Source organism: Solanum verrucosum, unplaced genomic scaffold, assembly GCF_900185275.1.
Source record: "Solanum verrucosum unplaced genomic scaffold, falcon-dt-bn FXZP01000078.1, whole genome shotgun sequence".
NCBI classification, from domain to species: domain Eukaryota; kingdom Viridiplantae; phylum Streptophyta; class Magnoliopsida; order Solanales; family Solanaceae; genus Solanum; species Solanum verrucosum.
This window is the reverse complement of record NW_026020150.1, coordinates 310,921-383,009: the sequence shown is the minus strand read 5'-3', so window position 1 is coordinate 383,009 and position 72,089 is coordinate 310,921. Positions and strand designations below refer to the sequence as shown.

At 35.9% G+C, this 72,089-nt stretch overlaps 1 protein-coding gene across 1 annotated transcript; it reads right to left on the bottom strand.

The window, feature by feature from the left end:
* Positions 1–31,329: 31,329 nt before the first annotated feature.
* On the bottom strand, positions 31,330–54,448 carry LOC125828056 (CBS domain-containing protein CBSCBSPB3). The gene is made up of 14 exons (XM_049507361.1): positions 54,142–54,448; positions 53,362–53,530; positions 52,597–52,729; positions 51,974–52,144; positions 48,156–48,234; positions 47,951–48,064; positions 47,758–47,824; positions 40,626–40,731; positions 40,469–40,527; positions 33,876–33,982; positions 33,657–33,793; positions 32,438–32,520; positions 32,239–32,328; positions 31,330–31,908 (listed from the first exon to the last, which is right to left on the bottom strand). Exons 1-14 carry the CDS (start codon positions 54,276–54,278, stop codon positions 31,738–31,740), a joined length of 1,623 nt encoding a protein of 540 aa, XP_049363318.1. The 5' UTR covers positions 54,279–54,448; the 3' UTR covers positions 31,330–31,737.
* Between the last annotated feature and the right edge of the window lie 17,641 nt (positions 54,449–72,089).

Here is a 72,089-nt window from a genome sequence, read left to right as displayed (position 1 = left end):
GAGTCTTGACTCGGTGAACAAAGGAGTTGTTGATCAACTTGTCCCCAGAGGTATAATGCAACAACCCTATGAAGTAGTGTCTCAACTCCTTGATGGCATGACCAAGATAAATAGAGTATGGTACACTCTTGAAGACCAATTTCTCCTCTCACTTTTAGGATGACAAAAGAGCAGATCGAGAATGTAACAACCCTCTCGGAAGGATGCTACTACTTAACAAGAAAACTAAGATAATACTTGCACATTTAAAAGGGATTAATCTAAGATATATAAATTATAATTAAATAGAGAAATTTATCCCAAAATAACAAGTGAAATGTATAAAGGCTTGTCATTTAGAAATTTAGTTGATCTCAAATTTAAACAAGACAAGAGTCCCAATTTATGGCGGAAGAATCTTTCAAAATAATTTTAAAAATGCGCTAAGAGATTTTCATGTATTATCTATACTACTACAAGACACATTATCAATCATTACCAACTTCGGGGTACTGAAGCTTGATTGGTTCAGGCTTTATACAAACCTTCAAAATAAACTATAAATTTAATACATTACAAGGCTTGGGTTTACACACCCCAAAATAGTAAAACATGTAGTCATACTTATTTTATAACCCATGGTGACATGATCAAATTAGCCTTCAAAATTCCATGAAAATATACAACATATAGCTCATGTACAAGTCCGAAGATTTATGCAAACTATAGATGCCTACATGCAAATGTGATCTTCCCATAAAGCTCTCAAAAACTCCATCTCCAATGGCCAACTTCAAGTATCCCCTCGAACGTTCCCTACGATAGAAACAACTATCGCTAAGCATAAAGCTTAGTGGTGTAAAAACTATATGCGTGGAGCTGCTAGATTCACCAAGTTACCTTTCAAAAGTCATGGGCAGCACAATTGAAACATAACAAATCAATCAAGTGAACAATATATTAAGGGTATCAAGTTATATATTTAAAGATCCAAGTGTCAAGAACGCTCATAGCACCATTTCCCAAGATATCCAATACCAAGGCTCGCCCAATATATACATCATACCATCACACCCTGCATAATCAAGTATCATGAAGGACCCAAGCCCTGTATCTAGAAGGGTCAAAGCCCAATAATCAAGAGAATCAAGAACCATATTAAAAATGGCTTTCTAGTTCATACTTAAAATGGACAACTTCCATACTTAAGACGAACCAAAAATCCAGAATCAAGATGGCAAATAATCCGAATCAATAGGCATGTCAATAGTGACAAAATCAAATCCACAAGAAGGACAAAGTCCCAACAAGAATGCCAGGTGATCAAGCAATCCATACAAGTGGGCGAGTTATACTAATGTCTTGAAAGTCTCAGAGAATACCAATACGACAATACAATGTGACAAGAAGTAACCAAGGTATCGAGATAACCCTTCAAATATACAAGCAGATAACAAGAGTACAAGTACAAGTTCATACACAAACTTCGGGCTCTAGCATAGAAACAGTCCAACAAAACTTCAAGAGTTCAAACCGTAGGCCGACCAACGTATCAAGGTCCTCAACTTGTACACGAGTATATATAACCTTAAAAATACAATTAAATAACTTCTTCAACTTCTATTAACTCATTAATGTTAAATTAAATCAGGATCATAATCACAAGTAAGCCTAGCTGTACAAATACAACTATGCTCCCAAAACAGTGAATTTGTCCAGCCTGGTACCTCAAGACGCAACATTGTTTTGAAAAGGAAAACGGAAAAACTGGATTGTATATCCTTCATGAAAGATGTAGGTACATCTCCTAAGGTAGAAAATAATCAAGAATCACCACAAAATATATTTTGTACAAAAATATATAATCAAAACACTAACAGTTGATCATACATGATTTCTAATTCCAAAATCTGGATAGAACTTGTCCTATGTTGCGTCCCATATTTCGAATCCATAACAGCTAAATTAGAGTTTTACATAAACATAAGAGTTATAGGTATATAAATTATATTTCCAAATCATATTTATTCACTGTAAACGAAGTTTTATAGAATGAGATATTCTTAAAATACTAAACACTACCCAGTTCAGAAACAAATTTCATCACTTACCCAAGAGATGGGTGTGTCTCGAATTCCAGCCAAAAGGACCAAGTTATTCTCTTGTGATTTTGAAGAACAACTGTTTATATAATGTTCTAAGGTTCTTAGACTTCAGGGTAAACAAATTTCATTAGAGGAGGTGTGAAAATATAGTCAGACAAGTGATGTTTATCACATACATAGCTGTCACAAAAAGGTGGCTGCCTAAATAAAGGTGTGCTGCCCAAAATGCAAATACCCTCACCTCCCTTTCAAGTTATAAGTAATGCTAATTAAAATATCACATAAATATCCCAATACAATCTCTTAAATTACGATCACAATTTATGTTAAGCAAGTCTGCAAATATAACAAAATTTCAAGTTCCCAAAATGAGAATAAAACATATTGTAGTAATTAATCAACATGCGACTCTTGGATAGTATTTAGGGGTGTTAAAGAGAAGGATCATGAGAGAGACCAAAACATGGCCAAAATGATGACCCATCTGAATCTATTGTCAAAAAATGTGATAGGTAATGGTTTGAAGGGTGTAAATGTTGTGGGTGTTGGTGAAGCAAACCCCGAAGAAGCACAATTTGAGGCGCTTTACAATGAGGAAGTGAACTTCCTTGCAAATCAAGGAGGAAGATTTCGTTCAAACTATCTAAGGCCGGGTAGAAATCCAGGTTGTAATAGAGATGATGAATGGAGAGATCGTGATAGGGAATGGTGTGGCCGTAATGCTACTTGGAAGGAAAGGGATGGTGAAAAAGAAAGAAGTGTCCCACCTCATGAACGCCAAAAGCCTAAAGAGCAAAGAGCTCACCCGGAGAACTTCCTTACGGAAGACATGCTTGCACGCATTCTCAATAAGGTTGAAGGGTCGGACAAAGTGTTGAAAGAGAAGAAGGAGGACGTTTCAACTCTCAATCAGACGGTGACTTCTCACTTAGTCTTTATTAAACAACTGGAGACACAAATGGGTCAAATCTCAACTCATTTAAATCCAAGGCCAAAATGAGGGTTGTCTAGTGACACAATGGCAAACCCCAAAAATAAAGCTTGAATTGGTATTTCCATCGTGCCGCGACATTAAATAAGGTTCTTCTTAGGAGGCAACCCAAGTTTTTGATGTTTTAAATTTTGTTTTTGAATAACAGGTATTGATCTTGCAGGTTGAAAAGTTAAAAGTGTTAGGAAATGGGCAATTAGGCAAGACAAAAGTCCAGTCGGTGACTCGCCAAAGAGGTCGAAAAGCCTAACTTGGACCGCCATTGGAACCTCCCAGCTTGATGGGGAATTTTGTAAAACTCGGTGAGTCAAAAGCTCAATCGGTGACTCATTGAACAGGTCGGCGAGCTCGACTTTGTCCGTTGTTTGAACCCCCAAATAACTGGGAGTTCTGTAAAATTCAGCGAGCCAAAATACCACTCGGTGCATCACCGAGTGGTTCGGCGGGCATGACTTACTCCACCGACTGGCGTGCGAACAGAAAGGTTTTAAAGGGCCAGGTGGTTTTAAATTCAAAATTCCTTCATTTCTCACCTTTCAACTCCCGTACTCTCATCCCAATACTATATTGTCGTATTATTGAATTTTTATTTTCATTTCATTTGGGATCTTTGCTCGGAGATGGAATTTGGATTTCTTTGCCGCCTAGCTTTTCAAATCCATTTCAGCGTAAAAGGTTGGTTTTCCAAACCCCGAACTTAATTGTAATTGAAATCAAATGCTTGTATTATTTTGTTGTTGAATATCGTTGGGTAATCATCGTGTGATTGTTTGTTTGCCCAATTTTAAGAAAAATTGTAATTAATCAACTTTTAAATCGTGTTTCTTATGTCTTATCTTATTAAAATCTAGTTGAAATTGTTGGGTTCTGGTAAATATTTGTTGGGTCTCGTGGGGTGAAGTCTAAGTAACCCTGAATTGTGCCAAATGTCGTACTTTTCCCTATGATGGAGCGGTTGACGTCATTCTTAAGGGCAAAAGATATCAATTGGCCAATTTTGGCCAATCGATGGAAGTTTGGGTACTCCGAGGGCATGGGTAGGATGGGTCTTGTTTTAATTTCATAGTGTAAGTGTTTAATTTTGAATACGTGGGCTGCGGGTTTGATTTCGAAGAGTGGGGTGAAAAACTGGGACAAAGGGTCATTTGGTGAGCTAGGTCGAGCTCGCCTATTGATTCAGTGGTTCGCCTAAGTCCCCCTAGATCGCCCTTAAGTTCCCTCAATTGGTGAGTTTGATTCTGTAACATTCGGTGATCCGCCTGAGCTTGCCAAGTTCACTCAGCGACTCGCCAAAAGTGCTTCATGATCGCCCTTATGCGCCCCTAATTCCTTAAAATGCACTGTAACTTTAGGCGAGCTACTTCTAGTGTAACACCCCGTATCTGAAATAGACCAAAAATGCAAATTTGAGAGGTTGCAGGTGCAACCCACAGTTGCCACCCACGGACTATAGGTCAGACCACGGCCTGTATTGGTGGTCCATGGTTCACCACTGCAACCCTTTCCCAAACCCAATTCAGAAAATTGGCTAAGTCTCGACCCACGAACAGACCCACGGTCCATAGGCCAGACCACAGTCCGTGGATCTAAGCCCCCTTTACCCAGCCTCTGACACGAATGACGGCCAACTAGCATAGATAGTTGTTCGATCCACGATCCGTAGGTCTGATCGTTGGTGAAGGTCAGCAGCCAGTTAGAGAGAAATTGTTGATTGGGTCAACTTCAAATGGTCATCAATCCCAGCAGAAAAGCAATTATGTGTCACTTGACCTATGATATGATAGATAATTGAATCTTCTTTCCAACACCACCGAGTTTGCTAAAATCTGACCTCTATGCTTGTTTTAGTGAAGCCATGTCGGGCAGACTTGACCTACGACCCCAATCTACGGACCATAGGTTGACCTACGGCCCGTAGGTCCCGTCCGTCGGTCACTCCGACAACAGTTAAGTCAGGGGTCTTTTGGTCTTTTCCTATTCAGTGGACCCCTAAGCTACGTCGTTTAGACCCTAAATTATGATGTTTTAGTCAGTTTAAGCCTAGAAACATAACTAGAACTTACCTAAGTTAAATCATTAATCAAAACTTAGAAAAAATAGAGCGTAAGAGGAGAAGAGAAGTCAAGAACCCTAGTTCAAGAACGCAACAAGATTCCATTAGTTCCAACCCCGAAATTGAAAGATTTCTCCGTGGAATTCATCACCAGGTATGTGAGATTTCACGAGTGGGTTCCTTTCACTCATTAGGTCCCTAGTTTTCAGTCAATTTCTTGATTCCCTTATTATTACTAGACCTAGGGTTTCTTGAATGTTAGAATTATTGGGTTCTTAGAATGATCCAAATCAGATTAGTACGTTAATATTTAGTTTATTGCATGAATTTCAGAACCCTAGGTATGTATTTCTTTAGTTCTTGAATTACACATGCTAGGTCAGATATTTCAGTTATTCAGTTATACATGCCTCAGTTATTAATGCATCAATATCAGTTTAATTGTTGCATCCTCAGTTTGCATGTTAAGTTTGAGCTATCCAGTAGCTTATAAAAATTCAGTCATAATGTGCTAATTACTCAATCCATTGGGATTAGCATAATACCGAGTTGGACTAGGGTTCAGCGTACCCAAATAGTCCTAGAACTACTTGCCACGTAGGTTGTAAGACCCCTCAGTGGGCATCATTTCAGTGATCACGTCATCATGCATCTATACCTTTGGCAGGGTATATTAGGTCCTCTCGATGGGGTGTATACATCGAACTCCACATTTAGCTCATGTGGTTTTATTATCGGTTATTAGTAGCTCCCACAGTTCAGTCAGATTCAATTGCATTGACCATGTATTAGTATATTCAGTATTCAGTCTCAGCAAGTTATAAATTGGTCATTGCATTCAGTTAGCTCAGTATTCAGTATCTATATCATGCTCAGATTATATCATTGCTTATTTGCTTTGTTCAGTTATATGTTATGTCAACTTTATTCTATCCTGCATGCTCAATACCTTTCAAGTATTGACGCATACTCTGCGCTACATCTTCTCGTGATGTAGGTTCAGGTTCTCAGCATCCAGATCACGCTTAGATCGGTTCCCGATCTCCAGTTCAGCATAATCAGTGGTGAGTCCTTATTCTCCGAGGACAATAGTCATGAGTTTCTTTTCAGTATTTTTAGTCCTTTAGTTTCAGTTTCGCTAGACTTAGTTGGGGCCTGTCCCAGCATTTCTAGTCAGTTTTAGAGTCTTATTTCATACATAGTTAGATTCAGCTTAGTGTTGGGTTAATATTTTCTTTGTATTAAATTGACCAGTTTTCATTTATCTCAGTTATAGTATATGGGTATTTCCCATCTTTTCAGATTTACTTATTATTAGCTTTCGCATCAACTTTATTTCTCATTTTATCTTTAGTATGCTCATGATTATGCCAGCAGGGTTAGTTAGGGTCACTTGTGATCCTAGGTCCCGTGTCCGCGTCTCGGGGGTAGCTCGGGGAGTGACATCTAGTTCACCGATTGGTGTCGGCGATCCACTGAATAGCCCTGGACATCGCCGACCAGCTTTGAATTTTTGAAATTATTGTTCTGTAACTTTCGGCGAGCCCGACCTAGCTCCCCAAAGTGGTTCGGCGACTCACTGACCAGTTCTGTGAGTTTTCCTGCAGTTATTTTCTAAAGTGTTTCTGGATTTTTCTAAGTGTTTCTACATTGTTTTGCATGAATGGTCAGACCCAAATTCCCCGGTAGAGACACGCCGCCACGCAAGCGGGTACGTGGAGTAGTTATTAATGAGGAAGCAACAACTTCCCAGGCTAAGGCTAAAAATCTACCTCCAAAGGGAGGTAAAGGCTAGGGCAAGGCGCACGTGGTTGTTACACCTGCGGAGGAGAGCTCCGATAGTGGGAGTTCTACGAGACACACCTCATAACATTAGCCAATGAGGGAGACTCACAGGATTCTCAGGCATCTATCTCCGAGCCTGAGGATGATCTGTTATTTCAGGACCTGAGAAAGAAGCTACTCTCCAAGTCATTGAATGATCCATCTAGGATCCCGGTGCCTCTGACTCCTACGCCTCCAGGTTCAGCTCTAGTGCCTATTCCAGAGCAGACAGTGGTCCCATCACCACCAGTACAGGATCCTCCTCCTCGGTCACTCAACCGGCTAAAGGCTGAGAGTTTGAGGACCATTCTGGAAGAAAAGGGATTGCCTACCGACGATGTGGTAGACAGATATCCAGAGGTGGAACACTATCAAGTTCCATAAGTTTAAAATTTTCACCAAACCCTAGGGCACCTACATTCCCAATTGGGTCTGGGAGTTTTATTCGACCTATGGTGAGCTTGTCCCTAAGGGGAAGAAGAAGGCCAGCATGTTCAGGCTGGTTGATTTTGTGATAGTCTGAGGCAAAAAGGTGAAGTATGACAACTTTGATATCAATGTTATTCTAGGTGCACTTATAATTTCATGCATCAGTTCATCAACTTGGTCTAGAGGAAGACCTTGGAGGATCTGAAGGGTTGGTTGGCACCCCTGATATCTGATGCCACCCCGAGGTGGAAAGAAGTTGGTGCACCGATAGAGAAGAAGAACATGAATGTTATTGCCAGATACTGGTTCGGGTTAATCAGTAGCACTATCATGCCATCCCAGAACGAGTCCATCCTCAGACACACGAAGGCAGCTTGCCTAGGGTCCATCATTTCTCACCAGTCGTTGAACTTAGGGCTATTGATTGAGCAGGTGGCCATGAGGGGCCAAGTAGAGACAGACTTCACTCCTATTACCAGTGTTGATCACTAATCTACGCAGATAGGCCCGTGTTCCTTGAGATGAGAAGATGGATGTGGAGGTGACACTCATCTCCTCTATTAACATCCGACGTATTGAGGCTGAGTACCAGCGGGATGAGGCTGACAGGAAGAGGACAACACCGGTGGATACATCCCCGGAGGTGGATATTGATATGTTACCTACAGAGGCAGTCATTTCTAATCAGGCCAGTGGGCCATCAGGTACATCTGCACATTCTACTTCTGAGACCCCGAGTACATCTGTTGCTCCCCCTTCCCATAGATCTTCTGATGCTGCTGCTTTTGCGTCCCAACCCCCTATCACCCAGGCAATGCTTTACAAGATGGGCCATTTAGCCCAATATACTGATGTGCGTGCCTCCCGGGTTGAGGCTGCTATGTCTGGGATAATAGAGAGGGAGATAACTGCTACCTTGGCCCCACTTAGGGCTGAGATGAGGGATCATAAGTTAGCTTTGGATGCCTTATCTGTAAGAGTAGAGAAGTGTGAGAAGGGCTAGGAAGCCACTGATGTTGTGAAGGCCTTGAAGGCCGACACTACTGAGTTGAGAAAGGATGTAGACCATCTGAAGTCCACTGATTTTACTTCACCATTTGGGACTGTGGAGATCCCAGATGTCTCGAGCACTGATGTTCCAGCTTATTCTTATGTGCCTCCGGCTACCACCAGAGATGAGGTTAGAGCTGATGAAGTTGCCGCTGAGTTAGAGGCTGAGACGGATGAGCAGCAGCTTGGTGTTTGTGAGAAGACAGTCTACGATGACCTAGTTGACTTGGAGGGTGCTATGTTTGAGATTTCTAAGCAGGCATCACTTCAGGATACTTCTATGTTAGGCTCCAGTGGAGCCAAGGATGTTGCGACACCGAGCACTGATGCCCAGACAGTGAGAGTCCTGATAGCTGAGACACCGAGCACTGATGCCCATATAGAGGGAGTTGTGGAGATGCAGACTTCACCCCAGGCTTAGCCTGGCAGGATGATTATCTTTACCTCATTTCTGTTCTCTTTTAGATTGTTTCCATTTCAGTTGCATTTGAGAACAACTGCTTGGTAGGGTGAGGTATTTCCATACCTACCTCTTGTGGGTTGTTTTATGAATATTGACTTAATTATGATTTTGTTTTGTGAATATTGGAGCTATATATATCTTGGTTGTTGAATTCTGGTTGTTGATAAATTATGGTCCATTATTTTGATATGAAAATGGTTTTGCACCAAGTTTTAAATTTTTGCCACCTCTTTTGTGTGTGATTGTGGTTGTTCTTGTGCAAATTTGAGTGTCGGTTGTGGTCAATACCAATGACTTGACTAGTTCTCTTAATTGAACAAAATGAATATGCGGCTACGATGAGACAAACTAAGTTACATAGGCAATATGTGAACTTTTAGCATCTTATTGTGACTAGTCGGTTGTCGAATGAGTCTCTTGTGATGAACATAGTAGCTAGAAATTGTGGAGTCTTGTTTGATAATTGTATCAATCGCTTGTGTGGTGAGGTTACCTTGAACATTGTGGTTGATGACACCTAAAATTTACCCCGTTGGTCTGATTGATTGAGTGAAGCAAGCAATTCAAATGATCTTAGGCAAGAATTTTGAAGAGTGAGCCAACTTGAAAATATACCTCTTTGTGGCCAACCTTGTGAGACGTGTGAACCTTGCTTGGCACTTTTTGAGCCTATCATTATATTGGAAGAAACTTGAACAACTTTGCCTTCTTTATCCCATCACCCATAACCTTCATGAAGTATTGGTTTGTTTAAATAGCCAACTTAGGCCAAAAGCCTAAGTTGGGGGTGTGGTGAAAATAAAGGAAAGTCAAGATGTGTGAAGATTCCCCCTTTGATGGATTGTTTTGAAAAAAAATGGAACCCCTCCATATAAAAAAAAGAGAAAGAGAAGAAAGAAAAGAAAAGGACTGAAAAAGAGAAAACGTTGTGAAATAAAGTGTGTGAAAACAGTGAAAGAAATGGGGTATCCGGTGATTCATGTTTAGTTGATTAATGGGGTGGACTATGAACATGTTTGAATGTGAAAGAGAGCCATACTTCATGAAGGTAGAAGCCACTAAGCCTAAATGATCATACCTTTACACTCAGCCTCGTTACAAGCCTTAAAATGACCTTTGTGATCTTGAGTGAGCTGAAACGAATGTTGATTGGAAAATAAGGGCAACCTATAGGTGGAGTCATGCATGTGTTTATCTTTGTGAGTGTTAGAGTTGTATATGATTCTGAGACTTTAAATTTTTGAGAAATTTTGTGTGAATATGGAATCATCTTTGTTGTGAGGGCATTTGAATACCTTTGTTGAGCTTGAACTTGCATTTGAAGCAAGCATTGTGAGCTTGAGTACACTAGATAATGGTGAGTCACAATATGAAACTTTGAGTGCACAATTGAGCATTGTATGTGTAATTTGAACTTTGTGTGTGCATTTATGTTGAGTCTTAAGCAGCACTATTTCTAGGCATCCTTGTTGAGCTAGTTGATCTTGAGTTTTTACTTGAGGACAAGTAAAGTTTAAGTTGGGGGTGTTGATGAGTCCAAGATTTGGACTCATTTAGGGCTTTATTTTGATAGTTTGGGTGTCCTCAAATGCCTAATTTATGCTCTAAACTGATGTTAAAGTGTTGATTTGCAGCATTTAAGGCTAAGGAGCAAGGAAATGACACTATCGGGCAAAAAAGAACAAACAAGCTTAAGAAATAAAGAAAAGTGATCCTGGTGATCGCCAAGACCACTCGGCGAACCGCCGAGTGGCTCTTTTAGCTCGCCTAAAGTTACAGCGTGTTAGCCCTGGTGAAGAACAACTTGGCGACAGGAATGGACAGTCGGTGCATCACCGAATGACTCCACGAGGGCAACTTTGATCGCCCAAAGTTACAGGACCTGGAGGACTAATGATCATTACAAATTGGCGATGGAAGAGAGCAAAGGGCGAATCGCCGACCTGTTCGGCGAGTCCCGACTTATTCCGCCCAATGGCCTTTCAGGCTAAAAATTGGGCAATTATAAATTGGAATTTAAATGAAACTTAAGGACTTCTTCTAGTTCCCATCCCATTGAGAGTTAGAGTTTTCTCTTAGTTTTTGGGTTCCATTGTAGACTTTGAAGCTTGGGAGGCTCAAACTTGAAGATTGGCAAGTTGATTTTTGAATTTATTCAATTTGGACCATTGTAAAGACTTGAGAACCTTTACCCAGATCATGGCTAATGTATTTGGTAATCATTTCTCTATTTTTATGATGTGTAGCTAAAACCCCAATTATTGGGGTGTGATCATGTGATTATTTGCGTATGGGTATTGTTGTTTAATAATTTATTTGTTGTTTTAATGTGGGTTTTATTGATAGCTAAGTAGTAATTCATGAATTGTAGTTGCAAATACAATTCTAGTTGAGTGTTTTGGGCTTGCTCAAGAGAGAGGTTCTAAAGCCAAGGTGATCAATTGATGATGGTAGTGAGTGGGTCGTTGTGGGTTCAGCTCGAGATAGTGAATCTTGGCTCATTCCTACCTATCTAGCTCGAGAGAGTAGATAAATTAAGGTTTTGGGTTGTTTTGTAGTGTTTAGCTTGTCGATGTTCGAGAGAAATTGCCTGGATCGTAATAGTTGTTTGAGAGAAAAGTATTGCACTTATAGTCCAGCCTACCCACATTGTTTCAACAAGTTATTGTTAAATCTCCCTTACCCATACCGCGTAATTAGCTTATAATCGATCACATCCCGAGAATTCCTCTTCATATTGTTGCATCCCCTGTTTTCGTACTTGTTTTAGCTGTTAATTGCAAACCAATCCCCCCATATGACATTTGTTGTCACCCTCTTAGACTTGTTTGTATGTTTTCGATAGTTTCTATTAATAGGCCTCCTTCTTCTGAACCAAAGACCTTGTATCAATAACGCTATAGTGATGTAAATTGTCTGCCGACTCAAAACTGACTATTTTCTTCTTTCTAACCAAGTCCTTGATGAACTTAGCATAACCTGACATCTGTTATAAAATTCCTCCAAAGGAATATTTACTAAAAGTTGAAGAGGAAAAGATATGAATTTTCAAGAACTTACCATCATCAACTTTTTTCTTCAGCCTCTATGGAAATGGAGGTGGTGGTCTAGGAATTTGTTGCAAAGGTTGTGATACCTTTGTTGCTGGATCATAAATGCTCTTAGGCCCTTCAACTTCTTTAGGTATAACTTACATCTCTTCTGGCTCACCAAAATCAATAAGAACCTCTTTATCAAACTCATTACTAGACCGAGTATCAATTTAAGCTTCAATTATCCTTTCTACTTAGTACTTGTAGGTACTGGTCTTAGAAGTGACTTACCGCTCCTACTGGTAAGTTCTATGCATTTCCCATCCTCTCTTGGTTTCTAAACAGTATCCTGACAGTGTACCATTCTTTCTCTAATTTAATATGGTAGATAGTTTCCCCATCTGATGCTCCAACTGCTTGATTGATGTCAAGTGTGAGTTCACCAATTGACTCATGTAGGAGAGATCACCTTTCAATTTATTAACTCCAAAATCCGTAGATTAAATCCTTTGTAGTACCTTATCCAACATTTCTGCCATCCTAGATTTACCTGTTCCATTACCTGCTTTGTCTCTATTACTAGGAGGCACATATACTTCACTAAGATCATTCTTGAAGTTCTCTTTGTTGTGCCAATCTCATTGATCACGGCTTCCTGCTTTGTTATAGTAGCCATCCTATTGATAGTGATTTCTTGAATTATAAGTTCAGAAAACCACCTGTTTATTTAGATACGATGCCCCCTTATCATAATAAAAATTTAAATTATCATGTTGATCAGCTACTCCAACTACATTTACCTTTTTAGCACCACCAGCTAACAAGTGTTTGGTCAGCAAGTCCATTTGTGCCTTTATATGAGCCATGTCCTGATCACACTTCTCTTATCATCGATGCTGCTCAGCTGACATACCAATTGCATAATTGTGCTGGTAATTTCAAAATATCTAGTGTAACAAGCTCTATTGTTCTTTGATACTCTATATATAGCATAACTGCAATATATGTAAAAGTTTGAGCCATGAATGACCCTCTAAAAATTGCATCAACAATTTTGGTCATAGAATTGAAAGATATGTACAAAGTCGCCATCAGGTGATCATCAATCAACTTATAGTTTTGGCACTACTTTAGCTTTTGGCTGAACCTTACCAAAGTTTTATGAAATACCTCAGTGGTAGTTGCCTGTAGTTGTTAATCTCATCCTTAAATTGCAACTTCTTCGAGAGAGGGAAGAACCTCTATAGGAAAGCTTCTCTCAACTCTCTACAAGTGGTGATTGAATCATGTGGCAACTCATTTAGCTACATTATTGCCTCCCTAGACAGAGACAATGGAAAACTCTCAATCGAGTTGTGGTCTGGCTAACTCCAAGATCTCACAATTACCAACAAAACTCATCATGTTAATCCCCAACATTGTTATTGTTACCATTTCTGGCATTTGCCCTGGCTTGAGCCTCAACAATTTCTCTAAACCTTAGTGTTTCACAGTCTTGTGCATTCATTTTTCTGCTAATAGACTTTCCAAGCTCAGGGTCGCAAGGAATTAATGGCTCGCTATTACTTTGGGTACTTGGAATTCACTAACATGTAGCCTTCAAAAATAAAAATAAGAAACAAAAAGCAAAATTAGGATATAAGACTAAGACTGAATTAACACACACTTAACTTAAGTGAGAATCATATTCTCTGGCAACGGTGCCAAAATTTGATATGCCCAAATTACACCTCCTTAAATAAGTATAACACAATTATTGTCAAATATACAACCCAACTAGGCTGGGTCAAATACCATAGGGAATAAGGAGAGAACATAGTCGTATGTGGTTATTTACTATTAGTTACTTATTTCTAGAATAAATGGGGAAGTATGGGGAAATTGGTATTTCTTTTTGGTGTCACTCTATAATATGTAACAATCAATAATTTGTGTAACTGAGAATTTATGGAGAGAATTAACCAGGATTGTGTTCCCTAAGCATGTTTGGTTGTTTTCGAGTTAATACAAAATTTCACCTTGCATTGCTATTATACCAATTTATCGAACTCATGCTACATTTAAATATTTCTAAAATTAATTAAATGCATATCACTTTTATTCTCTCGAACTAAAAGTGTTTAAATCATTTCAAATATATTTACTCGAAGTTGGTAAATTTTGTTATATTATTAACCATTAAACGAGTTCAGATTCTCGAATCTTGTTATTAACTACTTTCCTAAGTTTTATACTTTTTTACACAAACAAGTCAAACTTAGAACAGGTTCTAATATTCTAGATTTATACTAGATTTGCCTCAAATTTTTGACTCCGTCCTTCAGCCTTTTTCACATTAGCTTCCACTATTTCAAGAGTTTGTTGAGCTTCTTGTGGATTATGTCACCACCCTCTGATTATCTGATGGATGACGTGGCCTGAAGGAAGCCACCACCACCTGACACCATACTGGTAGTGGATCCAACTACTTCAGATTCAAAGGTTTTTCATCCCACTCCCTCAGTGGAGCCCTCAAGTATAACTCCACCCTCTTTCTTGCCTTCTGGACTTTTTGTATCCTCCACCTCAGCTGCACCTCCTTCCACATCCCGACCTCCATTGACACACGCTCTGATCTATCAAATGGGCGGCCTTGCCCATTCTTTAGATGTTCAGGCATCTCGCCTTGAGAAAGAGGTGTCTAAGATGATTTACAGGGCCATTGAGGTTGCCATATGTCATGTGAGAGCTGAGGTTGTAAGCCACCAAACTAATATTCCCATATAGGGAGATATTGAACAACCACACATCCTAAGTTGAGGAAAGAGAGAAGTGTGAGGGCAGTTCTGTCGGGCTATTTGAGTTGAGGACCGACATAGATGCTCTTAGGGTGGATGTAGACCAGCTGAAGTCCACTGATATTTCGATGTTATGGGGTGAGCTTCCCTTGCTCGAGATGTTTGCGGTTGTACCTTCGTCTGATCCAAGAGCTGATAAACCTTCTGGTTATATGATCAGTTGGTGGATGATGATTATGAGATTGTTGATGAGGCTGAGGATGATTCACCTGAGGAGACTAATGATGAAGAGTTTAGGAGAGATCATGAGCAGGTGATTGTTGAGGCTTGACTTAACTACAGGACATTGAGGAGTCGATGGTGCATGAGACTTTGGAGAGATCTCATCAAGAGACCTCTTAGATTAGCACTAGTGGGTTTTGTTCTTCAGACTCTACTATTCCTTTTCTAGATGTGCAGGACATTGATGCCTTGTTGATGCTACATTGTTGCTTTTACCTTTAGCTATGCCGGACACTGATGCCCGAAATGACGCCACACCCTCTGAGCCCCATGATCAGAGTTCTTCGCAGGCATAGACTATTAGGGGGACCTTTTTACTCATTCTCCTTCAGCATTTTTTATTTTTTATAGCATTGAGGACACTACTAGTACATTTTGGTGGGGTGGGAGCACTTGTGCCTATATTCCCCTTTTTGGATTGTATTTTGTTATTTCATTTGTATTGTGAGATATTTTAGTATTTTTGTTTTCTTTATAATATTTGGTTGGATTTGATTTCATTCTGTCTCTCTATCCATTTCCCCATGAATTTTGGAGTTGTGAAATGATTGAGATTGCTTGTTTTCATTGTTGTGTTCTAGGATTGATTTTGTCCAATATCGATGTCTTGGATAATACTCATGATGAGAAATATGTTTTATGTTGATGTTGCAAGAAGAAATTGGTGGGGTTTACTTTTGAATGATTTTTTCATTATTGTGTTGATTAGCTGTGTATTGATGTGAGCCTTGCAATGAACAACACATGCAAGCTTCTTGATTTTGTAGAGTTAACGTTGTGTTAAATGATTGTGTTTGAAGTGCCATGTGTGGTAAGATCCTACTTGAAGGCATGCTTATTGATTCCTATAATTTTCCTTATTAGTCTAATTATTTAGCCTTGGTTAATGCAAAAGATGATCTTGGGCACAAATTTTGAGAGGGAACCCAAATACTCATACCTTTTGTGTCTACCTTGTGAGGGTGTGCAACCATCTTGGCACCATTTGAACCTAAATCGTTTGTTGGCAACATCATTAAAACCTCTTGAACCAAATATGTCTGTAACTTATCACTCATAAATCCTTTTCTAAGCATTGGTTTATTTGAATAGCAAACTTAGGTGAAAAGCCTAAGTTGGGGGTGTGAAAAGGAAGGAGGAAAGACAGTAAAGTGAAAGTGAGAAAAGAAAAGTGAGACTGAACCTTGAAGTTTGAAACAAAAGGAAGGAACCGCTCCTTATAAAATTTTGAGCAAATACATGAAAATGAAATGAAAAGGAAGGTTGTGATGAAATAAAGGGGGTTTATAATAAATTGAGTGAAAAATTGAGGATTGAGTCTCTAAGTGAAAAGAATGGAAAGAACTTGAGAAGTGGTGAACATGAGTACAACAATGCTTTGAAAAGGTGACCATACATTTACCCTCAGCCCATTACAAGCCTGAAAGGACCCTTGAGATCTGGCTTAAACTGGGTTGTGTGATGATTGGAAAATATGGACAAACTTATGGGATGAAGCTTGCATGTATTTCTTTTTCGGAGAGTGAGAGTTGTATTGATTCCTAACTTCTTTGATTGATATGCTTTGTGAGAGCTTATAATCATTTTTTGTTGTGAGATCACTTGAATGCTTTTGTTGAAGCATGGTTTTGCATTATAAAAGATCATTAGTGAGCTTGAAGCTTGTATTGATACTGGTTATTCATCATTTGAAGCTTCTTGAGCATGATTGAGCTATTGCATATACTTGGTAGTAGTCTTGTGATGACACTTGGATGTTAACTCACATTGAGAACTGTTATTGAACTAATTGTGTTCTTGATTTTCTTGAGGACAAGCAAAAAATTACATTGGGGGAGTTGATGGGTGGTAGATTTCCACTCATTTGAGGCCTTTTTAGTTCCACAATTAGTGTCCTCAATGCCTATTTATATCATATTCTAATAATTTTTTAATGTTTTGCATATATGAAAGCTAAAGTAAGAGACAAGGATGAATCTACGGAAAATAGGCCAAAAACATTAAAAGGAGTGTAAACTCCCAGCTAGTAATCGCCTAACCTAAAGGGCGGATCGCCCAATATGTTGGACCTCAACCAAAGTGACAGTGTGCACATTTTAGAATATTCAAGACAGGTCGGTGAAGCGAAGTGGAAACAGCGATTCGCCACAATCATTGGGTGAGCTAAAAGTTCCATCGTCGAAGGTGAAAAACTTCTGAGTTAAAATAAAGGTTCAATAGGCGAAAAAGGTGGTAATCGATGATTCATCAAATGTGAAAGACCGACTCGATCGAGTTCACTAACTGAGGTTCAAACACCTAAAACTTGAAGCTAAGGAAGGGCAAGCTAAAGAGCAAACATCGATCTACCGAATCAGGCAGACGAGCAAGACTAACATCGCCAATCAGGTCACACATGCAATTTCAGACTAATTTTTAGGGAAACTATAAACAGCCCAAAGTAGAGAGAAAATGTATCTTTTTATCATTTTTATTCATCTTTCATACTTTATCAATTTATCAAATCTTTTGTCTTTGAACTCAGCTTTTGAACTTTTTACCTTTTTCTTAGTTTTGGGGTTTTGAACAACCTTGTAATTGAAAATTTTAGGTTCAATTCAAAGTGGGTGTTGAAGATTATTGTTGATTTCCAACTCTTTAATAGTTGAGAACATCATTGGTATACTTTATTTTCCTTTTATGATGCTTGGCTAAAACCCCAATTCTAGGGGTGTGATTATGAAGTTGGGTGTTGATTTAATTTAGTGGGTCTTTTGTCTTGATCTGTTTTACTACTATTCATCCATGGATTTGAGTCATTTAGTATGAGGTTAATTTAAGGGTTAAAGTTGTAAACTTAATCCTAGTCTAGATCTTTGATTGATGATCGAAAGAGATCAATTGAACTTGGTAAATAGCTTAATGCTTGCAATTTAGGTTTGATTTTTATAGTTTGCTCAAAAGAAAAATTGTGGTTCAATTCTAATTGCATGATCTGCTCGAAAGAGAGGATTTAGTAAGGTATTGGGTTGATTTGTTATTTGCATAGATGAGATGGAAAAATAATTCTATGATATGATTCTTTGAGATCGAAAGAAGATTATTGTCATTGAAGATTATCCAGCTTATCCATGTTTGTCTAGCATTGTTAAGCAAATAGTTGTACCCCTATTTGATATTTATACCAATCCCCACACCCCTAGATCGTCTCTTACTTGTTTGAATCCCTGTTTTTACTTGCACTGCATGGGATTCCCACTTTCCACAGTTTTAGAGTGGAGGGGTATTGCAACTTGATTGATCTTGATAGTTCTCATAACTTCATGGAGGAAGGTTTAGAAGGGAGCTCCAAGGAGATGTTCAAACTGTGAGAACTCATTACATCAATATAGTAGATGGTCATGACAGACATACACATAAGTTGTGCAAATCCTTTTCGTGGATGATGCGGGGCATTGTGTACACAATTGAATTTCTTTTTCATACCCCTTAGATCTTGTGACTTAATCTTGGGAGTATAATGGTTACTTCCTTCAGGTGATATAAGGATTAATTTTCAGGAATGGAAACTAGGCTACAATTATCAAGGACATGATTACATGTTGAAGGGAATTACAAACAAGGTATGGACTGTGGAAGCCAAGAGGCTGGATAAAAAGCTAAGAGAGATGGTATGCTATTCATGATCTAGGTGATGTAGTAGAATAAGAAGTGGAGAAGGAATCAGTTGTATGGTGTAACGTAGATTTACAGTACTTTTGATGCTTTATACTTGAATTTTTGTCATGCGTCTTAAGCATTTGTTAGTAGATGTGATGGCATTTTTCTTGAATTCTACAGGAAAATAGGTTTTGGAGCAGTTGGGATTGGAAAGTTGCATCATCAGTTGTTTTTATGATTGATGACTCGACCTACGAGCCATAGACTTTTCTAAGAGTCGTAGGTAGGAGTTTTGGTTTGAAGCGTTGATTTTTGGAGCTAAGTATATAACGATGGAAGCTAATGTCGAGCCATAGTAACTTCTACGACCTGTACAATTGACTCGTGAAAAAGTTCAGAGAAGTTGAGCTCTAGTACCTAAATGATAGATAGCTAGGATAGGTCGTAAAAAGATCAATGGGCCGTAGATCCTACTCGTAGAAATTTCTCTTAAGTATGGGAATAGCTGCTAATATATAGAAGGTACCTATGAACTATAGGAATTCCTACGAGTCATAGGTACGAACCATAGAAACAACTAACAGGCCAAATTTCCTTTTCCTACTTTATTTAGAATTTGATGTCTATAAATATTAGTTGTAATTTTCGTTTTTTGGTTGTTAGACAATTTGATACTTTTACTTTTTGGTTTTGAGAATTAACTTGCAAACATTTTTGAGCATTGAATTCTTGAAGTGTTGGTTATAATATTGTGTTTTGTTCGTCAATTCAAGATTCCGGATTTCATCTACTCTAATTGTAAGTTTATGATTTATTCTATTACACATATTATGAATTGTGATCATCAAAGCATGAGTAGTTAAATCCACACTGTGGGAACCATGAGTAATTTAAAAAGTAGACCTAATAATCAAGTAATTATTAAATAGTGTTTATGCATGTATTGTTGATCTCTCCATTTTGAATGTGTTTTTTAACGGTGCGCAATGTTAGGACTCGCCTTATTCCTACTTGCCCGCCCAAGAAGGTAATGAATGGGAAAAGAGATTAAACAACAAAGATTTAGAGTTGATAATCCGCTATCTAATAGCCTACCCTAAAGATGTGAGGGCTAATTTGGGTCAAGGGTAAGGGTTAGTAAAGCATACACCCGTAGAGCGACCAAGTTGCATGGTGAAATTTCCTACTTGGACGACCAATCACTTTGGAGATACATAGCTTACCGACTCTGCATGACAAACACTAGTTAAGGTTCGTGAAGAGATGGCGCAATTGAGAATAGAGGTTGTCTTAGTACTGAGACATGTGAGTGGGAATTCGGAGAAAGTTAATGCAGTTCATTATCAGAATAGGGCTCCAGTGGCTTATGAGTATATGTATGAAGAAGATGAAAATTTTGTGAATGATCAGACGGGAGGTTTATGGACCTACACCCCCAAGCATCCAATCAGGATAATTGGTGCTAGGGTCCAGGTAATCAGGGTCGGAACTACAGTAATTATTATTGTAAAGGGAACTACAATCGTGATGGGAACTATAATCGTGATAACAACTACAACATGAATGGGTCTAATAACAGAAACGATAAGAGTTCCACCAAGGAATTGAGATGGAGGATCAAATTTGAATCGCATTGAGTATATGATGGCTAAGATGATGAAAAAGTTTGACTCAACTGATGACAATATGAAAGAGATACGTACTGACTGATCGAGCATTAGGCAAAAGGTATATTCACATGCGGTATCGATTAGACAGATTGAGCAACAACTCAGCTAATTATCTTCAAGTGCAATTCCGCACTAACAAGGAACACTTTCCAGCAATACTATCCAGAATCTGAAGAATGATGAAATGATGGACATTGCATGGCAATTACTACTTGGAACTGGATAATTCACTGAGCTACAATGATCAGTTGAAGTTCTACTGCTATTAGAGTGATGTGAAGGAGTACTTGTTATATAAGCCCTTCCTACATTATTTTGTAGATCAAATGTAGTTCTGCTTCTTACATTCTTCTGAGAACCCTCACCTCCAATAGACAGACTATTACCTCTGTAACTAGGATGTAAACCCCAAGTTGTGTAATGAGGGTATGGATTTTGTTTCTCCTGCCAAGAGTCAGAAGGGAGATCAGATGAACAACCAGCATCAAAGCATCTGCTCGTACTACCACTTTTGCCACCTGCAGGTACACCTGGACTCTTTCGTTTAAATGGCCCTCTCCCACTACCCATTGTGAGGTCAACAAGGCCACCATCCACCCCATGATATGTCTGGCCTCCATGGGGTGATGAAGATGCTTGATGTGGATAATTCTCATGGATCACATGAAAGCCTCCAGTACCTGAATGCAGAAAAGGATCAGGAAGATCAGGACCTTGAACATGCGGCTGACAGTCTGGAATTTAATTTTCATATTTGGATTTGAGGAAGAATATCCACTTGGCATAGAGGCATGCCCCTAAGAAGAATGGTGTGCCCCGTCAATTGACATATTGTCCACTGGATAAACAATATTACTGCTTTCCGGAACACCAGCCCTTGCAAAAGGCAAAGGTGCCTACTCTGAATCATTCCATCTCTGCTCATCTTCTGTCCCAAATATCAGAGACGTGTTGTATGAATTTTTGTTCCCCATTGTACGTGAATGTCAGCATCCGCAAATAGAAATGTGAACAAGAGTCACACTCAAATCTGGTCAGCCACAAAGAAAAAGTATTATGTCCTTGCAAGGTCTTTAACTCTGCAGTTGTACTTTTTCTTACAGAAATGTTGGATTTCAAGGGCATGATATTTGTCTTTGATTTGTTGTTCTTTTAAGTGATTAAGAGAAGCATTAATTTGTTCAAAAATCAATAGTGATACTTGCTGAAACAGTCTTTTTCTTTAAGTTAAATTGTATCGGTTATGGTTGTTTGCTCTTTCTTTCCTACAAAACAACGGCAGTTTGTTTCGTTTAATGGTTTGAAAGATTCATCGATTAAGTTGTGTCTTTCTCATTTATGTTAGTGAGACTATTTAGGTTCCATAATTTGTTGTATGTAATAGTCTTTCAAGATTATGTTTTGTCATTTTAGTGTGATGAATATAAATGTTGGTTTTACTTAAATTACCATCTTTGCAATTATAAAAACTTACCAATATTCCAGTCTCTATATTCTTAACAAATCACCTTAGACTTTTGAGTTTGATATGTTGTTTAGATTTATTTATGAAAGAGAAACTGAAAGATATAATATTTTCAATTAATCCAGTGTGCTTTCAATATTCTACTTTGATCGATAATCTCTTTAAAAAAATTACTTGTAGGATTGATAACATTTCTTTCAATTTATTATTAGTCCATGTTGTGTAAAATTGGGTGTTTAAGTTCTTTATGGCCAGATTAGTATGACTATTAACCTGAATTAGTTGAGAGTTAATTAACAAGGAGTACAATATCATTAGGATGTTAAATAGTTGATTTTTAATACTCACATTTCAATATTTTGTTTTACTTGGATGGATACCCGAAATTTATTGTTCATATGATCGTTTAAATTAGGCAACTTAACCTTCGAGACAAACTTGAGAATTATTCATATTCTTTCATAGTTAATAGCTAAAATTCATGTTCACGTGTTTGTGTGAAGTATTTGACTCAAAAACTTCAACTTGGATAAATTGTTAAGTTAGAATTATATTTTGATACTTTAACATTTGAATTGTTTCATTACTTGAAATAATATGAATGTATAAGTATCAAAAGATTCTATTTGAACAACTCAAAATCTTTCTATTGAGTTACCCAATGTATTTAATCTGTCAGTCAATCACGTGTCAACAAATTGTGTAAAACATTTCTTAGAGGATCACTTGAACTCTTATCCAACTCTAGTTTATTTAAAATGTTCTTTTAGAAATACCTTTTGTAAAATGATTATCTTAGTTTTTTTTAAAAATTATGGTGTGACTATTATTATTACTTTTTCAAAAACAATTCACAAGTTATAAAAAATATTAAACTAGTTTCTAAAACATATCATCATTTTTTCTAATAATGTTGATAAAAATTTATTAATTCTTTAGCTAAATTTTATCCCCCTCGTACTAAAAATGGGAGGAAGAAGAATGTCACAGTTCAATTATAAGCTATGGGGGGGGGGGGGGGGGGGGGGGAAGGGATTACAATGTAGGGGGAGGGCGGGGCAGGGTTACCATGTGAGGTTTCTACAATTAGAATCGGGAGAGGGAAGAATTTGAGTGGATGGGAGGGTTCTTTTAAATAATTTTTTTTCTTTTCTTTTATAACTGCAATATTTTCTTGAATTCATTAAATAGGTTTTAATAAATTTTTTAAATCATTTTTTGATCAGTTTGAATTAAGAATTCATGTTTTCTATATTCGTATTGAATCAAGATTGAATGAACGGTAGCATCTCTAATACTGGAAAAAAAATTTGTTACTTTTCAGGATTTAAAAAAAAATAAAAAATCATGGATAAAAGCATCAAATTATATAGGGAAGAGGAAAAAAAAATCGTGTTTGAAAAAATCTAAGAAAAAAATTGTACTGAATATATTTAAAGGAGAAAAATTGTGTGAGAATATTAAGGGGAGATATTTTAGGAAGAAGAGAGATTTATATTTTTTTGGAAAAAGATTAGAAACAATTATTTTTCTCTTGAATTATGGAAGAAGATTAGGTTGATAAAATATTGGAGAGAGATATTTTAGGAAGGAAAGATCTTTTTTAACCGATTAAGGAGAAAATTAGGGAATCAATATATTCTGCAAGTTACAAAATATTATATTTATGGAAAGAATATTAGTTGATTAAAGGGAAATACGTTAGGAATTAAAAAAAATGTTTTTCATTTCTATTTTAAAGTTTATTTATTAATTTGTTAAATATCAATAAAAATTTAATGTTATATATCGAAAACTACAAAGTCCTGTTAGTACTAGTAATAGTAGACATTCTTTTGCTTCTGATAGAAGACTGGATATTCAACATATTTCTCCGATAGAACCCTATTATGGTCCAGCTAGAAATCGCACTGCTTCATTACATACTTTATCAACAGTTATATCTCCAGAAAAACAAAAAATTAAAATTGATCCTCGGTTAAACATTGTTCAAATGAATGATAAATCATATGATGTTTCTGATAAGGATATTCCTTCTGTATCCGAGATAGATTTTAATCTTAATGATACCTAATGATGAGTGAACATCAAATTGATTTTAGTCCAGGTTCACTAGCAAGAAAATATATTCAAAACGAATTTTTAAATGAAAAATGGAACCGGTTTAAAACTTGGTTTTTTGACACTTATAGTAAAGAAGATTTAAATAATATTTCTCAAGAGTTTTATGAAACTTGTGCATTACATAATCATATTATGTTCTTTGTGCCTTGGTTTATAACCACTCATTTGCCTTTATTCATCAACGTTCTTGAACGATCTTACAAAGATGAATCAGGTAATATTATTCAATCCATTTATCCTCATCAAGCTCCGTTTATTTTATCAAATAATACTGGTATTACTTTTACTACTTTTCATAAATTTATTGATAATGAAGTCGCCGCAGTAAGTATAAATGAAATTAATCGTCTTATTTCTCAAAATAATTATTTGGGCCTATATGTTAAAGTTATTGGTGAACATATTTGTTCTCTAGACAAAAATTAGATAGCCTGTCTAATCTAATTGTTCAAATTGATAATAAGCTAAAATATGTGAAACAAGTTTCGGAACAGGCTTCTTCGTAAAAACAACCTGATGTTAATATTCAAAGGCCTCCTGAGATTCAGGATTTTATTCTTAGACCTTTGCACGACCTTGAAAATCTTCTTGATAAAAAGTTTTCTCAATTTGGTGCAAGTGCGAAATCAATAAGTCTCGCTGAAGATTTTGCAGATGAGATGGAAGCCACTTTTGATTTCAAAACTCAAATGGAAATGGAAGTTAATAAACTTCATGGGTATCCAAAGGAGAATAGTGGTAATACTGCTTATGCTAGAAAACCTAGCATGCAAACATATTACTATTTCAGGCCTACTCCTCAAGATGTTTTAATAGAGGAAAGAGATTGGAATCAAACTAATACTTCTTATAGTGGAAGTGAGATTTATGAATGGAATCTCGATGGGCTAACTGATAGGCAGTTGACGATTATGGTTCATAGGATGCTTATGTATGTTACTATCTGCAAAAGTGTTAGTAACACTGACAAGACCATTTGCAAGATGATTATTGCAGGATTTATCGATCAACTAAGAGGATGGTGGGATAATTATATGCCCTCTGATGCGAGAACAACAGTAATTAATGCTAAGGCAGTAAATGAAGGAGTTGATAATTTAGGCTTTGCCCTTGTTCAAAATAGAGAAGACGTTGTGTATACACTTATTTTGACTATTCTTGAACATTTTAGTGGTAGATTTACCAATCAATATGAAACCATTAGATCTCTACTAAATGGTCTTAGATGTAGACATTTAGGTGAGTTTAGATGGTATAAAGACACTTATTTAAGTCGGGTAATGGAACTTTCCAAAAATGGTTTAGAATTCTGGAAAGCCAAATTTATTGATGGCTTACCTTCTTTATTTGCAGAAAGAGTAAAGAAGACTTTTAGAAATCCACAAGGAATTATTCCCTATAATGATTTTACTTATGGAAAGCTTATTGGACTTGTACGCAAGAAGGCATAAATTTGTGCAATGAGTTAAAACTCTCAAGACAGCTTAAAATGGATAAGCTTAGAGAAAAGTCTCAATTAGGAGATTTTTGTACTCAATTCGATTTACCGGATGCTTCAAAAAGCACCAACCGAGAAATTTCTAAATCAGAATCTCATAGATCTCATCATAAGAAAAGAAGATCTAGAAGAAGGACTAGAGAAGAAAGAGATGAGCGTAGGGCTCATCATAAATCTCATAGATATACTAGGAATAGGTCAAGGTGAAATCTTGATAAGATTAAGTGTTATAAATGTGGAAAATTTGGGCATATAGCTCCAAATTATAAGCTAGAAAAGCTTAAGACTCTAGAACTTGATGATGATATTCAAGAGAAGATTTATAGTTTTCTATATACTTCTGGTTCCGAATCAGATTATGATGATTCTGAAGCAAGTTATGCAACAGAGGATGAGCAACCTGAGTCATCTAGTAAGGTTCAACAATATTCGAATGATGCTTGCAAATGTCATGGTGATAGTTATCACTGCGAACATGATGAATTCTACAAGCTACAATCTCAGTTCGAAGATATGAATATGTTCACTATCACTGCAGACAATGTGATAGAACTTCTAAAAGAAGTTACCGATAATACTCTTCGTGAAAAGATCATTCAATTGGCTGCTGGTAAAACTAGTTCTTCATCTAATATTCCTAATGATAAAAAGGTTAAAGATGAGTTTAATTATTCTGCTCCTTACTCCTTCTCTGAAGTTCATAGTAGACTCTCTTCTAAACAAAACGTTACAGGATCACCGACCTAGCGGTGGTCCTCCCAGTCATAGATCAAGCAAGTCAATATCCTTAGAGGTAGTTCAACTACATAAGAATCGAAATACACAAGAATTTTAACATAGTTTCTCAGACTGCATGGTTTAATTATTTTACCCAAGCAAAGGGCTTGTCAAGAAGATAATACATACTTTTATTGAGCCCATGTGTCTGATAGTTCTAACCGGGTATGAGGCGCCCTACTTATCAAACTCAATTTCGGGCTAAAAATCACGGTTCATCAGACGGAGTCACAAAGACAAAGCCAATAAAAGTAGTACTAGATCCGACTGTACCTCAATCTCAGAACCAAGTCGAGAAGTCATACTAAAATTCTTCTATATTTAAATAAAGCTTAGATCCGTTCATGGTCTATATAAAAGAGAAGTTAGCTATCCGGCATAGATATAAATTTTTAGTCGGATATAGTCACAGCTTCCAGATCGGAGATATATAAAGATTTACAAATAAAAGTAGAGAATTAAATTACCTTGTATCAACAACTTTCTTTACTTCCGGCAAACCGAGAGCTTTACAAACTAAGAGAAACAAACAACTTAAAAAAAAACTTTTGAAGAAAAAGTATTTTTCGACGCCCCTCCTTCAAACTACAAAATACCTTATTTATAGAAGAAAAAGGGATCTATCTACAGTGATCTACAGTGACCGATCTACAATAATTTACAGTGACCATGGGTCCCTTATTAATGGGTCCCAAATGTACAGTAACAGTTTTTCTACTGTGGTTTAACAGTGTATCTACTGTTAATCAATAGTGGTCATCTTGTCTTTCTTTTTCAACTCCCTAAGTAAACCTTCTGCTTTAGACAACATATCTTCTGTCACGGGTTTCACCGATTCACAAGGTTGGGCCTCTTGAGCATCACATGAGGGTGGCGACTCACAAGGGGAGTGTAGACCAGAGCAAGAGGGAGCCAAGCCAGCTATTGTGGTTGTGCCATTTGGTGGGCCAAAGTAGTCTACCGGCGGTGAAAAGACGATAGTAGACCAGACGGGGGCACCACCAGAACACCCGAATAAGGATCTATTTTCTTTTGAAGCTCTGCGATATCATCACTTGTTTCACTTCTCATTGAAGTGTCTGATTTTTCATAGTGAGTGATATTGAGGAGTAGATTCCTCGTAATTTCATCCAAATACTCCTTTATCATTTCTTCTTTATTTCCATCTTGAATGGAAATTCTTCTGACAATATGTTTGACGGAGTTGTCAGCAATTATTCCTTTGTGAGGAATAGTACCATAATCTTGGATTCTTTGAGAAATAGAGTCCAATAATTCTTGGTCATATAATGATTTAGTCATGGGATCCTTCTTCATTAATTTATCTGCAGAAATTATTATAATAAATCCGATATAAGCATGAAATTTGTTCTTCAGTAAAACCTACTTCCGGGATCCATTTATGGATCCATGGAATCGAGAATTCTATGAAAAAATAAATTTGTTCAATTTGTTCTATATAACAAACATGATCTGAGTGGTATAAATCATTAAGGTCTGGTGAAACCTTAACCCAGTTTTTGTATAACTTTAAAAAGGGATCAGGTAAAATCTTTACCGTCGGTCCGTGGTATGACCACCAGTTCAAGAACCAGTTAGGAATTGGGTCAACAAATATCTTTGCACACACCTTGATAAACCAAGTATGTTTATGCCTTTCATTGTTATAGTAAAAGACTTTGCTGAAAGCATTAATATAATCCCAATAAGTGAAATTGGTAGGGATTTTATTGAGGCTGATCTGCCTTTCTTTCATCGAGGATATACCCCAATCTTCAATTGATATAATCTGCTTTATGATCATTTTGGAGAAGTTATAAACGTTCTCGCTGGTGTTATTCGTTAAAATGGTCTTGTAATACAAGCGGGTTTTGTATGACTCTCCTGGGAAGTATAATCCGTTAAGTAAATATCGCTGGAATATCTTCCAGGGTTCTTCTTTTCTCTGTATCTCAGAGTTTTCAATAAAAAATATCATTTCTTTCTTTACTACCCTTTCATAGGATCTAATATCATCAACCTCTTCTTTCGCCACCGATGCAAAAGTATCACTTTGTTTTTGAGATAAATATGCTCTCAGTTGGGCGTATAATGAATTATTTTCTGAAATATCATCCAGATGTATCGAAGAAGTAGCTTCTTTTGAAGAGCTTGTTAGTTTTACCAAGCTCATTTCTCCCCTTTGTGTAATTGGAGAACTGGATGAGGATCTGTATGACGATCCTAATGTTTTTGAGTTGGATGATCTTCCCCTTTCGCGAGTATAACTGCCCCTTCCTCTAGCCTTGGTTACCCAAGGAGGATCCATCCTGCAAACATAACATTTAGTTTTAATCATCTAAAGGGTCATAAACTTCAGAACAATAAAATCTTTCATAAAGTTCTTGTTCAATCATGTAATTAGCGACGATATCCATCACCATTCCGTCTATAATTCTCCATAAAATACATTCCTGTAAATCTCTATTAAGAGGAGCTGCCTTCAAAATTGTAACCAAAGTAATATCAGTAAAGAAGTCAAGAAAACCCATTTTTTTAAGAAGAAAGATATTCTCTAGATAAGAAGTCTGGGACGGAATTATCATTTCCCTTTTTATAATGAATTTCGAAATCAAAAGGGGTTAATTGTGCCTGCCACCTAGCAAATATTAATTTTGATGCATCATGTTTAAAATCTTTATCAAACATATATTTGACTGATTGAGCATCTGTTTTTATCACAAATTTCTGATTGTAAAGATCATCCTGAAATTTTAAAACACATTTAACGATAGTTAACATTTCATGAGCTACCGTTGCATATATTTTCTGAGCATCACTCCATTTTCCTGAATGAAACCGAATAAGGTATTCATTTTTATCATGTGGGTTAATCTGTTTTAATATTCCACAATAACCCATATTGGACGCATCTGTCTCAACGATCTTTGGCCAAACAGGATTAACAAGGGTTAAACAAGGCAAAGATTGAACTCTTTCTTTAATAGTCTTTACAAGATCTGTGAGACTATTAGTCCAAGGCTTCTTATGATCTTTTTTTAGCCTGTCGTATAACGGAGCTAAATCTCAAGACAATTTTTTGTAGAAGGGGGAAATGTAATTTAAACTTCCCAGAAATCGTTGCAATTGCGTCTTATCTGTAATAATATCAGGGAATTTTTATGCGAATTCAATAGATCGCTGAATAGGAGTCATTTTTCCTTGACTAATCAAATGACCCAAAAATCTAACTTCTGTTTGAAAAAGACTCATTTTAGGTTTAGATATGACCAAACCATTTTGAATAACTATTTTCTTAAAAATGTCTAGATGCTTAATATGCATTTCAAGAGTCTTTGAGTATACCAAAATATCATCAATATAAACTATGATGAAATCCAAATAAGGATTAAAAATATAATTCATAATCTTTTGAAATTTCGAGGGAACATTTTTTAAACCAAAGGGCATTACATTCCATTCGTATTATCCAAATGGATCATTAAATGACGTTCTATAAGAATGGTCTTTAAATATTTGGATTTGCCAATATCCAAATTTTAAATCAAATTTTGAAAAGATATTAGCATCATATAATCTTGATAATAAATCCCTTTTGTTTGGAATAGGATACCTAATCCATTTTAAAAATTTATTTAAAGGTTTATAATTTATAACTAACCTGGGAACACCTCGTTCTTTTTCTGTTGCGTTATTAACATAAAAAACAGTACACGACTATGGTGATTTGGAAGGCTTTATCAAACCTTTTTGTAATAAATTATCAATTTCTTTTTTGCAGAATTCAACCAATTCGGTATTCATCTGACAAGGACGTGATTTGGTAGGGATATTTTCCTCAGAGAAATCATCTTCATATGGAAGAGTTACAATATGCTTTTTCCGATTCCAAAAGGCACTAGGATGATCAACACAAATATCAATGACCATTTTTTCAGAAATGAGTTTAATCTTTTCCTGTACTTTAGCAGATTTTAAAGTATCGAATATATTCATACTAAATATCTCAAGTTGTAAATAATCAACATGCTTTTGTTTCATTTCAATTAGAGCATTAATATCTCTAGAAATAGGCTCGGTGATAAAAGTATAACTAATATCTTGATTTTTATAAGTAACAGAAAATCATTTAGCATTTATATTAGTAAAAGGATAAATTGCATTTATAAAAGGAGTTCCTAGAATGATATGAGGGTATAACTGATTTTTTACTAAGAAAAAGAAGTGAGGAATACAAACTTTATTCTGGCAAATACGAGTATTAGATAATTTATACTTTATATCTAAAGCATGACCAGATGCAGATTTAACCATATGAGTTGTTTTTTCAAAATATTTAATAGGTACTAGACCTTCTTGAATGCAACTCACATCAGCGCCACTATCAATCATAGCAATGTTAGTTATAGAAAAAATATTATCAATTAATATAGTACATTTAACATACCATTTATGAGCTGTAACAATTTGCATCATTCCTAAAAACATATTTTGTTTCGGATCAATATTCAAAGTGTTGACAAGAGTATTTTCTTCAACAGTAGAATCATCAACCTTATTTTTTTCCTTTGCTATTAACAAACTCAATCTGAGTAAGACGGTAATCACAAATAATATGATTTTGTTTAAGAAATTTAATTTCTTCCTTCAAATGTTCAATTTCTCCTTTTAAATCATCAAAAGAGGTATCGCGAATAATCATGATTTGTTTAGAAGAGAGTCTATTATGAACTTCAGACAAGGAGTGAGAAGCAGAATAATTAAACTCATCTTTAACCTTTTTCCAAAAAATATTCAAGTGTTTAAGTGATTTCAGAAGGCAACTTTTAAAGCTACAAATGATTTGGGCCTTTCAACAGTATAAAGTAAGAAATGATTTTTTTTTCTTTTTAATCAATTAACATAGAATATATATATATATATATATATATATATAATATCACAAATAAATCAATTATTATTTTCATTTTAATAACAACATAAAATATATAGTAAAATATAAAATATTTGTATTTAATAAATCTTATTTGAATAGGATAAATATTTGTTAGTAAAAAAATGTATTATCACAAAAAGAATTGTGTTTTTCAAATAATATATTTATTTTTTAAAAAACCATTAAATAACAAGGAACATTTTAAAATCAAACTATTAACAGAGGACATCTCTAGTTTAATTTGAATTTTAAAAGAGTTACAATATAAGATGAGCAGCATGATACACATATGCTGTTATTTAGAGTAGTCGACATCCCCTGAAACTTGGGAAGAATTTACAAACTCCAGCAAAAGTAAGATGAAATGGTTAAATATTCGACCAAAATTGATTGATCTTACAACAGGCATCGTATGTCAGATTGCTGCTGTAACTTAGACTGATAAATTCTCCTTTTCTTTTTTATTTTACCCCTCTTCTCAACCAGTTGGCATTAGGGAGTGGGAGAAAATTCATCCTACTGTTATATCAGCTGTTTAGACACCTCCCTTCTCGACCAATAATAAAAGTCAGGCCACCAAAACATCACACCAATCAACTGGATCTATCGCCTTTTTAGCAGAATAGAATCCTTAAAATTTGGCTTACCATGTATTGGTGCGCTTCAAGTAGGCCAATACACCAACACTTGTTAGCACAACAGCACCTGCAAAAATCCCCATGCGCACTGAACCCCATCCATCTTTCTCTACACAGGTACTACTCAATTCTTGCACTGATTTTACATCAGAGTAATCTAGATGCAATCTTAACACCTGCAAAATAAATGTAGCAGTCATGAAACTTGACAGATCCACTGACCAAAACAGATAGAATTGGAATTTTTCTCATAATCGCTGACTTTTGATGCTTTTTTCCGGACGAATTAAAATATACATACAAATTGTTAAAATTATTGGTTTCATTTCTGTGCCTTGTACAGCTAATTATCAAACTCCCTCATGCATTATGATCACAAATTCATTCTTCAACAACGGGATGTAATTGCTTGTGCCACATGATCATCCTCAAAATTGACAACCGTAACTTAAAATGTATTGAAGTCGACACAAGAGGAAAAGCATAAACAAGGAGCATCAGCATACCTTTAGTCCTAGTGATCTGGCGTGGCTAACTGCACCTACAAGATCACTATCAGTTGTCAGCAGAACTTTATCGCCTTCATCATCTTCATACTACAATAAGAACAGAAAAAGTTTCATACCACCTTCATCTCCATATACTACATGAAAAAACAGAAAAGAGAATTCATCAAGGCGGCACAAGATTCTTCTCAACACCTACCAAAAGTTGAGGACGATTTTGTTCATCTACTGCACCTAATCTTTGCATAACCGCAGTGACAAGCTCCAGTAAGCTCTCTGAGCCTGAGAAAGAAGAAGTGGAGGGTCAGATGTATGCTCTAAGAATTAAGTTAAACTAGTGCATGAATAGAACCTCGTAAGATTTTAGGGGGAATTCCTATGCAGTAAAAGACTTAACTCTTTGGTGTTGCTTCTTATAACTAAATTTACTTTACTGGATAGTAATGTTTTAGAAAACAATCCACCTCATTAAGCCACCTTGAATCCTGCATTGTAGTTGTAAAAGCACAACCATGAACGTGATAAGACTACTGAATGGCAAAGATTTCAGTAAATAACATAGGGCCAAACTCTTTCAGGTTTTCAAGTTGCTAATATTAGCTTTTTAAAAGCTTGTATAATATGCACCATTACCAGCATCAGACCTCTGCTTCAATCAGACATTTTAACCTTATTCAAGGAAATCTGTCCTGTTCAACCAAAATTTACAGCGCTTTAATAATTGAAGTTCCAGTCTCTTCAGCTCGCACAATTCAAGGCTTAGTCAGACTCTAGTCTTTTAGTACAAAACTTCAGCAAAACAAAAACCTCAGAAATTCTCCACTTTTGGACTCCGGCAATGAACCACAAACTACATTCTCCAATGGCTAGGGAGGATATTCTCATGATAAAATGAAAAAATATTATCAAATACAGTTGCTGGAAGATATCTAAATGAGCTTCATAGCACCTCAGATTGCTAAAAGTGATAATTATCTATCGCAAAACACAGTTGTTCATAACAAAAACATACATTCACCAAAGTATTTCTAATAATGAAACAATCACAAGTACAAACAAACAAACTACTCCCTTTGTTTCATTTTATGCATCTTAGTTTGACTAACCACAAAATTTAAGAATGTGAGAAGACTTTTGAATCATATGGTTTTAAGCTAAAAGTGTTATAACATGCCAAAGAATACTCTTTGAATCTTGTGAACTCGAAAGTGTTTATTGGTCAAATGGGAATGTTGGTATTTCAGATCTACTCTATATAGAAAAGTGGCATATATTATTGAACAGACAAAAAGTAAGGTCCGGTGCAAATTTAAATGGAGGCAGTATATCTTCTTGTGAAGGAAATCAAGTAAATTCAATGATACAGAAGGTTGAATAATGTTCCTACTGCACAATGTAATAAAGTCTGCAGCACTCACCAAAATTAAATCTGTTGACACGACCTTTAAGGTCAACAAATTTGAAAGCAAATGTATTTCCAAGACCCAATGATGGATATCCAGATTTTCCTGCTTCTGCCCCTTCTGACATCATCAATTGAGACATAGACATCTCACTGTATGATAAGGAAATGAACAAAGCACGGTTAGCTTTTATATGCCCAGGTCATGAAAGCAACATCTAGGAAGCATAAGTACCTGAGAGTATCATAATCGTCAGGTGGCTCCAGGTTAAGTGCCGAATCCCAAAACTTCTGCATCATAGTATTGGCCATTTCATTGACAGCACCTGAGCTGTTCTCCACCTTTAGAAAAACAGCAAATATAAGACAACCTTCTCGGTATTGCACTCCTTCCTCAAAACTATGATACGCTCCTTTAGATAGATATCCTTTGTCAATCTGGACGTTGAATTACTCGCCTTTTTTGGGCAAAATCTTTTTAAATTTTAAAGCTTACCCCAAACTTATACTCCCTCCGTCCCATTTTATGTGAGGTAGTTTGACTCAGCACAGAGTTTAAGAAAGAAAGGAAGACTTTTAAAACTTGTGGTCCAAAATTAATGATAGAAATTTGTGTAGCTGTAAATCATTTCATTAAGGGTAAAATAGACATTTTATAGTTAAATTGTTACTTAATATAGAAATGTGTCATTCTTTTTGGGACTGACTAAAAAGGAAAGTAAGTCACATAAATTGGGACGGAGGGGGAGGGAGTATTAATTTATAAAAAAAAGAAAACTATCTATTTATGACCCCAGCTAATTCTATCCACCCTTTTTGGTCCTCTGATCTGGAAATGCATGCTCACCATGAAGAGATTGTTCATAGAATATGGGCATAGAATATGGGAAGATTATATTAAAGAATAGCTAGTTACTACCGTCTTCATTATTCATTCATCACTGATGGATCTTCATATCAAAGGCACGCTTAAGCCTTGAAGCGAGGCTCAAAAACGTGTTGAGCGCTTCGCCTCGCTTATGTGCGCTTCAGTGCCTTCATCAAGGTTCTAAGACAAACTCTTCCTTGTCAATGAGCCTCTTATGAAGAAGTGACACTAAACAATTGATATTTCACTTTATCATAAAAAAAAATTCAATTTCTTTGGTCATATATTTGTAATCATGTTTATAATTATTAGTCTTGGACTAAATGTATACATTTGTGTTTTTTCCTCCCTTTGCGCCTTTTTTCATTAAAAAAGCTCACACTTTATTTGCGCTTTGCGCTTAAAGCCCCCACGGACCTTAGAGCCTTTTTGCTTTTTTGCCTTTGATAACAAAGACAAATTGTAATTTGATGAATTGTAGAAGCTAGTAATTGTGTTATTAGTAGTTATTCTTTCAATATCGTGTTATGATTTTAGGATGATTATTATCTAGTATATTATAAAAATGATAATTTTGTGCCAAACTTGTGTGTTTTTGATAGTTTTTAGAACTTCTGTGTATAAATCATGTTTTATGTTGTTTTTGAAAAAAGTGAAATATGTTTCAAAAACTATGGTCAAACATAATTTGGTACTTCAATCCAAACTTCACTAAAACCTAGTATCCCAAATATATTTGGGAATCTATAGTCAAATGCTAGCTTAGAAACATTGGAAAGAATAAAACAAGTGTGCCTTCTTCAAGAATACAACATGTGTCTTCTACCCATTTCAAAATTGATCCCTCCATTGAGTTGATACATTCTAGGATAGAAAATATAACCACGATAGGTTTACAAAAATATAAAACTTTTAGGATCACCAACTAATGAAACGATATAATATAGAACATCTAGATGCTCAATACTATTGAATACCGGTTTGCATGCCATAGTAACCCAAAAACACTTGGACAAAGCTCTAAAGGGAATCTATGTAGCTCGTATCCTTCAAAATCATTGCCGCACTCTGTTGACCTGACATGATTTTTGTGTGTATGTGTGTGTGGGATCCACAATACATTTAGTCAACCTAACTTGTGCTCTTTGAATACGTTGTGGCCAGTGTTCTTAATGGCGCTCGCCATTCGCCAAAGGCGAGAAGGCGAGGCGAGGCGAGCATGTCGCGCCATTTCCCAGTGAGGCGCGGCGAGATCAATTAGGCGATGTGAGGCGACGTGAGGCGACGTAAAGGCGACGTGAATGGCGGCGCCTTTTAGTATTAAAATTTTAAAAAGGTCTTGACTTAATAATATTAGTCAAAATTAGGGTTTTTTTTTCATATTTCCAAAATTGGGACTCAGACGCGACTCTCTTCTCCTTCAACCTCGCGATTCTCTTCTTCTCCTTCAGTCACGACTTGCGATACTCTTCTTCTCCTTCAACCTCGCGATTCTCTTCTCCTTCAACCTCGCGATTCTCTTCTCCTTCAACCTCGCGATTCTCTTCTCCTTCAACCTCGCGATTCTCTTCTCCTTCAGTCAACTTGCGCGAATTGAAAGGTATGGCCTCTTTTCTTTCTTCTTCTCCTTCAGTCCTCGTCTTCTCTTACTTTCTCCTTCAACTGCTTTCTCAAAAAAAATAAAAATTTGAGATACTATTGCTTTCTGCGGTTCTGCCTTCTCTGCTCTGTTTGTTTCCTCTTTTTCTTCAATGCTCTGTTTTCTTTGTTCACTGTAATATTTTTTTTTTTTGATAAAAGTAACATTTGTTCACTGTAATATGCTGCTGAATGCTACTGCTTTCAGCTTTTTACTGTGCTGCCTATTATTTTATTTTTTAAAAAATTCTTCTATAGTAATTAATAGTAATTACTAATTAATATGGTATATGACTATATGTTGTATTATACAATAGTGAATTCACTGTAATATTTTATTTTTTTTATAAAAGTAACATTTGTTCACTGTAATATGCTGCTGAATGTTACTGCTTTCAGCCTTTTACTGTGCTGCCTATTATTTTATTTTTTTAAAAATTCTTCTATAGTAATTACTAATTAATATAGTATATGACTATATGTTGTATTGTACAATAGTGAATTCACTGTAATATTTTTTTTTTTTTTATTAAAGTAACATTTGTTCACTGTAATATGCTGCTGAATGCTACTGCTTTCAGCCTTTTACTGTGCTGCCTATTATTTTATTTTTAAAAAAATTCTTCTATAGTAATTAATAGTAATTACTAATTAATATAGTATATGTTGTATTGTACAATAGTGAATTCTATGGCGGATGCTAGCAAAAAGAGGGACATTGGATGGAATTATGGTACTCAAGGAGCAACGAAAGATTCGGTTAATTGTAACTTTTGTGGGAGTACTTTTAATGGTGGAATAACTCGACACAAACAACATCTAGTGGGTGGTTTCAAGAATGTTAAACAATGTACAGCATGTCCGTCGGAGATTAGAGAAGAAGTAAGGGCTTATATGCAAAATAAAATCGCTAATAATCCCAAATTTCAAGTGAGGCAGCCGGAAGAATATATTGATATTGATGATGTTGATGATATGGATGAATATGCGGAAATGATGCCTCCCTCCAAAACTCCAAAGATATCTTCTAGTGGAGGTGCATCATCCACCGCGCGGAATGTGACGAAAGGCCCTATGAATCTCTATTTTCCGCATAAATCAACACAAAAAGGAGGCTTTGAAAAAGGAGGAGGAATTGATGAAACAAAGAAAATTCTAAGAGAGCGTGCGGTAAGTGCTTTCGCGATATGGATGTATGATGCGGGGCTCCCTTTTAATTGTGTCAATCACAAATCATTTGATAAATTTATTGAGACAGTAGGACAACATGGCCCCGGAATGAAGCCTCCTACATTTCATGAAGTTAGAGTTACTCACCTAAAAAAAGAGGTGGAGAAAGTGGAAAAAATCGTTGATGAGCATAAAGTGCAATGGACAAAGTTTGGATGTTCCATTATGATGGACAAATGGACGGCACGAAATGGTAAAATGATCATCAATATTTTGGTGAATTCTCCAATCGGTAGTGTATTTCTTGGTTCTGTCGATGCTAGCAATGAATCTACCGATTCCACCAAAATGTACAAGTTGTTTGAAAGCACTATTGAAAGAATTGGACCGGAAAATGTTGTACAAATTGTAACTGATAATGCTAGTGAGAATGTTAAAGCGGGAAGCATGATGATGGGTGCATACCCACACATTTATTGGACTCCATGTGCCGCTCATTGCATCAACTTGATGTTTGGTGACATATTCAAGGTTAAGCCATATGCTTCCGGTAATATCACTCTCATATCCTCTAACTTTCTTTATAGTCAATATTTAATACTTATTAGCTACTAATTACTATAATCTTACCTTAACAGTTTTTAAGAAGGCCATCAGAATCCATTCTTACATTAGTCAAAGGCCATTGTTGTTAAACTTGATGAGAAAATTCACCAAGGAAAGAAATTTGGTGAAACCGGCCAAGACAAGATTTGCAACGGCCTTCTTAACTTTGAGAGCTATGTACATACAAAGAAAAAACTTGAGAACTTTAGTCCTCTCAACCGAATGGACTTCAAGTAAATTTGCAAAGGAAACTTTGGGGAAAGAAGTTGCCAATCTTATTATTTCTGCCCACTTTTGGGATGATGTTGTTCGAGCACTTACAGTTTGTGGCCCTTTGACAAAAGTGCTTCGTTTGGTGGATGGGGAGAAAAAACCACCAATGGGCTATATTTATGAAGCAATGGATAGAGCCAAAGAAACTATTGAACGGGGTTTTCGTGGAATTAAGAAGCAATATGAGAAAGTGTTTGAAATTATTGATGCAAGGTGGTCAGACCAACTCCATCGGCCTTTGCATGCTGCAGGCCATGTTTTGAACCCAGGATTGTATTATAAAGCTCAAGAAGAGGGAACTTTACTACAGAGTCTGTGGACCGAGTATTATGCATGTGTTGAGAAGATGATCCCCGATACAACAATACAAGATTTACTAGTCGCTGAGCTTCCTAGGTACAAAATGGCGAATGGACTATTTGGTTGTGGTCCGGCTAAAAGAGCTAGAGACACAAGGTCACCGGGTAAGTGAGTTGATTTAGCTCTTACTTAAATTATTCAACTTATTTACACTCATTAACCTCTAAATTTATTTTATTATAGTGGAATGGTGGTCACTATTTGGTAGTGAAACACCAAACTTGCAAAAGTTTGCCATGAAAGTATTAAGCCTAACTTGTAGCTCATCCGGATGTGAGCGAAATTGGAGTGTGTTTGAACACGTAAGTAAAAAAATTATATCCTAATTTCCATATTATATTATTATCAATATCTATTAGTTAATATTTGTAACTTATGTGTAGATTCATTCCAAGAAGAGGAATAGGCTTGCACTATCGCGTCTCAGTGATCTAGTGTACATTAAGTACAATAGAACATTGAAACGTCGTTATGATGCTCGTGATCTCATTGATCCAATTCGCTTGGATAACATTGATGATTCAAATGAATGGTTAGTTGGATGCCCCGAAGATCAAGAAGATGAACTAGTATATGAGGATGATGATCTTACTTGGGGTAGTGTTGCTACGGCAATTGGAGCTGATGAGAGTATCTATCATCTTAGGGAACTTTCTTCAAGATCAAGAGCACTTGACAAGGGCAAAGGAGTAGAAACTTCATCTACAAGTTCAACTTCAAGTAGGACTCGAACACTAATTGATGAAGACTACGAGGAGGAAGAAGATGAGGAGCAATATAATGATGTAGAGGATGTTGATCTTCAAGAATTGGATAGTTTTGAAGAAGAATAGACTTTTAGAGTTCTAGTATTATCTTTTGAATTATTGGGTCTTTAAAGTTCTAGACTTTTAGTATCTACTTTTTGTTTTTGAATTGAAATATTTGCTAATATATGTTATTGCTATTGAGATTTTGGATATTTATATATGCAATTAAATATTTTTAATTTTTGGTATTAATTGGCGCCTTGATTCAAAAAGGCGATCGCCTCGCCGCTCGCCTCGCCGCGTGGCGAGGCAGGCCCTTGTCGCCTTTTGTCGCCTCTCGCCGTCCAAAACACTGGTTGTGGCTAAAGAAGTATAGGTTGACTATTGGTCTGATTTGAGTTTATGTGATATAAGTGTCTACAAAGAATTTAATTGTACTAGCTTTATAGCTAGTTTGGCCAAACTTGTAAAATCATCTTATTTTGAGAAGTGCTCTTTCCAAAAGTGTTTTTCAAAAAAATACTTTTGGTGAGAAGAACTTTGCATATCCCATAAATTCAAAAAACACTTTCGAGCAATAATTAGTGTTTGATCAATCTTTTTAAAAGTGCTTCTAAGTGTATTCATTTCAAACGTGCTTTAAAGAAAATACTTTCGGGAAAAAGCTACTTTTTTTAGATTCTGAAAAACAACTTCTGCCACTTCCTATAAGCACTTGTTTTCTCTTAAAAGCTTGGACAAACACCTCTCTTTTTTAAATAAGCACTATATGGAAAACAATACACTTTTCGCCTCTGAAAAATTTGGCCAAAGTCCAAACATGCTATTAGTTTACTAAAGTAAAACTTTAATTAATCATTAAAATATTTACTTATATATGTCGTGATATACATTTATTCTCTATATCTAAACACTCGTACCCGTACACCTATATCCCCGAATTTCTAAAAAATATAAAATTTAGCTGATGATGAATCTGACTGCTAGATCCTCACCCGTGTCAGGTGCCCACATGTGTATCAGAGCAACAGTGTGCAAAATCATACATGAGAAAGAGGTCATTACAACGATCAAATTCACTTCCTATAAGCCAAAGTTACAAACTAGGAATTCATCTGTCATCACTTTTCAGACCTATAACATAAGAAATGATTAGCAGTTTACCATAGATATAGCTGCATGAGTTATCTGCAATACGTCTATGCAGGCGGCAACACATCCATCTGCAAAAATATAGGTTAAACTTGACAGCAAAACTCACTTTTCACTGTTAATATCAGAGCTAGAAAAATGTAGAAAATGTCAAGAAGCAAACACTCACCTCTATCTATAATAGGAAGGTGTAGAAACTTCCCATCATGCATTATATGCAGAGCTTCAAGTATTGTTGTCTCTAGTGTTGCGCATTCAGGGTTTGAGGTCATTACCTGAAAATATGACTAAGTCTCAGTAGAATTATTCTTCCTTGGATAAGAGACATACGACTAAGGAGAACCAAAAAAGAATTTTTGTGTATAATCCTGCATATTCTTGAATGCTATCAGTTCCAAGATGTAGTAGACCAAAAGAAACCTTTCCTCTCCCAAGCTATTCAAGTTAAGAAGATATGAAAACATGTATTATTTTATCTATAAGAAGGGTGTGTTCCGAGTGTGAAGTGGGACAGAAGGAGTATCAAAATTGTTCTTTTAGTAAAAACTTTCGACAAAGTCCAAAGAATTCAAGCCCGAAGTACCAAATAACATGTTATTTTTTCAACTATCAGGTCACTTATTTAACAATGGACTACATCCTCCAGTGACTTAATAATAATGCAATAGTTAGGGACTTGTCCCCTCCCATTTTAACCTGAGAGACACAACTGCACTTCCCCACGATCCTAATGTTCACATCCCTGCTGCAATACAACCTTCCTCAATGTGTGAACTTGGCCAGATCAGCTTAAATTTTCTATTACTAATCATTGAATATATTTTGACCACAGTTTTACAAATTGTCTTTTCTACTTCTCAATGGTATAAACACCAACCTTGAAGATTTCATGAATTTAATATCCATGGTCTTCGGGCCAGCTTGCACACACCTCGACTTAGTCCTGTGCGTACTTTGGTATATACCGAATTACCTTGCAGAAGCTGAAATTTCAGTGCCACGATTTCTGTTTTACAATATTTGGTATGCAATTTTAAAAGTTTGGTAATCGGCACGGAATTCGGTATTTACAAAAAATACCAAAATATCAAATATTGAACCAAAATATTTAATTACATATACAATAAATATTTTATAATATTAAATATTTTAATCTAAACATCAACTAATTAAAGGTCTAAAATCCTAAATTTAATTGATTAGAGAATATTAAAAGACTAATAATATTTGATTAGAACTAACAAATATTTATAATTTAAAATGATAAAATAGTACTACTACCAAAACGGCAATACCATCTTGGGAATTGCCACATTAGTTTAGACACCCAACTTATAGAGTTGTGTACCTTTTCATTCTTACTTATAAGAATCTGTAAACAATAACATAATTAGTGTAATCCCGCATGTGGTGTCTGGGAAGGGTGGTGTGTACACAGACCTTACCCCTATCTTGTAAAGGCAAAGAGGTGGTTTTTCATAGACCCTCAGCTCACTATAAACATTTCAAAGTAAGAATGAGAACTTCATTGAAATGCTCGAGACCCGATGAAATAAATGGGATCACTTCTGAGGGACTCATTCTCATTGAGAATGATTCTAATCTAGTTTTCTCAAAGGATTTGCTTTCTTCGAATATTTTGGCATGTTTAAGGTATTGATATGATATAGTTGAGACATTTCTTGAAAATATTTCTCTATTTTTGCATGTGTAAGGTATTGAAGAAGTTGGGGTTCAAGCAAGACACAGAAGTAGGTGGAGAATTATACCAGCCAGCACATGGTGGACAATTTGGAAGGATATAAATGCTAGGTGTTTTGAGAGCATAGAGAATAGTATAGAGCAGATCAAATTGAATTGTATCTTGATTCTATGTTTTTGGTGTAATTAGATCTGGTCTAATGATCCTGTATCTATTATTGATGTGTTAGACTCATTATAGACACGGGATCATAGGTTCTGGAATTACTTGTAAATATGGCCCTAGTACAGCCCATGAACTTATAAATACTGAATCATACCAAATTTATTTATTTATTTATTTTATTTGAAACTGGTAACTTAACATATTAAATTAATTTGGTATAGTAATGATAAAATATTTTTTAAAATTGAAAACTATGATTACCTAACTGAAGTTTTCAATATTGTACCATTAACACCCCAACCTTAATTAATTCTAATGGGTTCCTAGTTCCTACTACCTCCCATCGGCATAGGTATCAAGTAACTTTGCTCATCAAGGACTGGACAAATGGAAAGAAATCACAATGTTGGTCGCCTATGTTGCGCGGACTCTTCATATTTGCAGGAGAACCCGTCTCAACGCGACACTGGTGCAGGCGTGGGTGCGGGGTGCGTGTCGGATTCGGTCAATCCGATCCGGACACTTTGACCGGAGCCGAGAAAAAATTTGGGGAAGAAAAAATCAATTTCCGGCGACCTAAAGATGACAAAGCTTGAAAAAGTACAAAGGAGAAGAAAAAAGAGTTTTTTCTTGAAAAAGTACACGGAACAGTCTTTTTTTTTTATCTTTCTTGAAAAAGTACAGAGTCTTTTCAATTTTTCTTGAAAAAGAACTCCAAGAGGCAAAAACGAAGGGTTTCTCAAAATAAGTGTACTTTTTTATAAAATAAATTATATTTTTCATGTTATATATTCTCTCTCATCATAAACAGGAAAGGGGACAAAGGGTCTCCTTGTCTAAGACCTCTTTCAGTAGGAAAAAAACCTACAAGTTCTCCATTAACCATAATGGAGAACCTGGTGGTTTTAATACAGAACTCAATCCACTTGAGCCATGTAGGGCCAAAACCCATTTGTCTAAGAGTGTTGATCAGGAAGTCCCAATTAAGATGGTCATAGGCTTTTCCAATATCCAGTTTGCACATTACTCCTAGCACATCTCCTCTAATCCTAGTATCAATACATTCACTAGCAATTAAAGTAACATCCACTATTTGTCTCCCTTTAATGAAAGACATTTGATTTTGACTAGCCTGTCTATCATCTTCTTCAGCCTTTCTGCCAACACTTTGGCAATTATTTTATAAACCCCAGTAATGAGACTGATTGGTCTGAAGTCTCTTAGATCATTTGCCCCCGCCTTCTTAGGAATTAGAGCCACAAAGGTAGCATTGAAACTCTTCTCAAAACTTTGGTGACAGTGAAAGTTTTGGAAGGTCAGCATCAGATCTTCCTTTATAGTTTCCCAGAATGCCTGAAAGAAGGCCATGGTGTAACCATCAGGCCCAGGTGCTTTATCACAAGCACACAATCTTATCCCTTCTAGCACCTCATCCTCACTGAATTCTCTAGATAACCAGCTCTGCTCCTCCATTGTTATTCTCTGTACGTTAAGAATATTTAGTGAGGGTCTCCAGTTTTCTACCTCCTTATACAAATGGTGGTAAAAATCCACAATGGAGTTCTTGATTTCCACTGGCACAGAGGATAACTCTCTGTTAATCATTAATGACTCAATGGTGTTGATTCTCTTGTGAGTTGTTGCCATTCTATGGAAATACTTCGTATTTTTATCGTCATTCTTGATCCACTGAATTCTGGACCTCTGTCTTCAAAAAAATTCTTCATTTTTTGCCACCTCCTCGTATTCCATGGCCAAGTGTACCTTTAGTATCTGTTCATCATCAGTAAGAGATCTAGACTCTTGAGTAACTTCCATGTCCCCTATCAGACTCAAAATTTGCTCCTTCCTTGCCTTCCAGTTCTCCCTATTCTCTCTACTCCATTCCTTCAGTTTTGTTTTAAGCAGCCTCAACTTAGTAGCTAGTTTGTAGTCCGGTCTTCCGGACACTTCAAAGGAGCTCCACCATTCATGAACTTTACTTTTGAAACCCTCTACATTAAGCCACCACTTTTCAAACTTGAAATAAGATCTCCTGAAGGCATTATTCCCACATGTTAAGACAATGGGATTATGGTCAGACCCCAAGCTAGGCAGAGTACATTGCCTAATTTGAAGGAACATTTCATCCCATGGGAACGAGTATAAAAATCTGTCAATCCTGGAGGTATTCCTATGGTTTGCCCCTCCTCTCCAAGTGTATGAGCCCCCAAATAAAGGGGGGTCAATCAGCTCCAATTCATTGATACAGCTGGACAGATCTATCATGGCTCTAGAAAGCCTGATACAGTTGGTTTTCTCGAAAGGGAACCTAGTAGTATTGAAATCCCCACATACTACCCAGGGCCCTTCACACAGACTCCTCATAGCTCCTAATTCTTCCCACAACTCCATCCTTTCATTTCTATCACAAGATGCATAAACTGCTGTGAGAAACCAAGCTAGTTCTTGATTAACTCCACATAATTTACAAGTAATTGATTGGTTCCCATATTCCACCATCTCCCCTTTCCATGATCTTTTGTCCCACTTAACTAAAATTCCACCCTTGCTGCTGATCGCTTCCAGCCATATTCCCCCCATCCACCTATTCCCCCCTAATTGTTGTATATAATCCCCCACTGCCCCATTTAGCTTTGTCTCCATCAAAACTATAATATCTACCCCCTCCGATTGTATTCTGCTTTTCACCAAATTTCTTTTATTCTCCATGTTTAAACCCCTAACATTCCATGATAGAATTTTTAAGTTCATTGTAACTGGGTGGCATAATTTCCCCCCTGCTTCTAGATTCACTCCTAGGTTCTCCATCTTTGAACTTCACATCGAAGATCAAATTTTTGAGCTCTTTAGGGATTATCTAATTGTCCTTATGTTCTGTAGCACTCGAGGTAAGGAGCCTTCCTTTTCCCTTCTTTGATCAATTTTTAACAGAAGGGTCAAAGCTTCCCCAAAACAACCATCAAAAGACATTCCAAACATTTGGCTGAGTCGGAGGATATTGTCTTGTACCCATTGGTTTGTTTTCCCCTGTACCTCTTTGCTGCATTCAGAGGCATCACAATTGAGAGGTGTCGGATCACTAAGAGGAATTAATTGTTGAGAATTCCCCTTTACCTCCCCTTCCTTAGTTTTATCACTTGTCTCCCTTATTTTCGACATAGTCGACTTTGAACGACGCTTCTCTATATCGTCCAGCTGCAGAGACATCGTCTGAATAGCTCTTCTTAACACTTCACTCCACATACTTTGTTCTATGCATGTTGACAGTGTATTTTGGACTTCTGTATTAACTGGCCAAATGCTAATATTTTTAATAAAAGGCTCAACAACCTTTGTTGGGCTTTTATTTAAATGGGTCGGCTGGCCCAAATAATTTGATTGGGGTTTCACTTGACCTGCAGCAGTGGGGCCCCCATATGCATGTCCCATCACATCCACAAGATCATTTCCCTCTCTCCTTAGCCCAATTCTCTGTGAAGTCAACATTTACTTTATGGCATCAGCAGCTTTATCCACATGGCTACTGGACCCCACAACATTCCTTAAATGCATATCATTATCCACAAGATCCTTTCTCTCTCTCCTTTGCCCTAATCCCTGGGAAGTCAACATTTGCTTTATGGAGTTAGCAGCTTTATCCCTTTCCTTTTCTAGCCTAGGACTGACTTCTTGGCAGTCAAGCTCAACCACCTCAGATCTGCGAAATCTTGTCGGAGCTTCAACCCAAACTTGAAGGGAAAAAATCAAACCACCATCTTGAATTTCAACTTCCCTGGGAATATTTTCAATGGGACCTTTCACTTTGATTCGAGCCCATCTCAGATGGTTTTTTATCGTGGTTTCTTCTGCTTAGTTAAGTGTCTTATGAATATGTTATAAAATCATGCTTTTGAAAGGAGCTATTCTATGATATGAAGTAATGATTGGATTGCTATGACTCGATTCCTACTTTTCCAAGTATTATGATATGATTATGATTATGCTTATTTTTGTTGGGTTTACTTAGCACCGAGAGGACTTTGGAATGAAGGCTCTACTGTTAGTAGAGGCTTGGTCTTTAGAAGCAATTCCCTTGTCCCTAACTACGTGCCCCGTAGGATTTATCTTAGAAAGACATAGCTAGTGGATCCACCGAAGCTAATATGTATGGTCCTTACCTTGGCAAGTAGGACAATCTCTTTTCGGTGAATTCCATGTTATAACTCACATGGTCTATGTCAATTAATGGTGAAATATCCCACAAAAGAACTTTGTTTTTCTTCAAAGGTTTTTACGACTTCCTTAATGATTTAAGTTAAGCTTTCCTATGACTTTTCAAATGTTGCATTGACTTTGTTCCATGATTCATGCTTTTGCTTGATAAGCTTTACTATGTTTTACTTGGTCATGCATTATCATGTTTTGAACTTGCCATATTATCACGTTTACGTTAATGCATGTTTCCCATATTCAATACATTCAAAGTGCTAATGCATATTGTGCCTATATTGTTTTATAATATAGGATCTTACGCTCCTCCGGCTGGTCGCGGCTAGTTGGATTGCTCCACTTAGCACTTGGATTGGTGAGTGCTCATGGTTCGAGGGCAAGGCCATTGTCATTTTGTTGCTTTTGATGTCTTTTCAGTTTTCAAACTTTGTACGAGGTTTAGGGGTTTGTCCTAACCACATCTATTGACGTAGAAGGCTTTGTCAGACATAGTTGATTTTCGCATTATGTTAAGTCATGTACTCTTTTGATATTTCCTATGAGTGGAAAGAGTTTTGAAACTTATATCTCGTCCTTATGTTGAAATCTTTTTATTTGATATTCATAGTGTCATGCTTATGTCAAGTGGCTTGTTGAGGTCCTATTTGTCATGTCACATCTAGAGTGTACTTTGGGTAGTGACACTAAGACTAGTATATCTCAACTTTTTTTTATTTACCTTTTCTCTTCTCAATGAAATGACTCATTCTTTCTTTTCTTCTAGTATGCAAGTCCTCTTATTCTGCTACGTCTAATCTTTATTAACTTCTCTTTTCTACTTTCCTAGTATAATTACTAAAGTAATCAAAGCTAGAATTTAATATTGCAAATTAATTATGTTTCGGGTTGATTAATTGTAAATGAAAATTTATTTCCTGTGATTGAAGCTATCTTTTAATGGTTTCCATTTGAAACTTTTTTCTAATAATTTCATCATTATTATATACTAGATAATAAGACAAATAATTTTAATTGCACTTGATTATTATAAGTCCTTTAATCTATTTACAGTCAGTAGTATCTAACTTTCGGTAAGAATAGTGTGCTTCACTTCTCACTTATGAATTTAAGCCTCATAGGTTTTGTATGTTTTTGCACTTTGTGCTGTCAAAAACAGTAGAGTACAGAAAATATTTGGAACTCAATGGAATTAAGATAGCTAGAGATGAGGAGAAAACAAAACCTTTTCCACCAGTGTCAGCTCAGGGGATAGATTTTGTGCTACAACACGCATAAGAATATCTTTTGAGCTGCATCACAATACCAGCAGACATCTATTAGCTATCCACTACGTAATTGCCAAGCGGTTGGCATGAGAAGATAATAACATTAGTAGATGTACATAGAATTGGAGCTTGTTAAGGAAAAGTAAATACGTTAATATCCCTTGAATTTTGTTTCCAACAGTAATTAAAGCTGAGTTGACCCGTAATTCTCGCATCTTCTTAGCAGCAACATACACAGGATCTGAGGGGCATACTATTGCCACCCTGATGACATATAACAAGATCAAAATCAGGCACTAAAAGTCAATCTGAACACATTCTCAAATTTAAGAGGTGGAGGAAAGTTGAACTGTACTTGGTATTTTCAGAAACAATGGCTGACAAAGAGGGCTTGAATATCAGCTCCCGCAGGGTTTCTATAAATGCAGATGGAGCTGAAACAGAGTGCAGAAACCATAAGGCGGCAGATTACCATACTTCGGACATATAAGTTTACTAGGAGCTCAAAGTAATCAGGAGCAATCTGCTGTAAGCAACAAATTGAGAGGAATGCAAATTGACCAAGCATCAAGTATAGAGAGCTTATATTGCTTGTATATGTTAGCTAAGCAAACTTGGGTTCATGTCTACCTAATCATCAACTTTGTTTCAAAGTAAAACACTCAACTCAACATATCCATTCACTGGTAATGGCCTTTCTAAGGCCAAAAAAGTCCATGAAAAGCACATCACAAGCATTGATCTAGCATTTGGTCGCATACCTGCTGTTAAAAGATGTATAAATCATAACTCTCTACCAAATAGCACTTCAAATGTAATGGCAATTCTAGCCCACTCTACTTTAAAAAAAAATTAAAAACATTTAAAAAAAAATTAATATACACAGTATGTTCCTAAATTACGCTCTCTTAAATAGGCCTAGGGGTTGAACCGATCTCAACCAAGCTGTCAAAGTCTCTTTAATGTTCAGTTCTACATAGTGCTACTCCATTAAAAAAATAAAATATATAACAAATTGATTGGTTAAGAAAAATATAAGTATTAGTAGTTTAATTTGGTGAATGCATTCAAGTATGATTGAATTATACATATTATTAGTTGAAATTAGAACTCAAATTTAAATAGCATTAACTTAATATTGAACACAACATAGAACTTTACTTTCAGGCAAAACTTTAAAAATTATAAAATAAATCAACATTAAATTCAAGAAATTTGTACAATATTACATTTCTTTAATGTTTGAGTTCTTAAATTTAAAATGTTAACTACATTTTGCACCACCCATAAAATAATTTTAAGTAATGATGTCTATAAAAAGTTTAATTACATCAAATTAGGCAGAATAGATTGTGACCACCCTAAACTTGTCGAGTTTTATTTGGTGCACACCAAAACTTCGTGTTGGCCTAATTATCCCCCTCAACTTGGTTATTTCATAGCCACAACCCCCCTGAACACTTACAATCCATGAATGTGTGACACACACGCTGCCACATGGATTTTTTGTCCACATGGCTTTATTTAGAATAAAATATATATTTTTATCTTTCTAAGATCACTAATTATTTAAATCACCTTTTCCGGGTCAGTTCCGTAAAAATAAAAATGGAAAACAATATTTTGACTATAATTTTTTTTTTGAACTGGTAATTTGTATTCTTCAGCATCAAGGGGTAAGTTGGCCACCTCCAAAAAGTTTACAACAAAAGACTGAAAAAATACTTACAAAGATCCTATAAAAATCCACTAGTTGGATTTCCTCTTCTATATTTTGTTCTTTACACCGAAAACCTAGAGCGGTAATAACTTTCCACTTAATCTTCTGTAAAGAGCACTCTTCTCCTTTAAAGATCCTCTAGTTCCTCTCCTTCCCGATGTTCCACCAGATGCAAGCTGGGATGGTCTTCCACCATTTTGTCTGGCTCTTACTTCCTCCTCTCCTGATCCAACAACTAAGCAGGTCTGCAGTGTGCTCAGGCATGATCCAAAGTATTCCGACAATAGTAGTGAATAATGCCCATACTTGTGTTGTAACTTTACAATGCAGGAATAGGTGTTTGCTGGTTTCTAATGCCTCCTTGCATAGCAAGCATCTAGAGGCTATGTTGATCCCCCTCTTTTGTAGTGCCTCATGTGTCGAGCATGCTTTCCTAGCTACCAGCCAAGTGCACTTCACTTTAATGGAACCACACTCTTCCAGAGTACATGGTCCTGTTGACCTGCCTGTAGAACTCATTATTGTGGTACCCCCAGATGAGGTTGTTAGGGTCCAAGTTAGTACCCGGTAAATTTCCTATCAAGGATAGGAGTTTTGATACACATGCCACTTCCCAATCATTTAAGAACTTTCTAAAGATCAAGTTCCGACCTTGAGGAGACCACTTCTTGTATGTTGAAGTTAGGATTCAGGCTAATTAAAAACAAGCTAGGGAACAAAGATTGATGATTCCCATGACCACTCCAATTCCCTTTCCAGAATAGAACCTTATCTCCCCCTTCCAATTTTAACTCTTAGGCTTGAGAGAACCAGGGATGACAACCAGAGATTCCCGATTGACTTCTAAGCCCCCACCCCATAGGTGTCAGACACCTCATTTGTGTACCTCTGGCCCTTTTGGCCATACTTACGCAAAATTACCTCCTTCCATAAGGAATGCTCCTCTTGGGCAAATCTCCAAAGGCGTTTTTTGAGCAAACTCTTATTTTGCAACTTAAGGTTCCTCACTCCCAATCCTCCAAATTTCTTACTTTGTTGGACTGTGATCCATTTCACCAAGTTAAAACTCTTCTCAATCTTGTTTCCTTGCCTCAAGAAGTTCCTCGACAGATTGTCCAATATTTTCACCACCTTGTCAGGGGTGGGAAATAAGGACATCACATAGGTTGGCGATGAGTCTAGGACTGCATTTATCAATACAACTCCACCACGTGATTTCCAGAGAGCTAGTTTCTTCTCTGTTTTCTCTATTATTCCATCACATATATTCATTTTTTTTAAAATAGGTTTGTATTCACACAAAAGAACTCATCAGAATCAATGAGGTGGGATTTACAAACCCCCAGGGGGTGCCACCATACTCAAAACCAAAAAGACAACTATATTTACAATTGGCTTTTAAACCAGAACACTATGTCATTAGCATATAGTGGATGAGTCACCTCCAAAATTTCGTTGTTCCTGTTCTTAATGGTGAAACCCCTTATCCAGTTATTTGTTGCAGCCTTCCTCATCAGACTGTCCAACCCCTCCATAGCTATAATGAACAGAAAAGGGATTGGGGATTCCCTTGTCTAAGGCCTCTTTCACCTGGAAAAAAACCAGCAGGTTTTCCATTTATCAGAATGGAGAACCTGGTAGTTTTAATACAGAATGCTATCCATTTAAGCCACCTGTTCCCCAATCTCATTTTCCTAATTGTATTCAACAAGAAATTTCAGTTAAGGTGATCAAAAGCCTTTTCTATGACTAGCACTCTAGCTTGCACATAATTCCTAGAACTTCTTCTCTAATCCTAGTGTCAATGCACTCACTAGCAATAAGATCAACGTCCATTATTTGCCTCCCTTTGATGAAAGCCATCTGATTGTTGTTTATAACCCTGTTGATTAATTTCTTTAGTCTCTCCGACAACACCTTTGCTATGATTTTATAGACCCCAAAGATCAAGCTGATGGGTCTGAAGTCTCTTAGATCATTTGCCCCTACCCTCTTAGGGATCAAAGCTATAAAAGTGGCATTGAAGCTCTTCTCAAACTTCTGGTGTGAGTGGAATCTATGGAGTGTCTACATCAGTTCCCCCTTTGATGTTTCCCAAAAGGCATGGAAGAAAGCCATAATCAAGCCGCCTGGGCCAACAGCTTTATCTTCAACACACATCTTAAAACCTGCATATACCTCTTCTTCCTCAAAAACTCCTTCCAAACTCTCTTTTTCCTCTGTTGAGATTCTTTGTACTTCAGGTATGTTCAAAGAAGGTCTCTAGTTTTCTGTTTCTTTGTAAAGATTTTGGCAGAAGTCCACAATAGATCCCCTGATGGCTACAGGGTCATTTGATTGTTCCCCATTGATCATCAGGGAGACAGTAGATAACGCATAATATTAATTTTGGTACATAATCGCAGCAACTAACTCTTTCACCAAGCAGTATTATCAAATGGAGCACAACTAACCCGAGAAGTTGTTCCCCCACTGTCGTTCAACTCCTTCAACAGCTGCAGCAATTGCACTTCCCTGTTCTGCAGCCTTCTCCATCCTTGATATAGCATCAAAAAGGCATTTTGTGATATCCAGCAATGCTATAACTTCACCATTTTCCACAACAGGAAGATGGCGGAATTTACCTGTTGATATGAGCAAAACAAGACAACTTAAAAATCAGAATAAAGAAATAAGTCTCTTATCAGATTACTTCAAGGTAGAAATTTGTAAATACACACTGAATGTAGGGTATAAAAGTTCTATTAGGAAAAAGAAATACTAGAATTAATAATCTAGCAGGTTTAACACCAGATCAACGTGTATCTCAAGTACAAGACAAGCCCATTAACAAGCAGCTTCCAACTTCGTAAACTAAAGCAATATGCCCTGTCCTGTGCCAGTTTCAATTGCTACTTCACAATTTTCATGCTAGTCACGGTCACAGGAATGGAAAAGGCAATACTAATCCTGCTATATTAATTTTAAGTAATTCATTGATGAAACTAGGTCCAGGTCTTTGAACATTTGTTATGATCTCCGCTCTTTTTTAATGGGGGAGAGAGATAATATGAATATAATATGTCAAAAAAGACACCTTGCACCATCTTCTGAAGGGCTTCAATAGCCAATGAATCTGCAGTCACAAAAATGGGGTTCCTGGTCATGACCTTCGAAATAATTGTTTGCTCAGGCCTCAACTCCTCAGCTATAACCCTAGTTGCAATATCCTACACAGAAATCCGAATGTAAAAAATCAATAAGGTAAGAAAGCGAGAAAGAACTAATTCTCAATGTTTCTATAAGTGTCTTTAGTTTTACTTTTGTAAATGTACCTCCCTAAGAGTTGTCACTTCCCTTCATTTTAATAGTCTAACAACTCTCTAGTCTACTCATAGATAAGGGAGGAATACCCTTGCCATGAAGTTGGGGGTTCTTGTCACCAAGGGAAAAGCAGGAAAAAGACACCATTGGGCTCCAGTGGATTTTGGGGAGAAGAGTTGGGTTTTACCATATCTAGAACAAAATACTCAAATAAAATGAAAAAAAAAAAAGATATAACAGCCTCCTGATCTACTTATCTATTTGTTTGGTCTCATTGAACACTATCAAGTTCATTGAATGTTAATTATACAAAACTCTATAATTATATTTTTGATAAAGGTATCACTCTATAATTGATAGAATGAATATTTTTGTTCTTCTTGAACCAACTAAGTTCTGCAGAGATGCATAAACCCTAGAGTTTTAAAAAAAAAAATTACAAGAAGCAGTACACCAAACATGTGAATGCATTCACCAAAGCAATAACATAAAATGAAAAAAGAAAAAGGGAGCAAGAAAATGATCATTTTCAGAAGACCTTGTCAGTTACTATGCCAGAGAGTAAGGCATTTGCGTCAGTCAGTAGAACAGCATCAATTCGTCTTGCTGCCATCCGCCGACATGCCTCAGACACGGTGGTTCCCTCCGGAATTGTCAGTGCCTTCGATAACCTTAGCTTTTTCACTGTTCTCTCCCCAGCAACGGACCTAAAAGAAGACATGTGAGCATCCAAATGAACAAAACACACCCACCACCATGCATAAACACTATCACAAAAGTAAGATGCACACTAGCATTTTGTAAATTATATGGTTTCCCCTACAACAACTGTTTTTTTGTTACCAAAAGTTCTCTTTCAAACTTAGTGAAACTTTTTGTACAGGTAAAGGTAATATTATTAAAACAGTAGCAAGAAGGTACTAGAAAAGATGATAAAATTACGGTTTCCCTATTGAGTCAAAAAGATTTCCCAAAATTGTCTGAACATTTAATACAGAATTTGTAAACATTTAAGCTTTAGAAAAGAAATATGGTCTGGCCTTCATTCAAAGCATCTCATGTTTCTTTCGAGCCACATATTTTGCACCTGCTGTTGACCTTGCCAACATGTTGTAGCTTCCTTGCATCTAACCGACACAAATTCACTATGTTTTCTTGAGTTTTTTCTGTTGTTATATATTGAAGTTTCTGAGGATGTATTGCTTTAATTTCAATAGATAATAGGTTAATCGGATCAGGTGTAGTAGATTGAATGAAAAGCAAATAGGTTGACTTCCATATAATAAAACATAGAAAGAAAGAGATATTTGTATCTTACGAGTGAGGTGGAGAAGAAGGCTTGCTCTGGCTAGTAGGATTGGTGTCAGATTGATTGACAGATTTCTTCAAAGTTGAAACGTTTCGTTTCTGTACCAAACTATTGCGCCTGGGCGCTGGAGGCACTTGACTACTCATATTTTTTTCCAGAATTTAAACATACATACATATATAATGATAATAATACGTCTAAGGCATCAACAAATCCAGAGAGAATTCAATGGGGTTTGGGAGGTGGCTGGGAAGATTTGCCGTGCCCTAACCCAAACCCTCTCCTCTCCAAATCTTTTTCTTTTGCTCTCTCTCCCACCTCTTTATTTTCTCATCATTAATGCTACCTTTTTCTTAACTTCTCTTTTCTTACCCTACGCGGATGGTTTTGTTTTGTTGCACTCAAAATTTTACATCTCATAACTATGTTACTATGTTGGTTCACTTTTATTTGTCTTACTTTTTGAAAGTTAATTTAGCATTCTCAAAGTTAAATTATATTATACTAGATAAATTACATCTGTTTCGCACGGGATTGAACTATTTTATTAAGCTTACATATGACCATCCAGTAATATTCGTATTTTCAATTTATACACTACATTGTAAAAAATAGTTTGTCTTAAGGTAAAGCGGTCCTCCGAAATCTTAAAGTGCTATATTTTTTTAATTTTCTTCTTTGTTATACAAAAATTATGAGTCATAGAGAGATTTTGAAGTATAAGAAAGAAGTCTAAGAAAATCTCCATGGAAATAGTTGGTCAGAAGTAATCAAATTTTCTAAATTCCAAAAAGTTATACAGAACAACATCAGACTTTAAAGAAGAGACAAAAAAGTGTCGAACAACGACACTTCCAAATAAAGTGAAACATCATGTCCATACAAGAACACAATTAACTAAATTCAAATTGAGGACCTTCGGCTCTTTTCTTATGAACCTCCATCAATCTCTTTTTTATTATAGTATATATGTAGTATCATGTAAATGTTAAAAATGACCCTAAAATTATTAGTATCACAAATATTTTTCCTCATTGTCTCAAAATAGTCATTACTATTGCTTAGATTTCATATCACCGGCCCCAGCTTATTTAGAATTGAACCATAGTTATTGTTATGGTTATAGTATGCAGCTACAAAGAATTAATGCAATTATCAACCAAGTAGTAGGTGGCATCTGAATGGAACTGTTCACAACTGGATATTCTAAACCAAAATTTTGACACATAACATATCAAAATCTCAGAGCATGATTTTCTGAGCACTTGAACTCACAAAAATCCATAAGTAATAATAATAATAACGATCTCACTTTCCTAACAATCAAGAAGAAAAAGGTATGTTGCTTAACATATTTTTCAAAGGTTGTATCCATATTTACAGTTCACAAATTCAATTGAAAGAAGTCAAAAGAAAGAGTTATTACTTCTTTATAAAAAATAAAAAAAAACAAAAAACTTTATCAAAAGAAAGAGTTCTCACTAAAGCAAAAATGATCTTTAATGACAATTAATAGTTTAATTGTCGCTAAATATGTATTTTCAGAGGCAATTGGTACTCTCTATAAATGTCCCTAAAGTCTATAGCAACATTGAATCTAATGGGGATTAATTAATGTCGGTAAAGGCTCTAGCACTCTTCGTTAATGTGCACATTTACTGCAGATAAAAACTATTTTTGTTATAGTGTATTTTGGACATTTGTTAGGTTCAAGAAAACTTGATCTCTTATTATGCCCAAAAAGAAGAGACGAAGAAATATGGCTAATTAGTTAACTTGCGTTAAAAGAAGTGTACTAATTGTCTCTATAGTAATATTCTAGGAAGAGTGCAATGACATATAAAATGTTTCTACCTAAGAAAAAACAATCAAAATAATATACTAATTGTGGCAAGCAAGAGAGCAATCCTTTTGGTTCTTATAACAAACTTCATCATTGATTCCGTATTAGTTATCACATATTTGTTGTTGTGTGCTATAAAATATAGCACAACCCACAAGCAATTTTTTTTTTTTGATAACCGAGAAATCTGTCTGTGACCCGCTCTTTGGACCAATCACAGCTTTCTAAACTCGGTGGATAATGGGCACGCCCCTCTACCCTTCTCCACTTAAATACTGAGCTTCGTTTTGCATGGTGTGGGGCTTGAACCTGCGACCTAAGCCACAAATCCTCCACCTTTTGCCACTTGAGCTAGGCCTTGGGGGCCAACCCACAAGCAATTTTCCCAAAAAGTATATGAAGAAACCTGTAAAAAGGGACAAAAGAAAAGATAATTTTCAAACATCCTCACTAAATTTTTAACATAGTTCAAAAAAAGTCACCAAAATAACAAAAAGAAATTGCAATAGATACATGAATCACTATAACTGACAGTAAAAAATTAAGTTTCATGAAATAGGAGGAAGAAAATTTTGAGGAATGAAAAACACTTCATAAGAAGCTTAATTCATGTATTTGAATTCAACTCTCCTATAGCGGAAAAAAACCTACAAATAATAGTGGCAGAAATAAAAGTTTTGTTTACTAAAGAACCAAATGTAATGAATTCAACCATTTCAGCAGCGTTATCTATTGTGGACTGAGAGGTGCAACAGTAGTAATGTTGTATTGTAATGGAAATCAATTTTCTTTGTTTATATGAAGATACATGTAGAAAGGGACAAAAGAGACGATCAATTTTCAATCAACCTTACTGAAATTTTAAACAGAGTTAAAAAAAGTCAATAAAATAGCAAAAAGAAAATGTCATAGTTACATGAATCACTATGACTTAAAGTAAAGATTAAGCTCCATGAAAAAGGAGGAAGAAAACTTTGAAGAATGAAACAAACTTCATAAAAAGCTTAATTAATAAATTTGAATTCGACTACCCTAGAGTGAAAAAAACCTACAATTAATAGTGGCAGTAAATTTCTCTATTTATAGACAACAAAGAGTAGTGTGAACAAATCATTATTGTGCCTTATTGGAAAGGTCACAACTCTTTGGAAAAGTTACAATTCTTCGGAAAGGTCACAACCTTTAATAAAAGTCATAATTTTTCATAAAAGTCACAACTCTTCATAAAAGTCACGACTTTTCATAAATGGAGAAGGCTAGTTTTGGAAATAAATAAATTAAAAGGAAATTATGGTTTGTGGTGGCGCCACCTAGGTGGGCTCAGGGTTCTCTTTTATATAAATATATGATTAATTCGATATTTTAAAGAAAAATTTAGATATCTAAAAATTATACTAAAAGTACTATAAATTGTAATTTCTTGCTTATCAAAATGATGAAAAATACATTGTAAAATATTAGTCAAAGTTCTTATAGTTTGAATCTAAAAAGGAAACCACGACAATTAAAAGTGGACGGATGAAGTACATGTCTTAACCTCTTCATTTTGTGATGGTCAGACATTAATGCTATTTTTTCCATTAATTTATGATACCTGCATTATTTTATCGCAGTTATTTATTTATAACTTCCCTTAAATTGCCTCTGTGTTTTTTTTTTTTTATCTATATGCTAGTTGTAACTGTTTTTCATAACTGACATTTCGTTCATGAAAGTCTCACTTTCAATCAATACATACGTGATGTTGGGACTTTAGGTTTGTCACAAATTCTTTTCAAAAACTCCATTTTAGAGAGTTGTCATACACATGGTGGAGCGCATAGTTTTTCTACTATGGAACCATGTACCTTCTCGAATAAGAATATCTTTCATCTGTATCTATCCAATTCTTAGAAACTTGAGATCATGCTATATCCACCTTATAATTAGGTCAAGCATGCACCAGGCTTAGGTGGTTTGACCCTTGGTGTCAATCCACATTATTAGACGTCGTCTTATTGTCTCAAGGGTTCCGACACCCACTAGACAAATGCATAATTATGTGTCAATGTGATCATGATAAATTAGATTTTTGTTGTTTTATTTGCATATTCACAATGGCTTCACCAAATTTTGTCAATACTCGAATGGTGGTGGAAGTGTCACATAAGCTTAACAAATGGTGGGAGAATATTAAACATGATCATGCTAGGGAGGTTCGTCAACTATTGAGTTTCTTAACATTGCTCATTTATGTTGCCCCTGATCGATACCTGATCAAAGCTTTGATAAAGTTCTGGGATCCTATAAGAGTGGTATTTCGATTTCGCGATTTTGAGTTATCACCCACCATAGAGGAAACTGGTGGGTTCATTGATTTGCAATACCGTGAGAAGAGCATTATTGTATCTCACAGACAATATGAAAACAAGTTCTTAAGTTCTCTAGGATTAAAAAAGAATGTCATATTGGCATATTTGGATTTTTGTATGAAATCTTTAATTGCAAGGACAACTATAAAACATTCAACAAAAAATTTCGTGCTCGATTGAAAAGTGGGAGAAGAAGGGTTTGAACGTTTTTGTCATCGCATTGTTGGGAACATTTGTTTTTCCTAAAGAAAATGAAAAAATTGATACATGCTTAAGCTTCGTGGTCCAAGTTTTAGCCCCAGGAGGTTGCAACATTGAGGTAACCTTGGTGCCAATGATATTGACATAAATGTTGAGGGCTCTATCCAAATGTGCTAAATGAAAGAGATTTTTTGAGGAATGCAACTTTTTGCTTCAACTTTGGGTCATAGAACACTTTAACAAGCGGCCCAACATGACAAACATTCTCACCAGAGTTGGCGGCAAAATTATTTCACATTCACGAAGAATGGCTAAATTTATTGAACCCGTAGGAGCTGAAGATTGGCATTCATGAAGAAACTTTTTGATTATCGCATCCAATGAATGTAATTTTGGTTGTCCTCCCTCGGTGCTCTTATAAGAGGTCATGAGCTTCACTAGATCGAGCTCATTGGCCTAGAGGGTCTCCAACCGTATGCTACTCTATGAATGTTTCGTCAGTTTAAGTGAACCCGATTCATTCCAATGTGGTCAAACATGGGTAAATATGAATATGATTTTGGGACAAAGATCCCAAAAATTCACCACATACAACAAAAGTGGGAAAAGTTAATGACTATGAGTGTTTGTAATGAATAAGTCTTTTGCACGCTTGAGTATTATGTGTGGATTCTATAAGAGACTGAGAGTGTGGATTGTAGTAGAGAAGGACATCAAGGGTTTAAGATGAGAAGAAAACTGCTTGGGCACACTACATGTTAAATCGTTCCTACAATATCACTCCAAAGATGAAAAGGCAAATTGCTCCAAGCTTTGAGAATCAGTGACATATGGGTATTGAACTGTCACGACCCGAGAGCACCCCCTAGTCGTAACCGGCGTACTCGACCCCGAAGGGGTCCTATACAAACCTCATAGCATTCATTCATTGCGTAGGTAATAAACATAGTGCGGAATTAAAACTTATTTAAATCCAAACATTCAACTTCATTAAAACAACTTTAAAAAGACACAGCGGAAGTCTAAGTCTCACATGGCCATCTTAGACACAATCTCAAAACATAAGTAGGGACACAACCCTTTACAATTGAAACAATAACTAAAAGTGTCTATTACATGAACAAAAGAAACTTAAAAGTCTTGTCCTCGAATCCATGAGGACATACCAAGTCTTGGAGGAAGGCAATCCAACACTTCAAACTAGTTAGGAGGAATCACTTGCCGGAACATACACTTGTAGTAAAAACATGAAGCATATGGGTTAGTACACATAAATGTACTAAGTATGATGACCATGCAACACATGATTTAAAAGGGACATTTTGGTTAGAAACCATGCATTATGCCACTTTTTGAAATATCATGAACAACTGCATAAAAGACATAAAAGACATACAAGACAAGTATAATCATCATGTAAGTCAAAACATCACACTTTAACAATATCAACATGAAAACCTTTACCTTTACCTTGGACCTTCACCTCAAGCAACCCTTATGTTATACCTTGTGCAATGTATGGATAACGTCCCATACCACCATCCATACTAGGGCACCACATTTAGGTCACCTAAAGTAAACTCACCATTCCTTTCTTTTCACCTTTGCACAATATTCATACATAAGATATATATCATTTAAAAGACATGAAAAGGGAAAATAACTCATAATATAACCCAAGTATAGCATGCATATCATATTAAGCATTTAAGAGCCAACATTCTTTAATAACCTCATTTAGGGCACATTCATGTCACAGTCATTAGGATTTAGATAAACTCACTATGAGCCTCTCCAAGCCTACTCGTGCAATGTATAGGTAGCATCCCATACTACTACATACACTTTGTAGAACCTATCAAGAAACCATAATGAAATCTCACATGATGGGAAGTAAGCGTTTAACCGACATAGACCATGAGAGCTTGTCATAGAATCCGGTGTCATAAGTCCTCACACCGTAAAGAGGTGGTCTACTTGCCTAAGGAAGACCGGTACATATAGCTTAATGGATCCACTAGCTACCTATGCGGGCACATAGTTTATGGGATAAGGTAGACGATCATTGAAACTCATGCCTAACCATTGGGGGAGTTTCCATCTAACCAAATCCACTCGGTGCTTAGCCTACATTCCCATAGAATAGTTCGTTACCTTGACATTATCACATATGAGGGGTGCCATTGGCCTACCGACTCCAATTCATTCATTAACACATGAAAGGGTGCCTTAAGCCTACTGATTCAAGGTTCATTTAGGAAAGCTCATTAACTCCTCTTGAAAGGGTGCCATAGGCCTACCGATTCAAGTCTCATTATTAACCTTCATGGAAGGATGCCATAAGCCTACCGATTTCAAGGTTCATTACCATCATTAATGGAAGGGTGCCATAAGCCTACCGATTCCAAAGTTCATTATTATGATGAGTGGAAGGGTGCTACTAGCCTACCGATCCAAGGATTCAACAACCAACAATATAATCATTTTTAGGATGTACAAGCTTTACCAATTCGAAACATACAATATATTGAAGAATCCTTCATATTCTATCATCAACATTCATGAGTGTCAAATTGAGAAAGAGCCTTTCAATAATAACACATTTACAGTCATAACACGATCTCATTTAGCTCCATTGAATTCCCATTCATACAGTGTCATGATAACACTTCAATTTCTCATACTATGCCTTCAAGGCCATGGTCACAATGTACATAATAGGTAAACACCTCCACCTTTCAAGTGGATCAATATCAAGTAAACAATTCTAAATCAACAAGTAGCTTCTCATATCTTGCCTTTAAGGCCATAACCCTCACATACCAATACACCAACAATGCATCATAAAATAAGCATGATTAATGACATACTTCAACAATCTAAAGCCATTTAACAAGTTCTATTCATATACATTCATTATCAAGCAACCCACTTCATAAAAGCAATAACTAGGAATAGAGAGAAATCATGGTTTCATGGAGTATTTTCATCTTAAATCATCAATAAAACAACAATATAATAATAATATGCCATTAGAAGCCTTTTAAAACCATTTGGTGAAAGAACCCATGAGATTGAGTAAAACCCTAGGTTTTCATGAACTTGAAATCTTTAAAAGATTACTTTGAAATTGGCTCTAGGGTGAAAGCTAACCATAGATGAAGGATCACCATACCTTTGCTAAGATCTCCCAAGAAATTTGATGAAGAAAGCCTTGAATCCAAAACCCTAGCTCCCACTCCTTTTTCTTCCTTGAGTTAGAGAGAAATATTTGAGAGGTGAGGGAAATTCTATTTTATTTAGGGTCTTGACTTGAGGTGAGTTAAAGACTTAGTTTTAGGGACTAATTAAACTTATATAAGTCATTTAATTAACTCCTAACCGACCCCTTAAGACCTTAATTTATTAACTAATTAATTCTCAAAGCCCCAACTTAAAATTAAAATGTCAAAAACTGGCAGCATCGACAAACCCCAATCTACAGACCGCCGTTTGTGTAACGACCCGAGAGCACCCCCTAGTCGTTACCGGCGTATTCGACCTCGAAGAGGTCTTATACAAGCCCTTAGCATTCATTATAACATGTATCATAGAATAAAATCACGAAAAATTTAAAACTCTTACTTTGGAAGTTCAACTTCACTTCATATATGAAAAATAGAATTTAACTTCGTCGCAATGCACCATCTAGACATAAAAGTATCAAAAATAGGACTTAACCCTTACATCAATAAGAAGTCTTGCAAATAGGAAGTACAACAATGTCTTTCAACATAAGCAAACAACTAAACATAGAAGCTAGATCATAGGGTCTTGTCCTCTGACTTGAGGACTCACCAACTTAGGGAAGCAACTCCAAGTGTCTTGAGAAGTAAGCTTGAATCCTCAACGGCCCGGACCTAAATGTTTGGGAAAGGGGAGAAAATATGGGTTAGTACAACACACGTACTAAGTATGGCTACTATGCATAAGAACCATTGACACATGCATAAAAGGACATTCTATTCAAAACATGCTTTTTGCCAAGTAAATCCAATATGCACACAAATTACGTATCATAGTCCAAACCAACATAATATCATCCCAACATGTAGACAACCCAAGCAATACTAGTGCAATGGAAAGAATAGAATCCCATAACCCTATTCAAAGCCAAGTATCACAGTAAACAACCTACTTCATGCATACATTCATAAGATCATATTTCATCATAACTTACCACATTCATAATGATCATACATTACATAGCTTCAACATACATAAGTCATAATAATCATAATCATAAGAGAACACTACTACAACCATCCCTTAGGATCCCACAAGTGCAATGTGCAAGAGAAGTCACATACCCTCTCTTACACTATGTAGAAACCCTTAAGAAAGCCCTAGTAAGAGTTCACACCTTTCATACCTTCATTTACTTTTACATTAGGGAAATATTGCAATAACCGACATAGACCATGAGAGCTACATGGAATTCGGTGTTCTACTCCCACACCGAAAAGAGAGGGTCAACACTTGCCTAAGGTGTAACCATTCGTACATAGCTATCTAGGTGGATCCACTAAGCTAGAGTCCTATGTGGGCACATAGTTAAGGGTCAAGGAGATTGCTTCTAGAAACCCTAACTTACTAAACGTGGGGATTTCCATCTCATGAGACAACACATACCGTAGGTAATCCATACTTGCTAAATGTGAGGAAACCCATGTGGGGAGCCGGACTTACTAAACATGAGACCCCCATCTCATTTACATGCCCTTTCGGTGCTAAGCATCTAATTCCCTTTAGTAATCATCTTTAGTCATCACATAAGTTCACATTAGCCTTTACTAGACTCTTATGTAGACATCCTACCATAATAGCTCATTTGTGTTCATAAGTGAGTAACAATCCTTTCACTTTAGAGACACTTAGCAAGTGAGTAAACCTTTCACTTTACATTACACTACAATCATGAGAACTACCTTTCAATCATATAGCAATCATACCATAATATACATACACACTTCATAGCTAATTCAAGTGTAGAGGGTTAAGGATGAGTAAACTAGGTCATCAACACCACAATAACACATTAGGTATAGCATCATTACAATTTAAGTAATTCACCTTTCATACTTGAGTTCAAAGAAGAACCAACCTTCATACCTTCTTGCCCTTCGTGGGATATCCATACTTCAATTACCAAGCAATTCCTAACCAATACTTAATACAAGGTAATTCATGAAGTAATAACATAATCAACATCAATAGATGCAATTGACACATTCCATTCATAGCCTTCAAGGCTTCATTCAAAGACTCAACCCTAATTTCATAGAAATTATACATATCCTAGGGTAGAATCATCATACAAACATGAATTACATAACATCACATTCAATTCATAACCTTCAATCAATATCCAACACAAACTAGGGTTAGAATTAGGAAAAGAAGGAGAAAAATGGGTCTCATGGGGAATTCTTCAAGGAACCACCAATACAACATTAATTCATCCATAATTGTTCATATAACATCAATCAAAGTCAGTTTATAACATCAATTTTACTTTAGAAAGAAGACTCACGTTTTTGGATTGAAACCTAGAAATTGGAGATTTTGAAATTCATATTGAACGGGCCTCTTGGGGAAAGGAATCCCAAGAGTGATAAGCAACCACACCTTATTGACGAATTAACCATGAAAATCCGAGTTGAAACCTTGGAGAGTTCTTCTTCTTGAAGCTCCAATCTTCTTCAATGGAGTTCTTGAGAAGAGAGAGAGAGTAGAGAGAAGGAGGAACTTTAGGTTTAGATCTTTGGGGTTTTGTGTTTGAGTGATAAAAGTAAGGTAAATTGACTTAAAAATCATTATATACACGTCCCCTAAAGTACCTTAATACCCCTCACTTAAATGGACTCTTTAATGAAGTAAAACTAGATTTCTGAATTTCTGCATTTTCGTTGCGGAACAAGTCCGCAACGCGGAGCTGTTCCCTGAAGATATTTGGAATTAAATTTCGAGACAGAAGAGTCCGCGACACGACCGCGTCACGAACTGAATTTTTGCTCCTTGGGGGAGCAAGTGCGCGACGCGCCCTCATTTCCTCTATGCACAACTTGCAAGCTGCCTTGGCAGCTTGCTTGGCCAAGGTTGGGGTCCTCCTTGGGGACCCTTAGCGTGGTCCTGGGGAGTCATATTCGAACGTTTTGACCCTAGGAGCATATATTTACCTATTTTAAACCTTTTCACCAGATTATACCATCATACGACACTCCCAAACCTGCCCAAAACCTAAGGACACTAGAACACATTCTTCTCTAGTTTTCGGACGTCGTGGTCGTTTCTTGATGTTTAGACTTTTACTCTTCCAAACCAAGTCAATTACATTAGTTTAGGTTTATAAACATCATTTTAAATATTTTTAAGTCATTATTCATAAGGTGAGGCTCTAACTTAAGTCATAGAATTTTCGGGGTGTTACAGTTTGATCTACCGTCCGTAGTTTGGGTCAGTCGATTGGACCTGAGACTGACAGTGCTTCACTATTTCGGCCATAACTTTTTACTCCGAGATCGGAATTAGGCAAAATCAGTGGCATTGGAGAGAGGACTCAGAGATATTTAATTAGATAGGTAATGGACCACCTAATTCGTTTTGAGCTATGAGATATGACCATTTGAAGTTGACCCTCACTTACCTTGGCTGACTTCTTGATAGCATTTTAGCCTTTGACTCACGCCCACCACTCACGGACTGTCCTGGTGGTCCGTGGTTTGGGGCTGTGGCTTGCAATTGAAGGCCAAGCCTTCCTAGGCTAAGTCCTAACCCACACCCAAGACCTATGAGGCGTGGACTGGTCTACGGGGCGTGATATGCCTCCGTGAACAAAGTTGTTTTTGACAACTTTTGGGCAGTGTTGAGGTCCTCCTCAAGGACCCCTTGGGTTGTCCTTGTGGAGTCGTACCCGGACGTTTAACCCCTAAATTGCTCAACCATGAATCGACACAACATCAAACATTATCAAAACTCAATACGAACACACGTTATGCTCTAATTTCACTAGTTCATTTTTAGGGTCGTTACATGAACTTTAGGATTTCCCCCTTGTCATCTCATTTTTCCTTTGTTTTTATTTTTCTGTTTTTCTTGATTTTTCATTCCAATAAATCTATTATCTTTAATTTAATAAATTGAATGGTTTGTTTTCCTTTTAATTCTAATTCTAAACTTCAATAAATGACAAAATATGGTTTGAATTAACTATCATGAATTACTTATTTGTCTTCTTAGGCCTAATTCTGGCTCAATGAGGTCCATTGCATTTAGAACATTTATTTAGTGAAACAACATTTTTATTATTATGATAATGCTTTACTCTCCGAGCAAGATTTTTCTATTGATTTTGTTTTCCCCTCCCCCAAGGATTGATCTATGCACTATGGCATACCACATATGATAAAAAAAGGGCTCTTCCTTTTTCAATTTCGAATCACAAAGGAAAGGAAAAACTAATTGATAACAATAGTATTACAAAAAAGGTTGAGACTTCTCAAGGAGAACATACTTCCAATGAGCTAGTTTTATGGATGAACCAGAAAACCATGACATTAGAATAAGAAATGGCTAGTATGCGCAATCGAGCTAAATAATATCTCTCAACACTCATTTTAGGGAAAACATAGATAACTATACCACTATGAACCAGACCACTCTCTAAAATCATTCTCTACCAATCCATCCTACTTCTCATCCTCACAATCAATTGAACTCTATTCATATCCAGCTTCCAAATTACCCATGTCCACCCCAATATCAAACATATACCTCTGAACCTACATATCCTACTCTAAACCCACAAAATTCCACCCTAAAATCTCCAAATTGTATAACACCCTCATATCAAATAGCACTATATCCTCCATCTCCTCAATATCAAACACCCTCTTTATACCAAACTTTCCCATATCATGCACCTATTGCACCATATCAAATATCTCTCTATCAAACACCTCCTTAATCTTATCAACAACCTACATACCCTATGTATAATGTTCAACCCACCCATAAGAAAATAAATCTTTGGGACTTAATGGATGGAAAATGATCCATTAATGTTCTCACATACCTTGGGTAATCAAAGTCCTAGAATTGCAAAAGAAAGCCGGAGCTTCCTTGAGAGCTTTGGAGAAAATTTGGAGGAAAAGACATTTGGGGGGATTTTGATGGTTTTGAGTGAATGAGAGGAAATTAGGTAGATTCGAAGAGTCAAAGTAGTTGTCATCCTTAGAATATTCTAAAACGACGTAGTTTAAGTGTTAAAATGGTAGAAAATGACCCAAATAACCCTAAATAAAAATTGCCAGATAGCTTCTACGTATCGACCTATGGTCCATATAAACCTTTACAAACTATCCTGGTCGTCCATAGCACAAGGTAGTGGATACCAATACTTTAATAAAAAATCACAAAACCCGTCCTACGGGTGGAAACTTCTACGTCTTGTAGGGCCCTCTCATAGAACCCTAGATCAAAAAATTCCTTGAGTTGGTCCACATTGTTAATGAATTTATGTTAGTTTTTCCTGATGATTTACCAAATGTTCCCCCCAAAAGGGAAATAGACATCGGCATTGACCTTCTTCCAGGTACGCAACCTATCTCTATTTCTCCTTATCATATGGCCCCAGAAGAACTCAATGAGTTAAATGAGCAATTGAAAGATTTGTTGGATAAGGGTTTCACCTTACCGAGTATCTCTCAATGGGTGCTCCAGTCTTGTTTGTTCGAAAGAAAAATAATTCGCTTCGTATGTGTATCAACTATTGGTAATTGAACAAGGTTGCCGTTAAGAACAAATATCCTCTTCCATAGATAGATGATTTGTTCGATCAACTACAAGGAACAAGTTACTTCTCTAAGATTGAACTTCGGTCGAGTTACCACCAATTGAGGGTGAAGGAAGATGACATTCCGATGATGGAATTTCAAACATGGTATGATAATTATGAGATTTTGGTCATGTCCTTTGGCTTGAATAATGCTCCGGCCGCACTTATGGATTTGATTAATAGGGTGTATAGACAATATCTTGATATGTTTGTGATTGTGTTTATTGATGATATCTTGATTTACTCAAGGAGTGAGGATGATCATACCGATCATTTGAGGATTGTATTGCAAGTTCTCAAGGACCAACAACTCTTTGCAAAATTTAGCAAATATGTGTTTTGGTTGAGATCCGTGGCTTTTCTTGGTCACATTGTTTCCGCTAAAGGTATTGAGGTAGATCCTAAGAAAAAAAATGTGGTTAAGAGTTGGCCTAGATCTTTATCCCCTTCGGATATTCGAAGTTTCTTGGGTTTGGCTAGTTACTATAAAATGTTTGTTGAAGGATTTTCCTTGATTGCGTTTCCATTGATGGCACTGACCCAAAAAAAGGTTAAGTTCACATGGTCTGAAGCGTGTGAAATGAGTTTTCAAGAATTGAAAGATAGGCTTACATTTGCTCCGGTGTTGACTTTACCAAAAGGATCTGATGGATTTGTGGTTTATTGTGATGCTTCAAGAGTTGGGCTAGGGTGTCTTCTTACGCATGTCGCATCCCTATTTCGAACTAGCCGAAACAATTCACAACATAATATGCCACTCTGATTTTTGGAAAAATTGTTTTGTTTTAGAGTCGCCACCTAAATTTTAAGGAAAATATTAGGAAAACCATTTTTTAAATATATGAATGTAAACTCTGTTTTAATCTGCGAAACCAGTGAGATTTTGAGTAAGGGTTTTGGTTACTCGAGGGGAAGGTATTAAGCATCCCTTAGAGTCTATCAGAAGATAGTCCTTAAACTCAATTTAGGAAAAATAATTAGGAAAATTTATTCAATTTATTTTCTTTAAAATTTAAAATTAATTAAAAAAAGGGGTAAATACAAGGTATTACATATATACATCTATAAAATAAAATTACTAGTAGTATATTTATCCTACAGTAAAATAAATAAGTAAATAAATATATGGACTTAAAATATACGACAATTTTATATGTTCGAAAATATGGATGTGTCTTATGTAAGTTTATCCAAAATATATAAATGTTGAGTCTAAAGGATATGGAAATTTGTCATTTTTATTTATATAAAATTAAGACGTAAAAAATAAGATAATAGTCGGAATAAGTATATAATAGTATGTGTGGTATATAATTTGAATGAAAATATGTAAAATAGAGTTTCCCAAAAAAAATGAATAAAATAAATAAAATAAATAATAATGATACTAAATGTTAAAAATATTATACAAAGTTTGTGATCTTGAATATATTTATTTTAAAGTATAGTATATATATGTAAATTGTTTAAAACTTATGAAATTTATTGTTTAATTTACATGTAGGGATAAGTTGACGATAGGTTATATATGGTAAAATAATATGTATGTGAAAGTGTAGGGATTGATAAATTATAAAAATAAATAATATTCGTAAAGATGATAGTGGATATGAGAAAAATAATATAAAGTATAACAAAATAATAGGTCATGTGTAGAGAAAATAAATATAAAATATAGAATTGATACCTCTTATGTGCATGACATATATATGTATGTACCTTGTATTTTGGACCTATTGGCATATCTAAAATCAAGAAATAGCATTGAAGAGATTAAAATATTTTTTTAGCAACATTTTTGTACTTTCCGTTTTGTGAAGTGTTTCTTGGGCTTCCTTTAGCCCAAGTCTGGAGTTTTTTGGTTAATAAATGGACATCTGTCCAAGTTTGATAAAAAAAAAGATCTAAAGAATATAAAATAGCCTAACTATTGGGACTTATTCTATAGTTATATTTATTTTGTTAATGAAATATATAGGTCTACTTCCCTATTTATTTTCTAAAAATATATATGTTTCCTAAAAGGTAATTATTATAGCATTTAAACTAATCTCAAAGTCATTTTGGAAGTTTTTAAATAATATGTTTTTCTTAACATGAAGGCCTAAGTCGATATGAATTTCTTTTCCTAAACTTTGAAAGGCCTAAAAATGCTATGAGTTAACCTATTTTCAAGAAGAAATATCTTTATCATTTTTTTTGTTCTAAAAGTGTTGCCCAAGAGCTTATAGTATAACTTCAATCTTGTTAGTAAATAACATTAGGTCACATAAATAATCTTCAAAAATAAAAGGGCAAACAATTTAATCTATCAAAACTTAAGAGTTATGTAGACATAAGTAAAGGTTAGTCAACATATCAAAACAATATAATTAAAATCATAAAAGGGGAGGCTAAAGAACGTTGGACTCCTATTTATGAGACTCCAAGTGTTGCGATGATCCTAATTGTTGTTGGCCTTTTAGGCCAATAACGAGTTCCAAAGTAGAAACTCAAGCCCTCCGGTTGTACATGAAACATAAGAAGAAAGAAAGATTAGAAATTTTATATTTAACATAACATGAATGACAAACAAATAATGAAATGTACTTGAACAAGTTGCAACTTTTTTTCCTTAAAAAAAAAAAACTATGAGAAACAAATTATCATACAATACTTTCTCGAATTTTAAACACATACTAAGCATACTACATAAAACTTGTTTGCCAAAATTCCTAAGGAACATGTACCACAATTTTAAGCAAATCAAACTACATGATCAACAAAAATAGAATTCTAGCAATAGAACATTAAAACTTACAGGATTTATCATACGAGTGACCACAAACCTTTGGTCGATGGTTAGAGGTTACCATTTGGTTTACATTACTTTTACATATTTGGTCGTATCCAATAAAAAAATGAAAACGTTTGGTTCTAAGGTTATGGGTAGATTTCAAGCTTGAGTAATCATGAACGATTTTGTTGACTTAACAAACAACAATTTCTTATCTTAGTACACACAAGCATCCAAAGATAATCCCAAAAAAAGGAAGTAGAAGAGGATAACTAGTATTGGCATTCTTATTTAGCCCATATTCAGACACTTGGACAAGTAGGTAATCTTAAGCAAATGTGTATTGATTTCAATAAGTCCTCACTTATATTTATTCTCTTTATATGTATACAAAAGAGAACGTTTTAAGCAGGCATCCATTCATTATTGTCCATTTTCAAGTCTAAATCTCTTAGCCAAACTACAAACAGAGGAAAAGTTGCAGAAAAATATTAAATATGAAGGTCATATATGTTATGTTTCACAAGAGGAAATATACAATAGTGTAAATGAGCCTTCTCAAAATAAAAAACAAATAACTAGAGACTTAATTTACAATCTGCCAAATCAATTTAATTCACGCTTTGATGTTTCAATAAAAGGGTATCTCCCTATAATCACAGCCTAAAAGTTCTCAACCAAAACTAAGAGAAAAACATATTAACAAGAAGACATTTTACTCTATAAGGCTAATCGCTGATCAAGACAAGTTCGATCCTGCGTGAGCCAAGTTTATACTAAAATACGATAGAAAAATGAAGACATACTTTACAGTTAATTAACACCAAACTATGAATATATTCCTTAACATGGATATATTCGATTTTTATTTTTAGAACATGATGTATGCGACAATGCTTAGAATAACACAGATTCATAACATATTCCAATCGATCAACTGTCTTGCACTTAGAATTTTGAACACAACTTCATAACATATTCCGGATGATCCCTCGTGAGAACCAAATATGTTCCCTTTTATAGCCCAAATTTGGCTCCAAGAAATCAAAATTTGAATTCTTGAAAACGCTAATCTCAGAGGAAACAGGAAAGAAATGATAAAGGGAACGACTAAATCTCTCAAGAATCGACCTTTTCAGGTCGATTTGAGAGGATGAGTGATTGATGAGGCCTTTTTCGGCGGCCCTGAGTCGTTTCTATGATGGACGCGATGGGAGAACACGTGCTGTTGTACCGTCGGTGCCGCTTGCTGCAACTTTTCCGGTTTGCCGGATTGATGCGAGTGGTCGCTGTTCTTCCCAAGGAAGAAGACGCAATAAGGGGGATGTGAGGGGGCAGACACATTTTCTGAAAAAGGTGAAGAGTATTGAGGCGTCTTTTCAGGAAAAGAAGATGAACGATCGTGACTTGTGGAAAAGAAGAGTATAGGGCGGCGGTAGAGTCTATTTTGGGAAAAGAAAAGTATTGATTTAATTTGGTTGTCCGATTGTTTGATCGAACGGTTAATAAAAAGAGTTTTTTTTTAAAAATAATTTATATATATATATATATATATATATATATATATATATATATATATATATATATATAGTAAAAAGATGAATTAATTAAGGTCGTTAGATTAGATCGTAGGGTCAAGATTTAAGCTGAAAAAGCACAATCCATGTGCTTCCTACGTGGCCCCACGCACATGGATTGGCTGAATTAAAAAGACTTTGAATTGCCAAGTTTTGCTCAAATTAAATCTATTAAAATTATAATCTCTTTTTTATTAAATATCCATACTTTATTTAAAAATAATTATTTTGCAAGACTAGCTTATTTTATAAAATTAGTCATTCTAAAAATAAAATTAATATAAATTAGTAACTCATTAATTAATTAAGCTTTCCTAATTTTAAAAAATGTTGA

What these genes read in the sequence shown, in the direction of transcription:
- LOC125828056 (XM_049507361.1), bottom strand. Translation starts at nt 54,278, where the DNA reads ATGAGTAGTCAAGTGCCTCCAGCGCCCAGGCGCAATAGTTTGGTACAG. An exon ending in ATTGTTTCTGAAAATACCAA is followed by an intron (nt 48,065 to 48,155) that starts GTACAGTTCAAC and finishes ATATGTCATCAG; the next exon opens with GGTGGCAATAGTATGCCCCT. An exon ending in CCAGATCACTAGGACTAAAG is followed by an intron (nt 31,909 to 32,238) that starts GTATGCTGATGC and finishes TTTATTTTGCAG; the next exon opens with GTGTTAAGATTGCATCTAGA.